Here is a 61,467-nt window from a genome sequence, read left to right on the forward strand (position 1 = left end):
CTTTGACTTGTTGATACACTTTTTATTAAAAATAAAAATAACTGCAAGTATACAGTGTAGATTTACTATAGCTACAGGTAAGCACATGAGATCGAACTTAGGGAATAGTTTCACAGACTGGCTATCAAGTACTAAGCCTCATTATTATTTGGACAAACAAAATTTTGTGGTGAAACACTACTACATGAAATAAGCAAGTAACAAAGCAAATACAAAAAGCAATTAAAAAGGTGAGCTTGATTTGATCGAGAAAACAGATGAAACAAGGAAATTAGTGATAATAACTCGAACAACGACTTCTAGGTTACTAGGGCGAGTCACCTAATTACTCCAGTTGAACAAATAGTGTGGATTACCAGCATTAAAGTTGTCAATCTTAGCTAATAACTTCTAAAAGCACAATTAGACCCTTATAAAGCCCCCACTCTTAGGTTTACCTTTTTCGAGATATTAATTATAGTGTCATCAATCCAAATCTAACACATGGATCCTCTCTCGATTCCCCTCATATGCCAATAAATCAACAAGATATGTCACTCAAGTGGAAGCATAATACATAGAATTGAACCAAGTAAATATAAGTCTTGTATATCAAAAAGTGGAATTAATTCAACATTTATTTCAATATACTCCCTCCATCCCGCTCTAACTGAAGCATTTCTAATTCGCCACGAGATTTTATGTAGTGTTTTGTGAGTAAGTGGAGATAACAAAGTAAGAGAGATGGAAAAAGTAGAGAGAGTGATGTTTCTATATTTTATAAATGTGTTATTTTGAATGGGACATCTAGAAGGTAAAATGTGTCACTTGGAGTGAGACGGACGGAGTAGTATATAAAGGTTTTGAAACTTTAACATTCTAGGGATAAAAGTATGGTATTAAGTCGAGCTAGCAGCAAGCTTGATTACTTAATGTGCATAAAATATCTTAAATATGATAAATAAATTTAATTAAAGAAACCCGCAATTGGACAATAAGTTAGTTATAATCACGATAGTGACACTGATCACAATAATTAACGCTATTTTGACACTCATTATTCAAATCATTCACTTAATGTTTCTTTCAAAGTAAAACTTTTGTTTTGAATCTTCTCTTATTTTAGAAAAAGAGCTATATTTCTTTATTTATAATTAAGATAAATTTTAACGCAAAACGTTTGTTTTGGTATGATATAAATAAAGAGCTCCAATTATTTACTTATAATGAAGACAGACATTTAAAGCAAATTCAACTTTGATCTCTTTTTCTTCAAATTGAGTGTTCAACTTAGTTCAATGTTTAAAATTAAATTCTTCAATATTATTTTCATCTTTTCAAGTTGAAATTTTCAATTTAGATTTCTTTTTTTAATCACTAATACTTACATTTGAGTACGTTCTCAACATTTGATCATATACAAAAAATAATAAACATTCTATTCTTTTGAATAAAAAATTATAAAAATATAACTATTGTTTTGGATAGAGTGTATTTGAAAAATTATTTCTCAAGACTTTTATTTACAAAACGTAGTTAGTTAGAATTTATTTCAATATTGTATATAAAGACTTTAAAACTCTTTAGATAAAAGTATGATACTAAATCGAGCTAGCAGCAAGCTTGATTAGTTAATAAGCCTAAAATATCTTAAACATGATACATAATTTTAATTAAAGAAGCCCAGATTTGGTAATTTTTATTTGAACAATAAGTTGGTTTTGATCACGATACTAGCTGCTCATAATAATTTACACTATTTGACACTCACTATTTTTTTAGAAAAACATAATCAAATCTCTCACTTACTTTTCTTTCAAAGTAAAACTTTTGTTTTGATTATCTTTTATTTTAAATAAAGATCTCTACTCTTTTATTTATGATGAAGACAAATTTTTAAACCTAAACTTTGGTTTTGATCCCTCTCTTGTATTTGTGTGCTTTAAATAAAAAGCAATAACCATTTATTTATACTGAAGACAAACTTTGAGAATAAAGTCAACTTGATTTCTTCTCTTCAAATTGAATATTGAGCTTAGTTCAGTTTTTAAAATTAAAGTCTTCAATTTGATTTTCTTCTTTTCAAATTGAAGTTTTTAATTTAGATTTCTCTTCTTTAATCACTACTAGGGATGTCAATCGGGCCAGCCCACCGGGTTTCGGGCCAACCCTATTCGGGTTGTGGGTCAATCGGGTGCGGGCTAATCGGGCTGTTATTTTTCCGGGTTATAAAAGTTCAACCCTAACCCTAAAAGCTCAGGTTTCGGGCTAGCCCATCGGGTTAATCGGGTTGCTATCGATAAAATTAACATGCGGTCAATCCAATAAATAATGGTGAAAATTAGTTATATTTATAAAATGTAAAATATTTAATTATTATAAATTTAAGATATATGCTTAAACTCAAACATAAACATGATCAAATACTAACATTTGAGATTTATGCAAAATAAAACATAAACAAGAAATTTTAAAGCATGTTTAGAAATTTAAATATATTTTTAGTAAATTTGAAGTTTCTAATTCATTTATCTATTATTATATTAATAAAAACTTAATATATAATTTATATATTTAATATATAAAATGGAAAGTTATTTTTTAAGTAATCTATATTATAAAATAATCAATGAAGTGTCGAATTAGAGTCAAACAAATAGAACAATATAAATTTTATCGGGTTTCCGGGCCAGCCCATCGGGTTTTCGGGTCTGGCCCTAACGGGTTGCGGGTTAATCGGGTGCGGGCTAATCGGGCTGTAATTTTATCGGGCTAGAAATTTCAGCCTTAACCCTATAAATTTGGCGGGCTATTCGGGCCAGCCCACGGGTTGCGGGCTAAATTGACATCCCTAATCACTACTACTTAAATTTTAGAGGTATTCCTGCCGGTCCCCATTAAATATCTCATATTTGACTAGTGCAGACTTAAAGAAATTGTTTGAATTGTTAGTAAAAGGGGTAGAAAAAGTTAGTGAAATGTGGATCCTAATTTTTTTTAAGCAAATATTTTATTTTGATTCCTCTCTTGTTTTAAATAAAGAGCTGTAATCCTTTATTTATAATTAAGACAATTTTTTATGTTTTGGTGTGCAATAAATAAAGAACATTAATCATTTATTTATAATGAAGACAAACTTTAAGAGCAAAGTTAACTTTGATTCCTGCTCTTCTAATTGAGTGTTCAACTTAGTTCTGTTTTTAAAATTAAATTCTTCAATTTAATTTTCATCTTTCCAAGTTGAAAATTTTTAATTTGGATTTCTCTTCTTCAATCACTAATACTTACATTTGAGAGTACATTCTCAACATTTGGTCATATATAAAAAAATGATAAACATTCTATTTTTATGAATAAAAAAACTGAAAAAATATAACTATTGTTTTGGATAATGAGTGTATTTGAAAAGTTATATATCAAGACTTTATTTTACGAAACGCAGTTAGTTATAATTGATTTCAATATTGTATATAAAGGCTTTAAAACTCTTAAAACTTTTGAGATAAGAGAATGAGAATGATATATTAAGTCGAGTTAGCAGCAAGCTTGATTAGTTAATCAGCCAAAGATATCTTAAACATAATACTCCCTCCATCTCATTCAAGATGACCACCTTTCATTTTTTATTTGTCCCCATTAAGATTGCAACTTTCCAATTTTGGAAATAATCTCTTTTCTCATCTCTTCTCATTAAAATATTCAACTACTTTTTTCTTCTCTAGTTTATTCCTCCTAACAACACTTCCCAAAATCTCATGTCATTCAAGAATGTAGTCATCTTGAGTGGGACGGAGGGAGTACATAATTTTAATTAAAGAATTCTGGATTTGGTAATTTTATTTGAACAATAAGTTAGTTTTGATCACGGTAATGGCAGCTCACAATAATTTATAATATTATTTGACGCTCACTAGTTTATTAGAAAAATATAATCAAAGCTCACACTTACTGTTTCTTTAAAGTAAAACTTTTGTTTTGATTCCTCTCATATTTAAATAAGAGTGATGATAAATGGCCATAATGTGACCGGCCATAAAGAATTAATTTAGTCCATTTACATGTATAAAAAAATTAGAATTACCGATATAAACTTATATGTGTGTGAATGGACTTGTGAGTTGATATTTATCTTTGAATTCCATTACGTAAAACACGTTAATATCACGAATTACTGTATACGTTGAGCAACAATCAAGAAATGACAGTAGTAATAAGTTGAGCAAAAACTACGAAAGAGCAACACTAACATGTTGAGCAACATATAATGAAGATGATTTAAAAGTAAAATCAAGTAGTATTAAACCAAAATTTTGAAAAAAAAATCAATTTTTTTTATTATTTAATTAATTTATGGCTGGCCATAATGTGGCCGCATAGCTTTATTCTTTAAATAAAGATCTCTAACTTTTCATTATAAAGAAGACAAACTTTTAAAGCAAAACTTTTGTTTGACCCCTCTTTTGTATTGGTGTGCTTTAGTTAAAGAGCACTAACCATATATTTATACTAAAGACAAGCTTTAAGAGCAAAGTCAACTTTGATTTCTTCTCTTCACATTCAGTGTTTAACTTAGTTCGTTTTGTAAAAGTAAAGTCTTCTATTTGATTTTCTTCTTTTCAAATTGAAGTTTTTAATTTGGATTTTTGTTCTTTAGCTCGTATAAAAAATGATAGACATACTAATTTTTGTGAATAAAAAAATAGAAAAAAATATGACTTATATTTTTCTGTACATATGTCTTTAGGCTGTTCAATTTTGTTTTGCAAACGTTTAGTTAGCATTGGTGAATCTATTAGTTTATAGTTAGTACTTTACCCATAACATTTAATTCAATAAGTAAACGTTTTGTGGGAGCTAAATCTTTTGGAAGTAGTAGTAATTGTTAATAATATAAGGTCAAAATTTGAAGGAACATCTTCCTTTGGATTTCTAGCTAAGCCCACATGAACAAATGCAGAATAAAGAGATTGAAACTAAAATAGAACTATTTTTCGATTGAAAGGTCATTAACTGTCCACATCAGCGGCGGATGTAGGTGGGGCCGCTGGCCTGGGCGACCCGCCGTAAAATACCCTCCAGCAGCCTCACGGCATCCAAACCTCTGCCCCGTCGCCTACTCTCCGACGCTGGTTCTTCCGATTTTTGCCGCTGATTTCTAAGCTGTAAAAACTTCCGCTCCAGCGTATTAGTATTTGATTTCTTTTATTTTAATTTAATTTGGTGGGGTGGGTTTAGAAATGGGCCTTTTTAATTGACTTAAACTGGAGTACTTTTTATTTTGCAGTCCATGGATATATATACACTATTTTTAGTAAATGTATGTCAACATTTGTTCCATTATTTCAATTCCAAACTAAGTTAATGCAATTACGCAAAATCAAATTTTAAGTCTAACAGGCGCCACTGAGTGTATGTCATAAGAAATCAAAGAATTGTGATATGTATAACAATTATTATTATTATTATTATTAATTATTATTATTATTATTTATTATTATTATTATTATTTTCTCTATCAAATTTTATATTTCGTAATTTTTTAATTACTATTTGTCCTAATTTAAATAGATATGATAATTGAATTTAATTTTTTATTATAATTTAAGTGATCTATTTTAAAAATTTTAATGTATTGATTATGTTATTTCACTTTTAGATTAATGAAAAAAAATCAAAAAAACCTCGAGTCTCTACTAGTTCTTTTAATGTTGAATAAGAACCGCAATAATTGAAAAATCATGTGGTAGTTGATAACAATCCAACGACATTGGTATTGATAAAAGAGAAATTAAGGTCGATCATGAATTACGAAAGTCTATTAATAGTTTTGATGTAAACATTTGAGATCGTATTTGTAGAAAATATGTATTACAAAATAATTTTGAGTGGTTTTCAAAATATGTATACTCATAGAAGCTAACTATCTTGCACATATAAGATATTGATATTTATATTTTATGTATTTTTGTTAAAAAATTAATTATTTAAATATTACTCCATATTTATTGACTTTGTTCAAATCACGATTATGAATTTCTGGATCCCCCATTGGTCCACATAATGTGTACGATCTACTTAGAGAACCAACAAAATGAAGTTTTGTTTTGTCTTGTTTTGTTTTGATTTTATGTCAAAATAGTTATGTACATCGGTTTACACTTATACATTTGATTTTAAACACGAAATGAAAAATATAATACTCCCCTGCCATTCCAACTAGATTGAGGATTATTCATTTTTGGGATCGTGTCAATTAAGTTGAGTCATTTCCTTTTTTTTATCACGAAACAAAACATCTAGTTATTCTTATTTTATTCCATCATGTGAAAATTGGAATTAATTAGTTTCTAAAACACAAAAGATTGAAGCCTCTACTAGGACTGTATATGATATAGGAGGAAGAAACAAACATATGAAACTTGCATGGAAACATTAAACTCAACTTCAACAGGCATACAATAATATCAAATCAATATTGGGAAGTGGAGGGTCACCAGTAGGCATGAATGTTATACCCAGTCTTCCAGCTATTGAAAGAAATGACTTGCCTAACTGCGAAGAAGGAGACCAGCAAAGCCATGATCATCGACACCCTCTGCCACTTGGCATCCCTCACTCGAACAACCACGTGGCACACGAACGCCAGCAGCAGCCCCACCACCGTGTACAGGAAACCCACGATGAAGCCCTCAGCCCCCAGCTGCGCCCCCGCCCCCCGGTAGAAGAACTTCATCGTCTCCCCACCATCCTTCCTCATGTCCACGGTGAACATCGGCGCCTTCCGGATTATATTGAACATCGTCCCTGATACGCTGCAAAAGTAGACGAAGACCGCCCCCGCCATCCACGTGCTCTTCTCGTGCACCACGCTTTCCCCCGAGGCCAACTTCTTCACCGCATATGGAGACAGGATTACCGCTGTGGCCATCGCTAGTGTCATCTGTGTTTTAGATATCAGAGGGGGGTGGTGGATCGGCCCCACCGAGATGGCGGTTTCGGATAGGATTACCTCGGGTAAAGAATCCAGCAAGGTTGATAAATAGGCGGGGTTGAGTTTGATTGAATCGGAATTGAGATCGGTGGCGGAGGCGGGGATGATGCGGATGTGGGGGATGGCGATGACGTCGAAGAGGGCGAATGTGGTGTGTGATTCGTCCAATTCGACGTGGAAGAAGAAGAGTTGAGATCGGGATTTGTTGTTGTTGGTGAGGAAGGAGGAGGAGACGAGGGAGAATTCGGATTTGAGAGAGGGGAGGGCGAGCTCCGATCTCGAATGGAGCTTCTTCGAGTCGAAGAAGACGAGGAAGTGGAAGGGGCGGGGAGTGGGGAGGGAGTGGATGCGGCGGAGGATGGTGTCGTTCATGGATATGACGCCATTCGAGGAGGATGACTGGAGCGCGGAGAGCGCGGCGGTGAATGGATTAGAGGACTGAACGCGCGCTGTGGCTGTGGAGAGAATGTACGAGGCATACGAGGAGAAACACGACGTCGTTTGTTGGGGCAGCCATCCGTTTAGTTGTACACTGCTTAATTGCTGTGATTTACTTCTCCACACGAAATTAACATAATTACCACCTTCATCTTTTCTCCCGTGTTTGTTACCTAAGGAATTGCCATATTTTACGTTCAATATCTTGACGTTTTATATTTACTTTAGGATGTTAATGCTTTAGATTGAAATAGAATTCGTAAACTGAAAACAGGATTTCATACTAGTATATAGTTGCAGTTGAAATTTAATTGGTGTTCTCAATTACTAATTATTTATCTAAATTAAAGGGGTGACTATGACTCATTATCATATGATTATACTAAATTATGAGAATCGAACAAACAAAAATAGACATGTTGAACACCGCAACTCGAATATGGAAAGACACGAGTCTTATCAGAGCATCTCGTTTGGTGTGGCCCAATCCAAGTAAGTGAGTTATGGGTGAATGGGCTTTGATAATGAGCCACGAAACATCACAATGCTTGCGAGACTAATTGGGATGGGATGGAATGGTTTGGGCTCTCCAACTGGAACTCCAGTTTTCACTTATATTTTAAAATAATTTTAGCCCATTTGGGATTTCGTTATGTTTGTTTACTTTAAATAGAGTACGAAGAAGCCAGAAGGGGGAATGAAATTACTCGAATCCCACAATCTAAACCGCAACACTCAAGTCTGCTGGTGGACTACAGCCGCAATTCTAAATACGAATATACTGTATTGTTTGTTTCGCCTAATAAATAACTGAAAATGTCAATTTATGATTCGGAGCTTAGTTCAAATGAATTACGTAAAGATATACTAATAACTAAATTATCATTACTAGATGGAGTAATATTTTACATATATACTTTATGTGAGTTTAAATTTTATTATTAAAACTTGTGTGGTTGTATCGTTCAATAGTAGGACTACTGATTTTGGTGGAAGGAGGGACTACAAAATAAAATGGGTTGTGTGTATTGCAAATGCAATGGACGTGTGACGTGTCAATATTTTGTCTACTCATACCACACTTGTCAAGCATTCTTGTACTCAAAGAACACTTGTCAACCTAGCATAGATATTTTCATGCAGTTGGCTTAAGTGCATAGCCAAACCTAATTCAATAAATGACTGGATGTATCATTCGGATTCTAGCAGAATGCATTTAGTACAAGACAACTCATATAAATCCAATTAACTCTTTATTCGAAAAAATATAGACTTTTGTACTTCAACATCACAGACAGGTCATATAAATACAGTTCATTATTAGTAATACAAAATTTTCACTAGTCTATCAATATGCTGATTTCATCGCCCACTCTCGGAATAAAGCATCTTTCTCTAATTAATAAAAAGAAAAACCTTTTTTTCTTTGGAATTTCATTGCACGAGCAAAAATGCAGGGATAAACCAGATTTACATATTTCTTCTGGAAGAACAGAAATACAGTAAGTTTGTAAAATGTACTCCCTCGCTCCCCATTAAAAATGTCCCATTAGAAATAAAACATTTTCCTTTTCAATCCATCCCATTAAAAATAAAATATTATTAAAAATAAAAACAATACTCTCTCTACTTTTTCTCTTCTTTTGCTTTACTCTCTCTTCGTTAACTCACAAAAGCAGCACTATATACTTTACTCTCTCTTCATTAACTTAAAAAAAACACTTTATAAAATTCCGTGCCAAAATACAAATGTTGCATATTTAATTGGACGGATAAAATAACTTTGCGGTAGATTGCTTTTGTTTCTTTCTTATGAATTTAATCTCTCAAGTTGTTAAATAATGTAACAGGAGTTTGATTCGTAAAATATAAAATAAAATAATCCAACAGCGGCGAAGAAACTGAGGTTGAGTAAAATGAAAGTAGATAACTCGAGAAGAAAGATGATGAACATAGAAACCCAACTCAAAGAAGGCAATTACATTGGATTGCTGTGCCTCAGTTTATTTATGAAAAAACTAGCACAGAATCAAGCATCTACCACATCAGACTCGGCCGAGGCCAGGACCAATTCCGGCTGAGCAGCTACCGCTCCGTCCAAAGCATTGGGCAGCCCCAGCGCCCTCAACGCCAAGTGCGCCGCCTTCTGACCCGATATCATCATCGCACCGAAAGTCGGTCCCTGTATACACAAAACCCCCAAATCAGAACCAACTCAATTGAAATTGAAAAAGAATTAATCAATCCAGTTCGGGTTACTTACCATTCTCGGGGCTCCGTCGATCTCGGCGACTTCCATGCCGGTGATGATCATTCCAGGAACGACCTCCCTGGTGAGCCTGACAATAGCATCCTCCGCGGTGTTCATGTCGAGGGCCTTCATCCCGGGCACGCTGTCGATCATTCCGATGCTCCTCAAGCGCTTGACTCCGGTGGCGCCGAAGGGGCCGTCGTGGCCGCAGGAGCTGACCACGATTTTGGCCTCAATGACATTGGGGTCCATACACGACTGTGTGTCGTGATTCATGGAAACGAGAGCCCAGTTAGTGACGACGCCGGCGACCCTCTGGTTCTTGACGATGAGGTCTTCAGCGGCGACGGCGTTGAAGAGCTTGACGTTGGGGCGGGCTAGGAGCTTGCTCATGATGGTGGAGGTGAAGAGGGCTGCGTGCTTGATCACAACGTAGTCGTCCGTCTCGTCGTACTCGATTTCGAGCTCGTCGAGGAAGTGGTGGGCGGGCTTGCGGACGACCATGGCAGAGAAGAGCTGGCCGCCGAGCCATGCGCCGCCGCCGGGGCTCACGGACTGCTCGATGATGGCGATGTTGATGTTGGGGTTCTTGCTGAGCTCGTACGCGCAGGAGAGGCCGGCTGAGCCGGCGCCGACGATGACGACGTCGGTGTCGGCGTAGGTGATCATGTCGGTCATGTAGCGCCTGGTCATCTCCCGGGAGACGACGGATTCCTTGATAGGCTGGAATTTGAAGCTGTCCAGGTTGTAGGCGGCGGACATGGTCACTGACGCGGATTTCAGGGGCTGGGCGGCGGCGGCGCGTGTTGGCACGGCGGAACCATGGAAGGAGGACTTGCTGTCGAATAATTGGGTTTTAGAGAGGGAGGAGGTGAGGGTGGTGGCCATGGCTGCCATTGATTATGAGTATCTGAGAAGATTTGATTTGATTTGAGAGATGAGAGAGTGAGAAGGAGTGATTGTTGTTTGAGTGTTGATGATTGATATGAGGGGAGTGTGTGAATATATATGGTGGAAATGAAGGCTGATGATAGAAAATATCGGAGGAGAAAAGATCTCGTGATGTGGGGTTAATTTTAAGTGATAATATTTGAACGATACAGAATCATCAACTTTTTCTTAGGGTGTCCACTATAAGGTGGACACGCCCAATAGCCCCGCCCCAGTTTTTTGTCCATAGCCCCGGATTTTTGTCCATAGCCCCAAAATTCTATTTCCGCCACTATAGTGGACACCTCCAATAGCCCCCAAATTTTATAATCAATTTTCATTTTAAAAATAAAAAATTTTGCACGCGTCGACCGCCGCGTCGGAAGCTGCGGTCACTATGACCGCCGCGCCTATAGGCGCGCCTCACCCCCACCAGCCGCGTCCTCGCCCCGCACGCGGCGAAGCCGTTTCCGCCCCCCTCCCCCGTCCTCAGGCGCGGCGGCCACCCCAGCTACTATGACCGCCGCGCCTCCCGCCTCGCCCCACACCCCTCTTCGGCGACCGCCGAGCCGCTCCCATAGTGGACACTCTTAAAATATCACAAGTTTTTGAATTATTTTGTTCAAAATTATAACGGTACACCAAAATTGGGCAATGGATTTCTGGCTAGCCAGGCTGGTGAACAAGTTCCAACCGTATATTCATTTATAAAAATTAGGCTCCAAAATACCAAGTCAGGACTGGAATGTTTACATATCTTATGTCACATTTTCTGTTTCGATTAATGTCAAAATATAAGCTGTAAAAACACGCCCTAAGTCATAATATCTATCATATTTGCATAGATCATATTTATTTGATGCTATTGTTACTCTCTTCAATCATTGAATGAAAATATAAATTTACGCTTCTTTCTGTTTTATTTTAGTTCTTTATTTAAAGCTTGAGTTGTCGACGGGATTCCGCCTCCCGGGACTTTTTGTGTATGTCTCTGGCATCGTGAATACCCTTATCAGTCAATCTGCCGAAACCTATTTTATTTCAGGTCAATCCATTTGATAAGAAATTTATAACTAACGTTTAGCTATTCGAATTTCAGTCTCAGCTGTCAGATCAATCGCCCAGCATGCTTTCAAAACAAATTAACTCTCATACTCCTATTTTTTACTTAATAAATAGAAATATATACACAAAAAGTTAATGATATAAATCACTTATAATCTGGAATTAAAAAATAACTAATCAAAGAATCAGCATTATACCCACAGAAGATAAAAGTAAAATGTTGTACCACATAAAATATATTTGGCCTTACATAAAAAGAGCCTCATAAAATATTAGTATTTCGTAATTATATAGCTCTCATGTCCGGCTATGCAAAAATCCTTTGATTACTCACTTGATGAGTAGATATAACACCCCTTCTTCCTAGCATCCAAGTTAGCATTTAACATCATCTATTGCCATATTGTTTATTGCATAGAATAGATAGATGAAGAATATGTGATAATCCACAGAATTCAAGATGTCCAAAATCTATATTAGTAGTAAGAAGGTTCAGTATTGGAAGAAGATAATGGACTTTACATTTGGGCCACACCAAAAATATTAGTATTGATATTACACGCAGACTAACACAAAATTGGTGAATCAGCTGAACCCTAAAAAGTAAAATGGAGAGGCATGGCCATGGGATACATAAAGGTGAAACCATAATCTTGCTGTATGAAGAAGACAGAGTGGTAGCATGTTCTGAGGCTGCAGATTTTGCATGGAGAGCGCAGTAACCTCTCTATACAATAGCAGAGTGGCAATATACTACATCCAGACACACACACACCAGAAGAGGACGAAGAAGAAGAAATAAGTATCAGTTTATGATTAGACAAAGGCTGTAAGTTTAAGCAGACTAAGCAGCAGCAAACATAGGGAGTTCAGTCTCAGTGGTGGCTGCTGCTGCTTCTGCTGCAACTTCTCAAAAACCATGAATCTTGATTTGCTCTTTTTTCACAATGGTTGCCTGAGATAAACATGGACAAACATATATATATATCTTCACACATTATGATAAAACTATAGGCCAATTGTTACTTTGAGAAACAAATTAGAAGATACCTGAACAAGGAACGTCGAGACATTCTTCCTCTGATCACCCTGGAGTTGTATAACCTGTAACCCCCCACACACAATGGATGAGGCATTACAGCACAAAAAGCATGAAGAAATGGAATACTCTCACCTGTCCTAGCTCAGGGTCCTGTACCACTGTACCATTGCAGCAAAATTCCTTCTTCAGATCTTTGAGAATTTTGTTATAGCTGAACTCCTTCTTCAAACCCTGGACAGTTGTCAGGCTTTTCCTACCATTCCGCTGCTGGACCCGAATATGCACATATTCTTTTGATCCTGCACCCGAGTTCTCGGCTTTTGCCTCAGCAAAAGGATCTGTATTTACCATATAAGTGGACGAATCAGGACAGGGTAGAACGAATATGAATGCGTACAATTAATTGACTTACCAAAGGAGCCAGGGATTTGGACTTCAAAATCAGACATGAAATTTAGCTGTCGGAGAGTTCACAGAGACCAACCAACACTGTAACAATAAAAGATTATAACATTGTTAATGAACAACTCGTTTAGATGAGTCATCAAGCTTATAGAATGTTCAAAATCCATGAATAATCAAGATTGCAAGTCTATAACCACACATTTTCAATAGCTTCAGAAACAATACTCATCTTGAATCAAAACTGCCTATTTCTGAAAGATAATCTTATTCAAGTTTTGCACATATATGTCATAAAGAAAAGGAGATCATGCATGAGGATAACCGTTATGCTAACATGCACAAGCACCTATTTTACTTGATGCGACATTACCAATCAACAGAAAATGGAAATCCCCTGAATTGAGGTTGGTTCTTCCCAAAACAGCAACAATCCTCATGATTCACTCCAAGAAACAATCATAATATATGCAAACGAATAAACAAAGCATCATAAGAGGCGTTCTTGTTATATCCTAAAGTAGGAAAAGGCGTAAAGATAATACGCATTCATGCATGCTTCAATATAACCAGACGTGGTTGAAACAAGAAATAAAAAAAATCGCAAGAGGTCGATTCTGTAGGAAATATGGCATGCGAATCAACGATTTCAAAACACATACAGAGATGATAGGGGTGGCGACAGAATTACCTTTCAGATAGGGAAATGTTTTGGTATAGAAAATCGGAAGCAAAAAATATCGAGAGAGAGAGAGAGAGGGCGAGAGATATACAAGGGGAAATGGCAATCTTTCTCCTCTCTCTTTCTACATATATATGATTATACGTATTGTCATAAAATGATATTTAAAGAGAACGGAACGCACATCTGCCACTCAATCAACTTCGTCCTCAACAATTCTCTCTTTCTTTTTCGGTTTTGTTGGATTACAGTTTTTGTTAGTTTATTTAATATTTTATTTACATAAATAATAATATGAGCTTTGTGTTTCATATTATCAAATTCAGATTCACAAACTAAACTAAGCAGTTAATGCCATTGTATCAAACACAAAATCTATGAGTATCATTTAATTCACAAACTAAAGAGGATTGTTTCAGACTCTAGAAATTAATACTTGTTTAAATACTTAATTTATTTTTTCAATGCAATATTTTTTTTATTTAAGTTAAATGGTTATTTGAAGTTTAGGTCTTTGGGACCAATATTTAGAAGAAGAAAAAAATTACTTTACTGATCGGTTGTCCTTTCTTTTAGGGAAAGTTTATTAAGACACCTACTTTTAAAAATGTTAATATTATGGAACGTGAGTTTTTGAGGCAAGCATTTTTAGCAAAACATTTTATGGTGTTGTTTATCTAAATTGAAAATGTAACCATTTTTATGGGGCACGTAGCTTGTTCCTCCTGATATGCATTATTTAATACAACACTTATATATGCATTATTTAATACTCCATAAAAGATGTTATGCTCTGGATTGATTAATTATTTCCAAAGAAATGACATTGTGTAACAAATCAGTACAGTTGATTCCTCACCAACTCACCGTCAAAAGGAAGAACAAGTAGCATAGGAATATAGGATCCAGTATTGATTAAAACTGATAGGGATACATCTAAGATATTACTCTCTTCATCCCACTTTAGGAGTCTCGTTTGAATTCATCAACACGAATTTTAAGAAATGTAAAGCAAAGTTGGTGGAAAAAAAAATAGTAGAATGTAAATCATACTTTTATATATTAGTTTTATAATAAAAGATGAGTATAAAAGGTTAATGAAATGTGGTCTATTACCATTTGTGAAAAATTTCAACGGAAACTCCTAAAATGGGACACCAAAAAATGATCAACCGGATCTGATAAAGTGGGATGAAGGGAGCGCCATCTATATGGCTAAATATTGCTAGACAATATGACAAGTTATTAGTTTATGAATACATGTACTTAAACATTTTTTAAAAAAATTTCCCTAATTTTTTTTATCTAAATACATAACTTTGAGATTTATGATTCTTCAGTAAAATATAGTAGTTTCTATTTTTTTATTAGCACTAAATTAATCTAAATCACTTTTTTTAAAAAAATTAGTAAAAATATAAGGGAATAAATAATCAATATCTATACATATATAAAAGGGAAGTTTTAGAGATATGTATAAGATTACCATTTTAGATTTAAAATAATAACTTAATTAAAACTGATTTTTAATAATCATAATCGGCAGTTTCATTTTATTGTTATTGCTATTAACACATTAACTTTTTATTCACTCTATACTATTAAATTGGGGTCGACTAAACTGCTGAGGAAAAATAGTACTTCCTCCGTCCCACAAAGATTGTCCCATTTTTCCATTTCTGTCTGTCCCACAAAATTTATCTCATTTCACTTTTTACCATTTTTGGTAGTAGACTCAATATTCCACTAACTCATTCCTACTCACATTTTATTATAAAACTAATATATAAAAGTATGACTCACATTCCACTAACTTTTTCAATTCACTTTTCATTACATTTCTTAAAACTCGTGCCGGTCAAAGTGAGACAATCTTTGTGGGACGGAGGGAGTAGTAGTCGTCTGTTCCTCTTCTAACTTTTTACTAATATGGTTAATTGGCTTGGAATTCTTTGCAAATCTGGCATGAGAAGATTGATCAATCTCATTATAGAAATTAATATAGAAATAAGAAAGGGGAAGAGTTTTGAATCAAAGAGACTCTTGGTTGAAACAAAATAAAATATAATCTATAAATACTCTTCACAAAACAATTCTTCCAATCAAAATTCCTGAAAAACACATGCGGGTGAAAGCTGAAGGTGATGCAAGGTACACCAAAATTAGTGGTGAATGCTGAAGATGATGATCTCGATTTTGGGGTTGACGTCGTAAAAAACGGGCGTCTCTCTCCGTGGACGAGTTCTTCAACAGCGGCATGAGAGCTTACGAGGAAAAGGACAGTGTTGTGAGATCCGAGAGTGAGGACCGACGCCGACAGCACGCCGGCGACAATGCATAAGAAAAGATGGAGATAGATTTTTTAACCTAAATGAATTTAAATTATTAGTTGCATTATCACACCTCAAACATATCACATACATACTTACCAATACTCTTTTTTCATTGAAACGTAAATTTTATTAGTTTATTAATATTGTTAGTGATGAATATTCTTAAAACAAATATATAATTTTTAATTTAAATTATTATAATATTAACAAAAACATGCATATATTTTTTTTACAAATTCATTAATCAATATATTTGTGTGCATTTTTTGCTTTCTCTAAGTTATTTGATTTTATATTTTTTATAATATATTTTTATTATACATATCTATAAATTTAGATTATGTGTGTTAATATTGTTTATCATTTTAAAATAATATCTCTTGGTTTAATAGAGGGTGAAGAAAATAAAATAGGCCATGCATAGCACGAGTGTGATACTAGATTCTATTAAATTTGAGTTTAGTTTAAATAGTTGGAGTAAAATTATTATTTAATATGTGGATTTAGATTTAGTATAGATGGGCTCTAAGAAAACAATTGACATCGGATGATCCCTCTTCACCCACCAATCCAAATTATACGATGTGGTGGAGTGGTTAAGCTCTTGTTAATTGGAGTGGAGGTCATGAGTTCAGGTCCTTCCCCCACCAAATTATACTAATATAGTGATAACCTCTGAGCTACTCTTTTCTGTTGATTTCAATAACTGAGACTACAGTCGACAACAGACGCAAAGAAGATGGTGAAAATTGATTAAAGAATTTGAACATTATACACTAACCAGAGCCTAACAACCTCGACGGACTGTTCTAGCCAACAAAGAAGAGCATATCAGAGAGCTTGAGAGGTATACAGCTCTACCTGTCTGGGCCAAACTTGACCATACACATCCTTATCAGTATACCGGCGGTCCCAGGACCATGGTGTATCTGCAATAGAAAGGCGGTTTAGATATCGCTCTCTCAGTCGAAATGAAATAGCTCTGACTGGCTGTACTAACCTCCAGATGAGTATGGCCTTGGAGGAAGTTCGTAAGGAACAGGCAATCGAATGACTTCACCACATTCTTCATTCTCCTCTCCTTTCCAAACTAAGGAGACTAGTTTTGTTGGCTTCATTTCCAAACTTAGTGAAGATGCCAATTCATCCTGAAAGCCGAAAATGGAGCTTCTTCAGCTACCTAGTTTTAGCAGAGCATGTTACAATATAATAATAATAATAACCTTAATAAATTATACCTTTGGAAGACGTCCATCATCTGTACAAGAAAAGCTGTATTCATATTTCCTGGCGAAAGGTAAAAACAGCACTCCTAGCTACGATGGCAAACAGAATATCAAGGGTAATTTCGAGCAAGTGAAACAGATAGTAATTGTTCAAAACTGACAGATGCAGACTACAAATACATTTAGCAGCTTTAAGTAAGAGTCAGAATAATTGGGAACCTCATATTTTTACCATTTTAAATAACTTCAAAAAATTGTAGTCATCCATAAGATAATTTGATTACCTCATATGAACGGATCATCAGTTGAGAATTGTTTTTTTGAAGAGCACCCCAAGCAGCTTTGCTGAGGTTTGATGAAGTAAGCAGTAGCCATCTGTTCCAGAAAACAGAATTACATCTTCAATAGCCAAAAGCCAGTTAAGCAAGGATAGAGAAAAAGCATGCACTAAGTAGAACAGAGTCTGGCGTGGACTCTTACGCAATGTTTTGCCCACTATAACGCTATGAACGTCTTTATATGAGGCATAGCCCGACTGGAACAGTTCAGAATGTGAGTATTTGTAACAATACGATGCACAAACAGAAATTGAATAACAACATCCATCGACTAGCTTTGCACAGGGATACTACTATACAGTTACATATTGATTCATACCAGCGACCTGCGTGGCTTGACTTCCACCTTGCCCAATACTTCTGCAGGAACTGTTTTTCTACGTTCTTTAAAGGGCTTGGAATGGCATTTCCAGCTGCATAACCCTTGAGAATCATGAAATACATAGACACTGTCACTAGTAACATAACTGAAAAAGCAATGAAGTTTTACTACCAAATGAACTATGAATCTTATTTACACCAGGGATAAGTTACACTACAAGAAAATTCGTTTATCAACTAGATCTAAGAGAATGGGTGGTAGTGCTGTAATTTCTACCAGTTACATGCCAAGGATCCTAGATTCCTAGAAATTCAAAAATAGCAGACCTGAACATTAGGTAAAAGAATTGAAGAACGTCACAACTCACTGATATATTATGCAATACCAAAAATTATTACACTATCTCAGATTGATCTTGAGATAGAGTACGGAAGGAAGACTCATTTTGTTTGATTTTATCCTGTATCTTCATTACCTTTACAAGGAACTTAGTTGCATTCAGGAACTCCCTATAATTAACCATCATTTTGAAATTGCATTGCATAAAGGTTTTACTCAGTTCATTCTTCAAAACTTCTAAACCTGGAAAGTGTATTGCATTGCTCACATTACCTCCAACGAACATCTGACATCTTCAACGGATGGCCATATTATTAAGGGTTTCCCCAGACCCAAAGGTTTTTTGTCTTCTTTCATTCCTGCCGACATTGAAAATGCTAGCTCTGTCATCCATTTCTCATCCAACGAACCTAGTGAAGAAAACTACAACAAGCAGGCAATAACATAACAGCATAAAATGTTAGAAGTGGAGCAGATGCATGCACACTTTCTCCATTATTGAATAATAACGTACAAGTCAATGTATTAGAAGTGTTGGCGATGAGATGGAAGATGATAATTGTTACCTGGTAGATAAGATTAGATTTCTCAAACTGATTCTCAAATGTACACTCCTGGAGAACAGTTCTTAGTTTCATATGTCCCCATTTACTTAAATGGGGGCCAGAGTGATACCCGGGGACAGATGCAATGAGTCTAACCTGGCAGATAAAATTGCTATTAGAATCTCATTGTCTTGCTGTACAGCTTCAAAATGAAAAACGTCAATGTTTGCATAATAGAGCTACAGTTTGGACAGTCCGGAAGATATCTATAATCATGCTTAAAGGAATAATAGTACACGAGTTTCTTATAAAGAAAATAGTAATAATAATAATAATACTCGAACGACTATCAGGTATTAATGATGAACTTTGGGTGATTTGTGTTCATCTTGTCTGTTCATTTAGTAAAGACTGAAAATTAATCTCAGAAATTGTGGCCCAAAACAAAAACATAATGATTTCAATAAGTCATTATCAAACAATATGAAGCACTCTGAAATATACTAGAAAAAAGTGAGCAGTCACCTAAAACAAACACATGCATCACTCTAGAGTCTAGAGATAATAGATATACAACCAAGAGCATCAATACATCAAAGCAAAAGCATAGTGTGGCATTCCTTCTTATATACTTTCACTCAAACGTATCATATGCATACAAGAATGCAAATACTGAGCATCATGACTGCAAAAGGAAATAAAAGAGATCTAAGCACGAGGCTATCAAAAAGTTGTCAAATAGATTATATCATCAATCAAATAAGATAATCTTCAAAAGACCCAATACACAATCCTCACAACAATCCTCAGACACTGTTGTAACCTGAAATTATTGTAAAGTACAATTACCGCAGCGGAGCTATAATCAAATTTTCTGAAGAAAGAGGGGTTTATACTGAAGTTGCCGGCAGTCGGTAAATTAGCATTGAATTCGGGCCACTGCAGAAACACAAACAATAAAACTGAATTCGCATAGTTAATAGGGTACAAGTTATCGAAAACAAAATTAGGCATGTCCACAGAATCCAAAACCAGAATAGCATGTTGGTCCGAATATTTGAACTTGGTCAAAGGCAGTTAAAGATGATTTATTTCTCCATCATAGGATGGATTCATATGATAAAAAAAAGGCAGTATTGTATCACTTCCAAATTGGCTTTACAAGTAAATAAAGAGATTGCTTTGTGTTATCTTAAGCACACCGATTCTTGTCCCACATAATTATTTTATCCAATCCCTCAACCAACATAATCCACAACTGTTGGTTAATTATTGTTGAATATATTTTGAAAAGCAACACCAACCTAACAACAGCAGCAACATTTAAAACTTGAAAAATACCTTAATCATGGGAGGCTTAAGCTAGGGGCTTAGAACATGGCAAGCAATAAAATATACAATAGTATAATTCTTTATAGTACAGCTTGTACAGGAACATAGATTACAAAATTAGTTTCCACTTTCCATCACACAAAGTAGTAATTTGAGATGAATGCTCAATGAACAGCTCAAAATGGAAATTCTGAAGGTTTTGAAGCATTACTATCATCTTGGGAATAGGTGGAAGATCAGAGATTCAGAATCAAATTTTGCACAATCATTATCCAATACTTATTCCATAGCAGGAGCACTGAACACCAAATACAGATAGCAATACCTTTAATGCACTCAGATATTCAACTAGGTCATTTTCAAATCCACATCCCTTACTAGTACTGTTTTGATCTTTCCATGGAAAATCTTGCATCCATAATCCCTGAGTTTTGTTGTTCCAGTCAACATATATCAAGTTTGCAGTATGCACAATAACGCGTACTCCCCGAGGATAGACAAGAAGCATTGCTTTTGAATGGTGTGTTCCATATGAAATGGGCAAAGGAGGCTTGTGGAGAATCCAGTTAGGTTTTTTTCTCTAAGAAGAATGAAAAAAAGAAGTTGAATCAAATACAATAACACAACTCCATCAAAAGTTAATAAAATAGATAAGTCAACCTTCATATGTGCAAGCGTGCCATCACCTTCCCCATGGATGACAAGTACATGGTTAACTTTTTTAAGCATCGGACATTCTTCATAAATGTAAATGAGCTAATCAGCACACAATAACCGAAAGCTATAACACAATCTCAATAATGAAAAAGGGCATTGGCAAAAATCCTTAAATAAAATGCGACAACTATCCCATGATCAAACCTAGTGGGTTGTATCCACATCATTTTGCTAGAATAATCTACAACTGAAGTCGATGAACATGATAAATGGCATTAAATCCACCAATCATGAACTGTATTCACTTCAGTCAAAGTCATGTATAAAGGAATCAAGGAATGCAGGATAAACTAACAGACAGAGCAATAAAACCTACAATCTCAAGATACTATTATTAAGCTCATAAACTACATATGGATTTTCTTTTACTTGTTGCAGAATGTCTCTTACCACTAGGTATTACCTAGATAAAATAAATATAGAGATGAGACATTCGTAGAACTTGCATGGGGAAAATGAAGTATCAACAATCAGATAGCAAGGTCATTTCAATAAACACCCACCAGAGAGTAGCCAATCAATGTCAACCATATAATTTGACAAGACAGCCATAAGCACGTTCCCCTTCAAAAAAAATGTGAGTATCATTAAGATGGTGAAGGAAACAGAATGGTCCCATAAATCAAAGCTTCCTGGATCAATGGTTACCAAATGAACAAACTATTGCAGGATCATATTCTAAGCTTCTAACAAGAGACATCTAGCCTACTGTGGTCTAAAGCTTGTCGAACTTCACCTGAATCACATCATTGATGGAAACAGCATTAGTGTTTGCCCATTCTGGCAATTGTTGCACTTGCATTAGCCTAAAAGTTAAGGGTAGCTTATTCTTAGAAATTTGAAAATTCCTAATTCCCTCAACCAAAGTGTTGGGCTCTTGATTAGGACGCTGCAGCACATCCTGCAGACCAAGACCAGGATAGTTGAAAATAACTGTTTCAAATGTAGGTAAGCAGACAATATAAACAAAGACAGTACATGTGAATTTTCAGCTAGTGCTTCTTCCTCAGGAACTCTGTGCACCCTTTTCCTACTTTGAGCAACCTGTTTGCCCTTACTACTGTCTTCACCTAAAGGCCTTTTCTCTCTAGTAGTAGTTGGCTTCCTTCCCTCCGTAGTATTATCAGCCGCTACATACTTAAAAAGGTAATGCCCAGGTATAAGCTCTATAACATCACCACTTCGAATTTTCCATTTTGCTCCAGTCAAAAGCTTATTTCTTTGACCTTTGGATTGTATGACAACCGGGTTCGATCCTTCCTACATTATTCAGTAATTAATACTATTCAGAAGAAAATAATTAACAGATCATGCATGTAGCGTGGAGCCTACATAAACCAACTATAAATACAGCAAAGAAACACTTGAAGAAAGGGGGAAATGAGAATGTGCAGAACGTTAAAGCTTCAAGTACCAGGCATCAATTTTTTTTGAATATATTTACAAATAGAGAGAGAGACGTACGACGAGAATATCAGCAGAGCCATCAGCAGAGATGGTAACCGCAATATGTCTCCGGCTGAGACGCTTATCGGCAACCGGACTGATGTCGCGGCCTATGTAAGTGGTGTCATGTGAAAGTACAATTTTTGAAATTGAACACTTCTCTTCCTTCGAATTGCCATTTAAAGGCACCAAGAAGCCGCCCTTGCCAAACGAAAGTAAAAAATACTTATAAATTATCAACCGATAATCTCAAAATAAAGCTCGAGAATCGATTAAACACAATCGTGTACCAGTGGAGCAGCGGCCATTGTTGATTCTGTGCTTAAGGTTATTGATCAAGAGCGTGCAGAAGGAGGTTGTGGAATTGGGGAAGAGATTTATGTACTATCAGTAACGCAAAACTATAATTCGAGAAACCAATATTGAAATCATTATGTTTATTAATTAGGCTTTATTGTTTTCATTTTATTAATAATTTAATGAGTAGACTAAGTTTAAGTGTTATCAATTATCAACACGATTGGCAATCTAATTATCAGACTGGATTATGATGGTAGTTAAAACAGCTTGGTTCTATAAGTCGGTTGTGTTAGTTCCTCACAAAATTGATCAACTTAGCTACGCCACGATTAAAAAAGCGAATTAAGCCATCAGACATACTACCAAGACAAATGAATAAAATTCTAATTATTGCCATCAGAGGCTTTCCAGTAGATTTTACAACAGTTCAGTAACTATAATAATCATTGCATCCATTCCTGCAATATGTTGTTCGTGTATAGATTAGTTTGTTGGGGCTGGAGGGGATCCTGCCCGGGCCCAGTGTTGTGTATAATAGTGATTAAGGTTGTTGCTACATTGACTATCAAAATTCTCTCGAAAGTAACATACTGTAGATTTGAACCAAGGCAACCAATGCTGCAATTGTATCTTAAGATTCTCCGAGTTATCTCTTATCTTCGACGCTTTGATTCTTTCCTCATCTCAGCGTGGTAGCTATCCAAGTTGGCTTTTACCCACAGACGTCTTTGGACAAGATCGTCCTTTGTTGATTCACCTGATACACCCCCAAACTCGAGTTAGCAGAGTATTAGAATAATCGCATCAACTCATTGCTGGTTAAAGCTCGATACGAGTCAATATGTTATATTTGTTTGGTATGCAGAATGCCAAACAGAAACCATAACCATGTCTAGGTTACAAATATATCTCACAAATTTACATCAGATTCAAGATCAAATTTGCAGAAAGGTGGAGCAATATAAAGAACTCAACATAGGCAGATAAACAATATCGACAGACGGTGAAGCTTGTAGTTATAAGTAAAATCATAGCTATGTGCCAGGGAATAAAGCAAGAGGAAGATTATTGGCAGACAAAGTATCATTACCTATGTCTTTCCACGAGTCAAAAGGTACCCCAAGAGATCTTCTAGTAAGATAGGAGGCATCTTCCCAAGAATATGGTTTTTGTTTCACTTGGTACCGCCACAACCAATGCCCATACCATAACAACAGCTGTATACAAAATGAATCATATATAATTAGTAGGAGTAATATTTTTCTAGTTGTGATGTAGGTCAAATCTAGTAGAGGACAAATATGATTAAAATAAAGCTAATGTTTCTCAATATAAGGTATATAAGGAAATGCAACAGTAAAAAATAACCTTTCCCATAGTGTAAGGCAGTAAAATGACACGAACAGCAAGAAGCTCCCAAAGAGAAGGCTTTTCAGCTCCTTTTATCTGCAGCTCAAGTTCCTTGCTCAGATCCTCCACCAATTGCCTACAAAGAAAATATATTCACTTCAACTTGGATGGATTCTGGAAAAGTTGTTTTGACAAGATATTTTCCACATTATTAGAAACAAAGGCTATAGATATAGCCACCAGAGGAAATATAGGATAAGCGTTCACTTATGATACAAAGAAAGAAATATCATAGATGATAGGACAGAGAGATCTACTGAAAGCACAACTATCAAAGAACCAACAGTCACAAGAAAATATAAGGCAAGTCATACTTGTTCATCTGCTTGTTACCCTTCTTCTTGTGTGTTACTCCCCCAGTGCGTTCAAGTTCCATAGCTTTTAGCTTATTTTTATAAGCTGGAGTCTTCTTCACCATGTCAATGGCCTAAAACAAAATAATTAATCAGCAGAGAGACTGAAGCAATAATTTCAGCAGATAATGCTTTAAGCTTTAAGATAGGCACTACAAAGTGACAGCATTTCTTCCAGTAAACTTTATCCCACTGATTTCGTTTTGCATGACATATAGAAACTTCTGTTACCTGGTTATACCTTGTCCACTGGTTAAGATACTGAAATCCCGAGAGAATCAAAAGAAGACCCACAAGGACAGCACGAGTATCCTAGCAAAAAGAAATAGTTAACATCCAATATGCTCGACAGAAGAATTTAAAAAAAATAAGTTCAAAATTCAAATACTAGGATCAATCTGTAACAACGGGACTAAACAAAATAGAATACTTCATTAAGAGTAACTTACTGTCTTATGGCCGTAGTAAGCATGGTAGTACCTTGCTGTATTGTAGAATACCTAAACAAGGAGTAAAGTAGCATTATAAATACAAATTCAAATTAAAACAGTATTATGAATGTATAGAAGAGAAACAAGCCAGTTTCTGGCAGAGGATTGCATTAATGACAATAGTTTCATCATCAAGTATGTTGATTATCAATGCACTTTGAGCATTCAAGGAGTATCAAAGAGCAAGGGGAAGAGCAGTAATACCAAATATTGATGCTTCCAACCAAAATTTCTTTTCCCTGGTAATTTTAAATGATGACATACATAGGGGCTTTCTCTTTAGTTCATTAGCTGTAAATTTATCATAAGGAAAGGAGGGATAAGAAAATTTTATCACATTTTAGCAGTCACCATTTCTTTAATCTCATGCTCTATAATGTGGAAAACATAGGAAAATGGGGGAAAATATCAATATCAGATGATAATATAATCAGGAACTTTAGTGAAGTGAAAGAAAAGGGGTGGCATGAATGTTAATTCCATCTTTCGTTGGGGAAATTATCCACCCTATAGAACATGTGAAAATAGTGGAACTATGGTGAAAATATATGTTTCACCTTTTCCTATCAAAGAGAACGCACCCATAGAAGTCAAAGCTCTGACTATGAAATAGAATCTGGCATGTTACTGACAGAAAAAAACCAAATGCGGGGTAGCAGGGGAGTGAGTCACATAAGGTATTGTGAATTACAAGGCAGAAAGAAGTGCATATTAAACCAAGATTTCCAAATCACTGACTGTGTGATCAGGTATTGTAAAAAACATCACTCAAATACGCAGAAAAAGTGAAAAGTTTAAGTTCAGAAATTGAGGATAACTGATACACTACTGTATTCCCGCATGCTGAGGTAATTAATCCATTTTCTGTTGATATATAAAACTCAATTTACATGTCATACAGTGAAATTTTTTACTCTTTTAGCTAATAGTAGATTCAACACATATGACGCTAGATAGTATGGTAATGGACCCACGAATTTTGAAGCTTCTTCTAAAGTTATATACATGCACTAAACAATAACATTGAACCATCAAACCTTTCATAGATTATTACACTAAAATGATGTAACATGTTCAACTCAAAGCACTGATAATGAGACAAGAGTTCACTTTGGACTCAAAACAATAGGTATTGTAAACTATGATCACCTAAAACCTTCTGCATTCATCCCAACCAACACAAGAACATGAAACCACTGTAGATTAGCATGATGAGAGAGCAGCATACAAACCTCTTCTGGATGTGCAATTGCATAGTCATACTGCTCCCTCGTGGCTTCATCTTTCAATATCTGGAAAACTAATGGAAGTGAGTGCAACTGCGAATTAATTTACTATCAACTCAAATAGTACAGATGCAGGAAAGCATTGTAGGAACAACAATTTTACATCTTGAGAAACCTTATTCTCCCAAATTGATCGGTTAAAATAGCCTCTAATCAATCAATACTACAATCTCAGCCTCAAAACACAAGTATTTGCACGGCATACAAATAGCCAAGTAAGTATAAGATTAAATCATATCTAATCCAGACTTCAGAATTTGAATGTACCTCATAAGCATTTGCAATCTTCACAAAAAACTTCTTCGATTCGGGATCCGGATTTTTATCCGGGTGACTATACGACAATTAAAAGAAAAAGATAAAGCAGGCAATAAGAATTAACAAATTAACGAGTGAAGCCAGAAAAAAAATCATCACTAAAAAACTTACTGTTTTAGAGAGAGCTTGTAGTAAGCTTTCTTGATCTCGGAGGCATTGGCGCTTTGAGTGACCCTTCAATTACAATGTAAACGGGAATTTTATTTTATTTTATTTTTAAATCCATAAAATAAGCGAAAATGGAGAGAGAAGTGAATTGCGTACCCTAAAAGATCGTAGCAATCGTCTTCGTCGCAGTAGATCGAAAGAGAAGGATGAATGAGGAGGAGGAGCAGGAAGATGAATGTGAGAAGGCTCCAGCGGTTAGAAGCTAATGGCTCCATTAGCCGCCGTATTGACTTGGAGAAGGATCTGTGCCCAGAACTGGGAATTTGTTTCTCTGGGGCGCTACAAAGCGTAATAAGTACGATTATATCCTCCTTGGTAAATGGAGTAACTAACAGCATCTCCAATGGCGGACGTCCGCGACGGGCGATCGGGACGTCCGCCATTGTAGCGTCGAAGGTCGGATACGGACGTCGGGTGTCCTCGGACGTGCGGGCGACGGGCGGGCGGACGTCCGCCATTGTGGAGTGGGTCGGACGTCCGGGTCGGACTTCCGGTAATTAATTTTTTTTTTTTTTTAAACTCTATATATACGGCTCGTTGAACTTCATTTCATTCGCACCACTTGTGTTAACAAGTTTCTCTCTTCTTTTACTACAAATTTCATTTCTACTTAATGGAGAACGATAGGAACTCCCCTGCCACGAGTGAGTCGCAGACTCCGGCGTTTCCCATCGACCTGGAGGGAAACGTTAGCGGAAATGCGACAACAGTTCCGACAATGTCGGGGATGGGTGGAATGGGTGGGATGATGTCCCCTTATATGTACAATTGGATGGGTGGGATGGGTGGTATGATGCCCAGGGCTGCGGGGATGGGGGGCATGACCCCAAATATGATGATGCCGGGGATGGGGATGGGGGGCATGACCCCAAATATGATGATGCCGGGGTCGGGGATGGGGATGGGGGGCATGACCCCAAATATGATGGGGATGGGTGGGATGATGCCAGGGATGATGGCGGGGATGATGCCGGGGGAGGGGGTGGCAGGGGCCCACAAGCGGACGATATCTATCGGCCAGTTATCGATATGCTGTCTACTGATACCCCCTCCACTTATGTTCCGGAGACTCAGTTCACCAGCTTGGAAACTTTCTCTTTAGAAGAGTTGGGGCTATCTCCAGTCAGGGAGACTCCAGGCAGGGGGAAGGGACGTGGCAAGGGCAAGGGGAAAGCCCCGGGCTCTTCCTCGCGAACGGTGGCAGATGAGGAGGATGAGGATGAGACGGGAAAGAGGATGGTATGGAGCCCGTGGGAAAATGTCGCGCTTGCGAAGGCTTGGGTTTCAGTAGTCGAGGATCCCTATGTCGGTGCCAACCAACATATTGACAGACTGTGGTATCGCATCGCTGAAGCCTACCACACACACAAACCGGCTGGGGCGAAGCGTTGCGTTCCCGAACAGTGCCGGAAACAGTGGGAGCAGTTGAGGCCTAAGCTTAGTCGATTTGCGGGCCTCTACCAAAACAATCTCCGCCAGGCAAGCAGCGGTATGTTCGAGGAGGAGGTCCGGAACCGTGCCTTTGCTCAGTACACCGACAGAGCCTTGAAGTTCAAACAATTCGATCAGTGGGAGGCCTTTCTCGTGGTGAAGGATTCCCCAAAGTTTTGTGGGGGAGTCGAATCGGGCTGGGCGAAGCGGACGAAGATCAACGCTTCTGGTGAATACAGCAGCAGTGCTGGTTCGCACGAGCTCCCAGAAGCCGACGAAGTGTCCCCGCTACCTCAATCAGACTCTCGCCGTCGTCGTCGCCCGGTTGGGCAAAAGGCTGCGCAGCGGAGGGCTAGGGGAAGCAACAGCGGGTCATTCGAGGTCCAATCGGAGGCCCCTGCTCCCCCAGAAGATATCGACCGACTCGCCCGCGCGCAGTTAACGACTAGCTTGGTCCGGACCATGCATAGGTGGCATAGCACGACCGATCCGGTGTACAAGAGGATGTTGAAGGATGTCATCGATGGATGTCGGCGCGATTTGGGGATGCCACCCATTGGAGATGATGGCGCCGAGATTAGCGGCGGGGACGACGGGGGCGGCACGGGCTACGGGGGCGGCACGGGCGACGAGGACAGCGCGGAGTGAGCCGGGGATATTGGACTATGTATTTTTCTTTTTTTGAATGACTATGTATTTTGTTTTTTTTCTAACTATGTTTTTTTTTTATGTTTTATGACTATGTATTTTTGCCCGTATTTTGCTTTCCCGTATTCCGTGTCAAAATTATAATTCCATTTTTATGTAATTATATTATTGTGATTTTTTTATTGCGGGAAGTCCTAGTGGGAAGGGCGGATTGTGCAGGGGATGTCCTAGTGACGTGGCGGGAGGTGTTTTTGGGATATCCTAGTGGATGTCCGAGTGGGACATCCGCCCACTGGAGATGCTCTAAGCCTTCTCTCTTCAGCATCATTGCAACAAAAAAGGCGATTCCGTCGCCTTGGCAGCCCCCACACTCCGACCCGACATTATGTGAGAGTGAGAGGGTTCAATCAAGGTCATTGCAGTAAGATCTGCCCCTCCATAGCCAACTGCGCTACGCCCCTGCGGGCCTCTCTTCAGCATCATGTATGCATGTGTTGTACCGTGTTACTCCATCCATCCATCAATACATTTGTATTAATTTTCATCGGACATGATTTTAAGAAATGTAATAAAAGGTGGATAAAAATATTACTAGAAGGTAAATTTTACTTTAATATATTAATTTTATATTAAAATGTGAGTGAAATAAAAATTAGTGGAATGTGAGGTTCATTACCAAAAATAGTAATAGTAAAAAAAACAAAATGAGATATTTATTTATGGACGGACAAAAATGACAAAATAGGACACTTATTGGTGGACGGAGGAGGGAGTATTCTTATAATACTTCACAAAATATGATAATTTGGGAAGAATGTGAAAACACAACCAATTTTGTTTACAATGAAGCTTTCATATAATTTGGCAATTGCGTGCAACAATCCATCTCAAAGGAGAAAAAATTACCTAGCCTAGACATATCATTTGCATAATGAGTTGGTATGTCCAACAAATAATTATTTGAGAAGTGGAACTCTAAAAAAATTACTATATTCCAACTAATGGATGTAAATCTAAATTTAATTATTACTTTAAATTTTGGAATTTTCCAAATTATTTTGAACTTACGTCATATACATACTCCCAATCTAATGGGAGTAATATATTCGTATAATTATACATGTCTTAGCTAATTTATTTTATTATTTTAAAATTTTCGTAAATTCTTATTATTTTAAAAATTTCTTAAAGAAACTAAATATAATTAATAATATATCAACAAAATTTAAATTAATAGCCAAACTTTTTTATTTATATTAAATATATATGCTTGTGTATAAAATCACATGTAGTCTACAAAAATAATGAAGTGTGGCTATTAATTTAAATTTTGTTAACATATTACTGTATTAATTATCTTGAATTTCTTATATTTTTTTGCAGCAAACAAATTTAAGAAATTTTAAAATAAAACAATGGCAAAGGCATGTATAATCATACGAATATATTACTCCCATTAGAGTGGGAGTATGTATATGGCGTAAGTTTAAATAATTTGGAAAATTCCATAATTTAAAGTAATAATTGAATTTAGATTTACATCCATTATTTCCATGTATAGTTATGCATAGTTGGAATATAACTTTTTTAGAGTTCCACTTGTCAAATAATTATTTATTGGACATACCAACTCATTATGCCAAATTGTATGTCTAGACAAGGGAATTTTTTCTCCTCTCAAAGTGCATTTTCTGAATTTTAAGATTTTTAAAATCAAGGCGCTTCTATTTACTAAATGCAACTTCATTGCTAACTCCAAGTATATACTACTCCCCCGTCCCAATTAAGTTGAGTTGTATACTCGTATTTCTAGCTCTTTGGGATGTCCTAACTAAGTTGAGTCATTTCTTTTTTTAACAAAAAACATAACATCCGATCACTTTTACTTTATTCCATCATCTACTTTACTCTCTCTTTATCTTTCCTACTTTATTTATCTCTCATACTTTTCAACACAATTTCTTAATCTTTGTACTCAAAAGATTTGTCTCAACTTAGTTGGGACAGAGGGAGTATCATCTAAGAAATTTGGGCATGCTACCTCAATGGATGAGGAATTATATTTTTTAACTATATAATTTATAAAATATTTTAATTTAAAATATATCTCGATTAAAAAATTATGAAATTGGAAACTAATAAAATATATCTTAATTATTAAATTGAAAGTACATATAACTATAAGACCGTAGATTAGATTTGTAGTGTGTGGTTGTTTGCTACAAAAATTTAAATTTCTAAAAAAGAACTGATTTTGATCTTAATTCGTATATTTAGAGACTTAATCCTAAAAATAGTTGTTGCCAATTACGTTGCATCCTATTCTTGAAATATAAATAGAATGTAAATTTTAGAACTGTACCTATTACTAGTCTTAGTGCCAATTATTTTATTGGCCCATTAAGATAAGTAGGGAGTACTGGATAGATACTTTTCATGTTGGGCCAATTATTTCAGATAATGTTGTGGATTACATTAAGAGAAGCTTCCCACTGATTACACAGCAGAGATTGGGCCACAAAGAAAAAGTACAAAGATGAGCATGGATTAGACTAGAGATGCCCAAGGTTTTCGGTTCCGGCGGTTAACTGCGGAACCGTAACCCTGGTTCCGGTTTGAACCGGAACCGGCACTTTTTTCTTGAACCGGAACCGCCATATTTTGAACCACGGGCCGGTTCCGGTTCCAAATTTTACGAACCGAAACCGTGCCGGAACCGTGAAAAACCGTTGGAAAACCATGAAATCTAGCCGGAACCACGAAAAACCACTGGAAACCGACTGTTCGGAACCGTGAAAAACTGTAAAAAATTGCCGGAAAACCGACGGTTCCGAACCGAAACCGTAACCGTCGGTTTTGGAACCGGAACCGGAACTGTGAAACACCCTCACGGTTCAGTTCCGGTTCGACAATTTCCGAAACCGGAACCGGCGGTTCCGGAACCGTGGGCATCTCTAGATTAGACAGTAGGGTTTGAGCCACGAAGAGAGTACTAGCATGAGCTATGGGTTGTTAGAAGTAAGATCTTGATCAAGCCATCGATGCATGAGAAGGAGATTAGCTTGATCAAGTCATCGATCAAGTCATCGATGCATGAGAAGAAGATTGGCTGGATCAACCAAGAAGGAGATGGCTTGATCAAGCCATCGATCAAGCGTGTTGATCACGCCATCGAATCATGGTCCTAATGGCCAAGTTGATCAAGTTGTGGACCAAGGTGTCAAGCCACTGGACCTCACTATACGTTGCATCGATGCGAATGTGACAAAGAAGATTAAAGCACGTGCTGTGCAAGGAGAGCCACGAGCTGAAGCCAAGGACAAGCCAAGCAAGACAGCTAAGATGGAGGACCACACTTGTACATGGAGAGACGTGTTGATACGTGGATTAAAGAAGAAGGAATCGTTGCAGAGTTAGTTTTGATTAACATAGTTAGTTTTGATTAACGTTGTTAAAGTATGATTTGCCTTGTACTATGGAGATTAAGAAGAGATTCTAGATCATTCCAATATGCAGTATATGTTATGTCCATTTACATTTTTCTTAGGTTTAGATTAAGAAGAGATTCTAGATCATTCCAATATGCAGTATATGTTATGTCCATTTACATTTTTCTTTGGTTATGCTTAGTTCTTTACATGGGCTATATGCATTTACCAAAATAAATAATGGAAATGACATTGGCCCATTCACTAATAATTCTAAACCGGTAATATGAGTTCGAAAAACGAAAAATAAAACATTTTACGGCAGGATTATGTTTCTTTATTTCATCTCTCTAGCTGTGAATCTGTGATATGGCGTATTTCTATTTCTTATGTTCAAAAATTGATAGTCTATTATTCATGCAATAATTTAACTTTTAAATAAGAGTATTTGATTAAAAGTTTGAAGTTGTAATTCATTTAAAGAGTGACGGGAGCTGCAAGTTCTCGTCTTTAAAAAGAAGATTTGCAATAAGATATCTAGAAGCATCATTGGGAATTGGATTTCTTCAATACATCCCCAGCAAAATACGTACTGTAAATTACTGATTAATGAAAATTTATCTGTAATAATATAGTAATACTGTAAAATGGAAATCTATTTGTTATGTGATGCTTATGAAATAAAAAATAACGGCGAAAAAAATAAGAAATTGTCTCTTTAATTAATTAGGAAATCGATGGAATGTCTTCGCGCATAAAATTTTACATTTCCTCTATTTATCTCTACCGAAATAATGTTTGACGATTTTGACTTTATAAAACAATTGCTTTTTTTTCTTATTATTGATTTATTTCTCTTATAAAATATATGAACTGACTAAATTATTTTATTAAATAATTAAAAACCTACACGTATAGACTATATTAAAAAAGAGAAAAAAATAAGAAAAACATTTTATTAAATAATTAAAAATGTAGTAAAAGACATGAGAGACTCCATCTTTTCCAATTATTATTATTTTTATTTTTAACTATAAGGTATGATTGCTCAATTCAATAATTCATGAAAAAATAAATTAAACAATTGATCGGCGAAAAACATTCGGTTCTCATGTTAATAAATTATATAATTAATGTTTTATATATTTTGTGAGGAAAATGATAAGAAAAAAAGAGAAAAATGCAAAATTATCTTATTTGAAAAAATTCGGGTACCTCGATCTAATATTTTGAAAAATGTCAACGAATTTAATCTAATATTTTGAAATTTCTTGAAATTGAGAAGTGGGTTGGTAGGGCATGAAATAATCAATAATGCTCCTCAAATTGGGAACGTGTAAGCCTAAAGTCTACATGTCAGCCTACGATGTGAAATACTCTATCTCTCCCAACTCCCAACTAATTTCAATCGTTTCTTTTTTTATTTACTTAAAAACAAAATATTCAATCACTCTTACTTAATTTATTCTATATATAACATACTTTACTCTCTCTTTATCTTTCATACTTTATTCATCTTTTTTATCTTTCAATATAATTTCTCAATCTACGTGCTTATAAGTTTTGACTCAATTAGTTGAGACGTAGGGAGTTCTCACAACCATAATTTCAAAAATAATTTCCTCCAATATAATTAAATTAGGAGTTGGTACGGGAAAAAGAATTTGAATTCGTTATTTCATTTATGCCCTCATTATTTAGAATATTAGGGCAAAATATATATGAATCTGACACCTGGATGAGTTTACCTAGCCAATGATTCATCAGTTGATAGGTTAGTGGTGAACACATGTTATTTTCACTTGTGTATTACAATTGTGACAGTACGATAATCTGTCAATAATTCTAATGTAATTTTGATGTTATCTAGAATTTACGTTAGGTTAAGTTGAATGAGCTAGATATGATACGTCATGAGTTTGGCCAACATATGAATAATAGAATAACAATTATCAACCAACAAGGTGAGAGTGAGCCAGGTACGAATACATTATAAAAAGATGGTAAAATATAATGATGATATTAAGAAAAAGTATTGAAATGGAAAAGGGTGGAGGGGGTCACAACTGACACGTGTAGTTGAAGCACATGAAGTCCCTCGAAGGTCTCGTGCTACACACCTCTTTGAAATTTTGGACGTGGTGCATTACCTCACGTGGGATTTGAGGTTTAAGCATGTGACGAAGACTATTTTCTTACATATGGTCACGTGTCCGTGTCCGTGCCGACATGGATTCAGATACTCCCCCGTCCCGCACTACTTGCACTTATTTCCTTTCTGGGCGTCCCAAGTTATTTGCACTCTTTCCATTTTTAGTAACAATTTATACCTACAGCCGTAATTGTTGACTTTGTCTATCACTCATTCCTTAATCTCCGTGCCCAAAAGGAAATGTGCGAGTAGTGCGGGACGGAGGGAGTACTATATATGCCGGTTATTACCGTTGGGTCCGACTCTCTTTATGTCCCTTCTCCCAATTAAATGCTGGAATTACACTTTTCTCATTATCCAAATCAAAGAAACTTCAACTGCAGCTTGGATATTTTGCTTCACTCTGCAGTGAAACTCTATTAGCTATAGAGCTAGGGATTGATCAACTGTTGACATGACATATATCAATTAGGGTTATGCTAAAAGTCATTTGAATTAGCTTATATCATGGGAAAGAGGAAATAAATAAGTTTAAACTCTAATTTCTAGTTAAAGTAAAAAGTACTAGTTTGTCTCATAGGAGTGTCTTATGCAATTTACTATTACAGCAATCACTATTCTATAGTTTTGTGATTAACTTTAGTTATTTAGTGGAAGAGTCTTGATATAAATGTGAAGAGTTTTGAAGGTTGGTAATAGTATAATTGAAGAACTGTGTCTGTATTGATATTTTCTGTAGTAGGTTGTGGATTTTCAAAATTTGGAGGTTTTTACGTTAAATTCTTGTGTTGGTGACTTATGTTATCTTTTTACTATTCCCTTTGTCTCACTATAAGCATCTTGTATTTTGTTTGGACGTTCCACCTAAAATGAGCCATAATCTTTTTGATAAAATATAACATAATTTGTTCTCTTATTTTATTCTTCCCACTTACTATCTAAACATCAGTTTCTTAAATCTCGTGGAAAAAAATGCCTCGTATATAGTGGGACGGAGGAAGTATTGTTTTTATTTTTTCCAAGAATGAATGGACAATTGACTTTCCAGCATTAATGAATTAAGAAACACCGACACCCATTGGTTGATCGTAGGTGGTCACTCATTCTTAACACCAAGCTTTCAGATATTTCTCTATGAAAATGACATCCTATCCTCTAAATGTCGTCCGCATATTGACCGTAGATTCCAGTATTTACGCCAGAAATATATCCTCCCAACAGTAGACCATCATTACTTTTCTTATTCAGCTTATAGATAGATATATTTATGTCGTTGGTGATGGAAATAAATCCCCATGGCAAGTTGATAAGGGTGAGAGTACATGGAAAGTGGTTGTCAAAATTGACTTTTGTTGTTTTCATGTTTCTCATCATATACATATATTTGGCGCCCTAGAAAATGGAGAACCAAATTCTAGTGCAAGAGCCCCTGACAAGCCTTCTCAAGGCTACTTGTTCAGCCACTGCGTTGGTGCCTGTTAGCAACTCAGAACAGATTGCTTCCCTAAACAAGTAAGGAACCATTATTTAATTACACATTTGTAGTTTAAATTTGTTTATTTCCTCTTTCACATGAGTATAACGCTAGCTAATTACCACCTGAAACCAACATTATGCCGATATTAAAGTCCTTCATGAACTCTGCAATTCCAGTTTTTTTTCAGTTACATTCCCACACACACATGATGTCTCGAATCCCCGACCTCAAGGGTGGAGCTACGAAATTTTATTAAAGGGGACATAAATAGGAAATTGTGACAAAATTGAGGGGATAATTACACTGCTTCCATTGTTGCTCGACCTATTGGTTGGAGGGGATCAACTAAGCCGCGAATAGTTATAATCTATCCCCAATTCGAGCGTTTAACTAAACTGTTAGAATAAATAATATCTATAGTCAAGGAATTTCAGGCGGATATGAGAATGAGCGAATCAGCTGATCCACCGTTCGAGATAGCCTACAAGCATCTGCTGGAGAACGTACCCGAAAATGTGCGCCTGCGAAACAGTTTATCGACTGTGGAGGAGTGCGAGCTCCCCTTAATCGATATGCAGCAATTAGGCCTGGGAGAGGCGGAGAGACAGGAATGCAAGAAGCTCATTGCTCGGGCTTCCCAGGAATGGGGTTTCTTCCAGGTCATCAACGATGGAGCTTCTCGCAACGTGCTGGAGAATATGAGAAGCGAGCAAGTGAAGCTGATGAGAAAGTCGTTCCAAGAGAAGAAAGCCTACAAAGATCTGAACTTATCGGATGGAACTTATCGATGGGGCGCGCCTTTGCCTACTTCTCTTAAGCAGCTCTCCTGGTCCGAGGCCTTCCATGTCCAGTTGAGCGATATACTGGACTCCCGCCGCTCCCACAACACCAACCGCCTCAGGTTTTTCTTTCTTTCTCGTGATCAATTGGATAAGGGCAAACCTAATTTTTCTTGGTATATAGGTCAAGCATGGAGGAATTTGTGTTTGCCATTTGTGAAGTGGCGAAAGAGTTGGCGGAGATACTGGCGGAGGAAATGGGACGTGAGACGGATCTTTTCCAAGAAGCGTGCCTCCCGGAGAGCTGCTACCTCCGGTTGAACAGATACCCGCCTTGCCCAAACTACAGTCACTTGATGGGCTTGATGCCGCACACCGACACTTCCTTCCTCACTGTACTACACCAAGACAACGTCGGAGGGCTGCAGCTCGTCAAAGACGGAAAATGGATCGCCGTCAAACCCAATCCGGATGCCCTCATCATCAACATCGGCGATCTGTTTCAGGTACTACTATTTAAGCATACATAAAAAAGAGAATTTGGGAATGTTATTGATTTTAATGTGAAATTGGTAAAGTAGAAGAAAGAGAAAAAAAGAAGAAGTGATTGAAGTATTGTTAGTGGAAAATGAGATCCATACTTGAATTGGAGGTAGACTAATTTTAAGGGACAAACAATGACATAACTGGACTATTTTTTGGGGATATAGAGAGTATATGAGTTATATTTACCTATGTTGGTGAATTTGATTAGGCATGGAGCAACAACTTGTACAAGAGCGTGGAGCATCGCGTAGTAGTAGCGAATCCGGTGAAGGAGAGGTTCTCCACGGCTTATTTCTTATGTCCGCCAACCGAGACCGTCATTGAGAGCGGCGGAGTTGGAGGAGCTGTTTACCGGAGTTTTAGCTTCGGAGAATACAAGAAGCAGATCGAGTTGGATGTTAAGAACGTTGGCCAGAAAATAGGGCTTCCGAGGTTCCTCTTACCCACTCATTAATTACAGATTATGTATATATATATTAGTAATAAACATATATGCGGCTGATCATTAAATAGTTAATTAGATTAATGAAACAAAATATCGGGTATTTAAGGTTTGTTGAACCTAGATAAATGAGGGTTAGGCCCATTCGTTTTGGATGTAGTGACTGTGATATATCCATTTTAAACCAAGTACAGGTACTTATATATAATTAATGTTGCTCCTTATTAATCATTTTGTGCCCTAATTTAGGTCCCGAAACCGCCAATGTGGCCTCAAAGTACTTTCTATCAATGGGCATAAAACATCATTTTCTTTTTCGGAAAAGGAACTAGTAACATTGAGGACCATTCATTTTTAGGACTAAGCTAGATTAACTGTGGCAGATTTAGCATTTGAATTTGGAGGTGTGAACATAACACACGAAGATAAAGACGAGTGGCTATGACTGCAGCCTTCCCTCTCTCTAGCTGTGTCTCACTTGGTATCTTGATTATCTTCCTACTTTATTACTCTTTATTTGCTAAGGTATTTTCTTTGTCATACAAAAGAATGGGTTAGGTAAATGCCCAAAAAAAAGAAGGAACTACAAATGAAAACAATCAAAGAATAAGGGCTTGGACTGGCAGAGGGATACATAAATTCCTAGAATTCATAAGTACTAATGCATGATAATAGTAGTAAAAATAAAATAAAATTGAGTACAATTAATTTGTACCCACTCTTTAGTGTGTTAAATGGAAGCATAGAAGATGAAATAAAGTAAATTGAAAAGAGGATAAAGTACGAAAGAGTATCACTTTTTATCAAAAATAAAAATGACTTAGTTATCTTGGAACTTTAAATGAAAAATGAAACAATTAACAAAGAACAAACTACTATTCAGAAGCTTTGAAATTTTAGGATGTTCTATATAAGGTTTCTAATAATTTTTATCATTTGAATTAATCTTGTTCAATTCATGTCTCATTGAAATTATAAGATTTGAGAAATTATAGTAACAGCGAGACGAAATATATAAAACAAAGTAAGTACTTAATAAACAAATGAGGTGTTGACATTTAAATAAACAAAATTATTTTGATTGTAAAATTTAAAAGTTATAAAAATACCCAAAATAGATATCATTGTGGATTTTTACTATTAAAGATTAGTCCAAATTGAATGTAGCGTTAATGGTTATTGTTGTTTTAGTATACAACTAAACGAAGTACTACTACTAAATTTTAACACGACTTTTGTCTTATTGAGGCGATCTCCCCTTGTGAAGCAAAAAGAAACTGACACGTGGTTGTTATCTTCAACCAATGAGAAATAGAGAGTATTGTTCAATGATATAAATATACTACAATAAATTTGATGGCCACAACTCAAAAAGAAGATGCAGTGTGTCAACATGTTTGAATTAATTGAATGTCCAATTTTCTATATGTAGGCCACCAACTTAAAAGGAGGGTGCAGCGTGTAAATGTGTAGATTCTAAGAACAGATGATGATAAAGCCAGGAAGAGGAAAAAATAATGCAAAATCATGATGTGAAAATTGATAGCCTCGTAGGTTTGTAAGTATTGTTTTATTAATGGATTGTTTGCAAATTGTCGAGCTTATTAATTTGAATGATATGTTTTTAATTAAATACCTACCAATTGGTTAATTTAATAAATTTATTCAGAATGTATACATATAACATATAAAAAGGGCTTTTTGACAAAGAACCAATGAGCAAAAATTTATTCTAGAGAGCCCTATCTGATCGAGTAAGACCATGCATCATGCATGGTCATTTTGTAAAACAGCCAAAATTTATTCCAGAAAGTCCTACCTGATTAGATAGGTGGATTGGTTGGCGCCCGTTAGCCATGTGGTCGTTTTGTATACTGATGTAACAATTGAGAAAAAATTGGACCGTCTTAAATTTATAGTAGTATTATGATTTAAAAACTTCATGAAATTAACTGGGATTTGATAAAATTTTTGCAATTGAAATGACTATTAAAATTGACTATTATTTCTTTTGCTTTATATTCTTTGATTCATTTATATCTATATTAATATCAAGCTTTGACATAATAATACAACTAATATTTGTAACAAATATTTTTGCGAATAGTCATCGGTTAGCAGATTTTGTCCAACATTCTGACATATTCATCAAGAATCTCTATTCCGTGTATAGCAACAAAATTCAACCACTATGCAAATCAACAGAATTCAATCATAGCATTATGAGGGACGGATAGAGTAGTACTCTCTCCGTCCCCAATTAATTGTCACTCTTTTCCATTTCGGTCCGTCTCTGAATAATTGTCACGCTTCATTTTTACCATAAATAATAAGTAGGTCTCACATTCCACTAACTCACTTCACTCACATTTTAATATAAAACAATATAAAAAGTGGGTCGCACATTCCACTAACTTTTTTCAACCAACTCTTCTTTACATTTCTTAAAACTCGTGCCCGGTCAAAGAGTGACAATTAATCGGAGACGGGGATAATTATTTTCAAAAAATGATATCATTATTATTTTATGAAAAATTCTTTCTCATAAGCAACATAAATTCTTAGTTGATTAATAATCGGACTCGAAATTGAAATATTAAGATGTATGCTGCAAACATGGAGCATATATCATCTAAGATTCTAAGTATTTCATCTAATTTAATTATATCTTTTCAACATCAAAAATTTAACTAGCACATACCTCATTATATTAACAAATACTTCTTCTATATTCCTCAACAATAATTATTTCATCTAATTCAATTATTTGCCTATATTCATATTCATTCAACATTTCCAAATTGATTTCATGAGCTTGAGCTTGAGTCTATCCTAATAATTGGGTTTTGTGGAATATGAGCTTGAGTCTATCATAATAATTGGGCTGATATTTTGCAAGCAACCAAACCATTAATAGGCAAGCCCAATAAGTAAAAAACACATCAGTAATGGCCCATGCCAGTAACCTATTAGTCAGTCTTGTTATAAGACCTTGCAAGTTGCAAATGCATTTGGTAACTTAAAAATTGACCCAATCTAGGATTTTTAATTTCCATATATGACCTTAAAAAATGACATTGTTTGTTAGTCAACCCCAGTTTTCCACTTATATTTTACCGCCCCATATGCCATCTCTGGCAATCCAACCCTCCTTAAGACCTTAACCCAAGAGAATGAGGGGGAAAGTGATTAATTGTTCTCCAAAATAATTGCTAGTTTGTCTATATTTCTCTATTTGTTACTAATATGATCGTTTGACGAATGGCCCTTGGAATTCTCACCTTTAATCCAATGTTTTGGTGAATTTGGAATCTTGTCATGTAGTGAAGCAGGTCAGGTCAGGTCAGGTCTCTCTTGATTTTAGGAATCTGATACTCATACCAGCAACCTAATTTGTGCATCACTCTTTGTCTAGTGTTTTTTTAGTGAAAACCTTTTATGTTTTAAATTTTTTCGTACAAACAAATAAAATCAGAGGGGAGTTTGAAAGAACATTTGATATTTGTGAGCAAAAGTATAATGAACAGCTACTGTGATTATTTTGTACTACTTGCATAAAGTGTTGTGTCTAACACTCCCTCCACTGGTGGTGTTTCTCTATCGACATAAAATCGCACTAACGAAAGAGGTGGAGAGGTGAGAAGAAAGGTGGAAAAGTTAAAAAAAAAGGCAATTTTTTTTGTGCCACTCCACTGCATTTGTTCCAAAATATGCTAAACTCACATAAAAAAGGATATGTTTTTCTATGCATTCTTCCATCCCTGTCTTAGTGCTCTCTGTTGTTGCCCACACTTAATATATATTTGGTTGGTAACTCTCACAAAAAAGGTGATGAAATCCTCTGATTTTGATCCTAGGTCGTCCCTTTCTGCCAAAAGTTTTAATTCTTTCTTTCTTCTTTTTTGTTTTGCATCACAACCCACATATACAGGGTTATACCACTTGCATGACATAATTCTGCAAACGGGGATACATACTCATCACCTCTATCACTTCGAACACACTTAATTCGACAATTAAGTTGATTTTCGGCTTCATTTTTGAAGTCTTTAAACGCTTCAATTGTCTCATCTTTACTTCTTAATAAGTAAAGGTAACAATACCTTGTGCAATCATCTATAAATGTGATGAAGTACTTTTTACCACCTCTAGTTTGCATAAATTTTAAATCGCATACGTCTGTATGGATTAACTCTAGAGGTTTTTGTGCTCCGTTCTACCGAGTGAAACGGTAGCTTGGTCATTTTTGCTTCAACACAGACTTCACATTTCTTTTGTGAGTTAAACTCGTGAACTTTTAGTAAATCAAAATTCACTAATCTTTTTATAGCATTTAGATTTACATGTCCCAGTCTATTATGCCATAAATCAGAGCTTTCAAGCAAATAAAAGGATGTGTCATCTTCCTTATTGCTTATTCTTTTTCCACGGTGAATGACCGTAACGTTCATCTCAAAAAGCCCATTCACTAGGTGACCTTCACCTATGAACTTTTCATACTTGGTTAATATAACCTTTTCACACTCAAATTCTACTGAAAATCCATGATTTACTAGAAGTGAGACTGACACCAAATTATTTCGGATGTCTGGGACATGCAGCACATCCTTAAGGGTAAGAACCTTTCCTGATCCTGATTTTAGGAACACATTACCTACACCAACCACCTTAGAAGAGGCTTGGTTTCCCATACGTACTTTTCTACATCCTAACAGATTTGTAAGTAAAAAAATACTTCTCTTGGAGCACACATGACATGTGGCACCAGTATCAACAAACCATTCATTTAGATTATTACCATGGTCCACGTCGGAGACCATTGCGATCACCTCGTGATCTTTGTTGTTTATAACAACACGTTCAAATAATTTGCACAGTATTGTTTCCATTAATAAGTACACAATTATATTGAACCATATGTGCATTGGTATATTCAATAACCTATGCATCTCAATTACTACTACCAAGTCTAAATTGGTCTTGCTTGTCAGATGGCAAACGATAAACACCATTCTCAAGATAATAGATCTCAAGGAATTAACCACTCCATAGTGCATCGACATGATTTTAGCAAGAGTACAATATCTCGTCTTGCGCTTGTTGGAATATTGTAGCCTTTTACACGGGCAAACTCTTGCTATTACAAAAGAACCTAACTAGAAAGTAAATAAAACGAAGTAAGTACAATAAAAAGAACAAGATGCAAACTATAGTCTTCTTCAAGTCGAGTCGAGGTATCCCTCTCTCCGCAAGACGAGATACGTCCCGGCTAGTGCTCACGGATTGGTGCAACGTCTCCAAAGATGAAACAACTTTCCTCCTACCGAGTTGAAGCACCTCAAACTCGTAGGCTCCGACGAACTTGAATTGGAGGCGAGAACCGAGCAATGCAATGCTCCTAAGATGCACACTAGAATGTAGAGACTAGAGAGAGTAGAGAGAATGATTTGTTGGTGTGTTTTCATCTCCCAAAACTCCACCTATTTATAGGCTAGAGAAAGCACTTGAAAGGCCTTGCAATCAAGTTATCTCTTTATGTATTTGGGGTTACCTAAGATGAAAGGTCATAGGTCTTGGCCACATCAAAAGTCTCCCACATTTTCCACATGTTTCCAACAGTACTTGGTAGAGTTGTGGTGATCTTGGTCACGAGTTTCGAACTACGCTACTCACTGAGAGATTTTCGATCATAATCCGCAAACACGATCAAGCAGGATTAGTTGGATTCCACCCAAAAGACCGGTTCAATACTTACGTGTTATAATAAAAAATACTATAATAATTAAATTTTTACACGACTTTAGTCTTATTGAGGCGGTCTCCCCCTTGTGAAGCAAAAAGAAACTGACACGTGGTTGTTTCCTTCAACCTACGAGAAAGAGAGAGTAAGGCCATCCACAACGCTGTTCCTATACCGTTCCTAAACCGTTCCTTAAACTACTATTTGCGGGCCCCACTGTACTTTTTTTACTCTATTCCTTAACTAAGGAACGGAACCTGCAACCCTCCGTTCCTTACCGTTCCTTAACCGTTCCTTAAATTACTATTCATTCAATTTCATTTTTTTTATTTCCAACTCAATTCAATTAAAAAACACACTTTATTAAAAACACACAACATTAAAAAAAATTACAACTTAAACTTAAAAAAAAAAAAACACACAATTAAAATCCTAAAAAAATAAAAAACACACAATTGATTTAGGAAGAATAGATGTGTAGTTGTGTGTGAAATGTGGATGAATTAGGAGTATTTATAGAATAAGAAAATTAAAAAAAAAATTAAAAAAAATTAAAAAACGGTATAAAAAACGGTAATATTACCCTTAATTTTTTTTTTATTAAATTGATTTTTTTTTAAAAATAATTATTGCATCAGCACGTGACGTCACCCACTCGCGGGCCGGCGAGTGGGAGTCACGCACGACGCTGGGAGAGCCACGTCGCCGAAGCGCGTGGCGGCACGGACCGTGCCGCTGGTCGTGCCGTCGGCACCCGGCACGGCTTGGGAACGGCTCCTCGACGACACCATGCACCGCAACGCGTTCCGCTGCGAAGTCGTTCCGGCGGAACGGCCCGCGGAACGCCGGCGGCCCGCGTTGCGGGTGCTCTAATGTTCAATGATATAAATATAATACTCCGTTCACAAAAAATAGACCATATTGTGAATTACACGGGTTTTAATATGGAATTGGTAAAGTAGAAGAGAAAGGAAAAAAGTAAGAGAGAAGTAGTGCTAGTGGAATGTTGAGTTCATATTATTAGTAGTGTTTAATTGTGTTAGGTAACAAATGTGGGGTCCTTTTTCAAACTTGGTCTATTTTTCGTGAACAACAAAAAATGATAAATGTCGTCTATTTTTCGTGGATGGATGGAACACTTTGACGGCCACAAACTGAAAAAGAAGATGCATTGTGGAAACGTGTTTGAATTAATTGAATGTCCAATTTCCTATATGTACAATAAATTTGATGGCCATAAACATAAAAGGAAGGTGCAGTGTGTAAATGTGAAGATTCTAAGCATAGATGATGATAAATTCATGAAGAGGAAAAGAATAATGCAAAATCATGCCTGTGAAAATTGATAGTTTGTAAGTATTGTTTTGCAAACTGTCGAGCTTAAAAATTTGAATTATATGTTTTTTGATTAAATACCTACCAATTTGTTAATTTTATCAATTCAAGAGAGTCTTATCTGATCGGAGAGGTCTGTTAGCCATTCTTTATTGATCTCTATACCGGGATCATATCCTAGATTCGTAGTAATTCAACCATAACACATACAACACATAAGAGATGATTTACCAACCTCCATCCATAGCTTAAATTTGATGTAGGGTAGTATTCCACGGTTTTGATGTTTCCCCTATAAGCTGCGGTTGATGTTATCGTCTCTTGGCCTTCCTTTACTCGATTCTTTTGATGGAGAAGAATCTTATATGTATATGACTTTTCTTTATTCTTGTATATAGAATATGTAGAGAATTGTTGTGAATTAAAAGCTGTAAATTCTGAATGTATTTATAGGCAAACACACAACCATTCCGAAGGGTCGTGTCCGTTCGTTCACATCTTTTCATAAATGCATCAGACTTATCCACATATTTCCTACAGCTTTTCCATCTTATTTACATACTTATATACACATAATGTATCATCTATTCAAGGCAAGAGAAGAGGGCTATCAATACGCCCGATTCTAACTCTTTTATCGAGACCGATCCATCACGGTATCGTCTTTCATGTTAGAATCCAATTGATACATTTAAACTTGATCTTTAATATTAAACCAATCTCTACATAGGTCATATATAGGAATAAATATTCCTACATTCTCCCACTTGACCTTTGAAGCTTTCAATGGTTTAATAACCTTTTTGCGCACTTTACAACCAAGTTCATATATCCTTTAAATACCTATGAAGTTAGATTCAATTGGATCATGGCGGTCACACACTCATTTAGTCGACATGATTCCTTCCATGTATCACAAATCAATTCTAACTTTATATGAACAAACCTTTCATTGAGATGTACTCTAATTCTCAATACAATATATGTTATCTAAACAACCATACTGTATACAACTTTAATGATAACATATAAACAAGCAGAAACACAACTTTTATTGAATTCACAAGAGTGTTTACACAATACATGAGTCCACAACTAAAATAGCAAGGCTTTATCTATAATACCCATACGCTCTACATGGCCAATAAACATACTGGGTGGTAGTCCTTTAGTTAACGGATCCGCTACCATCATATCCGTTCTTATGTGCTCAAAATACACTCTTTGTTTCTGCACTTCTTCTTTAACCGATAAGTATTTCAACTCCATGTGCTTAGCACCCTTCGAGTACTTATCGTTCTTTGAGAAGAAGACAGCTGCGGAATTATCACAATAAATTTTCAGTGGCTTGGCTATGGTGTCGACAATTCCAAGTCCCGAAACAAAGTTCCGCAGCCACAATCCGTGAACTGTGGCTTCAAAGCACGCCACAAACTCTGCCTCCATAGTAGAAGTAGCAATGACAGACTGCTTTCCACTTTTCCATGATATTGCTCCTTCGGCTAAAAGGAACAAGTATCCAAACGTCGATTTTCTGGTATCAACGCATCCGGCATAATCTGAATCTGAATATCCAACCACCTCTAGATGATTGGATCTCCTATAGGTAAGCATGTGTTCTTTGGTGCCTTGCAAGTACCTGAGAACCTTCTTTGCAGCCTTCCAGTGGTCCATACCGGGATTACTTTGATAACGACCCAACATACCAACCGCGAAGGTGATATCTGGTCGTGTACATGTTTGAACATAGTTCAAACTCCCAACCACTGATGCATAGGGAATCTTTTCCATTTCCTTACGCTCCAATTCATTTTTCGGACATTGCATTAAGCTAAATTTATCTCCCTTCTGAATTGGAGCAATTCCTGCGGAGCATTTATCCATTCTATATCTCTCTAAAACTTTATTGATATAGCCTTTCTGAGACAAGCTTAACAATCCTTGTGATCTATCTCGGAATATCTCTATTCCGATCACATAAGACGCCTCACCCATATCCTTCATTTCGAAGTTTAAAGAGAGATACTTCTTGACATCATGTAGTAAACCCATGTCATTTGCGGCTAGTAAAATATCATCAACATATAGGACTAATATGATAAACTTGCTCCCACTGATTTTAATGTAGATACATCTATCAACGATGATCTCTACAAAGCCATATGAAACAATGATATCATTAAACTTTATATACCATTGTCTGGAAGCTTGTTTGAGTCCATATATTGACTTTCTCAACTTACATACTAAGTCTTCTTGCCCTTCTATCATGAATCCTTCGGGTTGTTTCATGTATACCTCTTCTTCTAGTACTCCATTAAGAAAGGCCGTCTTTACATCCATTTGGTGAAGCTCCAAGTCATAATGAGCCACCAAAGCCAATACAACTCTTAAAGAATCCTTCTTTGAAACTGGAGAGAAGGTTTCTTGTAGTCAATGCCATCCTTTTGAGTGAATCCTTTGGCAACAAGGCGAGCCTTGTACCTTTCAATGTTACCTTTCGAATCACGTTTTGTTTTAAAAATCCATTTACAACCAATGGCTTTAAAACCCGTAGGCAATTCTACTAAGTCCCAAACATTGTTATCTCTCATGGATTTCATCTCATCCTTTGTTGCATTTAACCAATTTTCAGAATTGTCACTTTCCATGGCTTGTTGGAATGAGATAGGATCTTTATCAATGCTCAAGTCACATTCACTTTCAACGGAATATACCACATAGTCATCCGATATGGCCGATCGTCGTTCCCTTACTGATCGTCTTAAAGGTTCTATTGGTTCATCATTCCGTTCTTGAATTATGACTGGTTCATCTTCAATCTCAATAGGTGGGTTATGCACTTCATGTTGTTCAATAGGAACAACAATCTTAGGTGCAACAAAAGGTGGATGAACAACCTTTTCTTGAACTTCATTAAAGTTCACTTTACGAGGTTCATCACTCCCACTAATTTCAATGAACCTAGCATTACCCGTCTCAACTATCCTCGTACTATGGTTAGGACAATAGAATGTATATCCTTTCGACTTATCTGGATAGCCAATGAAATATCCACTGACCGTCTTTAAATCCAGCTTCTTTTCATGCGGATTATATAACTTTACTTCTGCGGGGCAACCCCAAATACGTAAATGCATTAAACTCGGTTTCCTTCCCGTCCACAGTTCGAAAGGTGTCTTTGGAACTGCCTTACTAGGAACCCGATTAAGCATATACGTTGCAGTCTTAATGCATAAATCCACAACGAAAGAGGTAAATTACACCCACTTAACATGCATCTAACCATATCCAAAAGAGTACGATTCCGCCTTTCCGCTACACCATTCTGTTGCGGAGTACCGGGCATTGTATATTGTGCACAAATGCCCTTGCTTTCGAGGGTACTTTGCAAATGGACCCGGACATTGTCCAGATTCATTAAATTTTCCGTAGAATTCACCACCTCTATCTGATCTCACCACTTTAACTTTTCTATCTAATTGCCTTTCCACTTCATCTATGAATATCTTTAAGACATTCACGGATTCAGCCTTTTCTCGCAATAGATATATGTAACCATACCGTGAGAAATCATCAATAAAAGTGATAAAATAATTTCTACCATCCCACGAAGGTGCATCAAACGGACCACAAATATCAGTATGAATTAATTCAAGAAGTTGAGAACTTCTTGTGGCTTGTTTCTTTATTATATGTTTAGTTTGCTTCCCCTTTATGCAATCTATACACACATTTAGATCACTAAAATCCAATTGAGGAAGAATATCATTCTTTACCAACCTCATCATCCTTTCCTTGGATATGTGACCTAGTCTTTGATGCCACAAGAAAGCCGAATTTTCACTTGACACACTACGTTTTGTGCCTCTACTTTCAACATTAAACAATGATTCAGAAAACTTTGCATCAAGATTGAAACTGTAGAGTGAATCAAACAATGTACCACTTCCATAGAAGTAATCATTTCTGTACAATGTAAATACACTATTTACAAATTTGATTTTAAATCCTAATCTATCCAACCTACTAACAGACACAAGATTTCTAGCACAATCTGGTACATAGAGACATTCCTTAAGATCTATATGACATCCCGTGTCCAAGATCAGTCTATAGGTCCCGACGCCTTTAATTTGTGCTTTCATCCTGTTCCCCATGAACAAGTATTGTTCATTTCCTTTTATAGGTTGGATCGTACTGAATCCCTGTTCAATGTGAGACACATGAGTAGTAGCACCAGAATCTAACCACCAAGTATTATTAGGCACTTCAATAAGATTTGATTCAAAGCAAACGAAACTATCATGTTTACCTTTCTTATCGAACCATGCCTTCCTTTTTGGACAATCCTTCTTGAAGTGTCCCGGTTCTCTACAGAAGAAACACTTCCTTTCCTTTTGGATCTTCTTTTCGGGGCCTTTAGGAAAAGAAGAATCTTTACGCTTGTCCTTTTTACTTGCCTTTCCCTTACTGGTGCTTGCTCCTCCATGACCCATTAGGTTCACAACTTGGTCACCCATCTTCTTTAGTCTCCCTTCCTCTTGAACTAACATGGCCTTTAGTTCTTTAAGGTCCCATTTATCTTTTATGGTGTTATAATTCACCTGGAACTGACCAAATTCAATAGGAAGAGAGTTTATGATGAATTGAACCAAGAACTGTTCATGAACCTCCATTCCCAAGGTCGTGAGCCTTGCTGCCAAGTTTGACATGTGCGTTACATGATCGTGAATCGGTTTAGACCAGTCAAACTTTCTTGTAGTGAGCTCACTCATTAGGCTTCCCACAATTGACTTGTCGGCCAATTCCGACTGTGAACACTCCTTTATCTTTTCAATAAATTCCCTTGCACTCTCTGTCTTAGGCATAGATGGCTTGAAACTTTCTGCCATCGTCATCCTCATAAGATTGAGACTTAGCCTGTTAGATCGCTCCCAAGTCTCATAACGAGACTTGTCCGTTTCAGAGCTCTCTGCTGTAATGGCTGTAGGCTCATCTTCCGTAAGTATGGCATGATCAAGTGACATAACACCCAGTGAAAACCGGATCTGTTCTGACCATTCACCATAGTTCTGCCCATTGAACTTTACGACAGAGTTTGCAGATGCATATATATTAGATGAAGCTGCAACATTTATACATGCTTACAATTAGAGCTTTGAACTTTAAACACCGATTCAGATAACTGTAATAACATGTATTCAAGCAACCTTTGGGCAATACTTAAACACATATACTTTTATTTTTGATGCTATAATATACTTTAATGATCAATCATATCATACACATATCAAATAAGCATGTTGCCTTTGGGTATACATACTACATGTGATACTGTAGACAAGATTAATCCTTTTCGTTTTATTAACATACATACAATGATCCACCTTTGGGTGATCTCCAAGTATATAGCTAATAAAGTTATTGATCAATCAACTTTCTTGTCATTTAGCATCCTTTAATCATGATCAATAATTTAAACAACTTTACATCATTTCTATAATCATAATGTCATATAACAAGACCACTTTGGTGATTAACATGTCACATAACATTAACATTCAACTTAAAAGGATTAAAATTTGACATGCACGAATTTGTCCAGAGAGTTTGCCCGGTCGGGCGATTTTATACCTTTACAACGCCCGACCGGGCGTTTTGGCATTGGTGAGTTCCGAGAGTTTGCCCGGTCGGGTGATTTTACACCTTCAAAATGCCCGACCGGGCGTTGATATCGACCTTCCAGAAAGTTCGCCCGGTCGGGCATTTTCGTACCTCATAAACGCCCGACCGGGCGTTGTTTCAAACGACACGCCCATTCGAAACGCCCGACCGGGCGAAATGATGCCCGACCGGGCGAATCGTCTGTCCTCTGTTTTCTCCCTTCGATTTTCATGTTTCAACCTTTCATGAAACAATCACCCAATGCGCAGCGGAACCAAACAACACAAAATGAAACATATACTTTCATATTTTGATTTTGAACATTCAATATGGTGATTTAAACAAATCTAGGTTGGCTCTGATACCAACTGTTAGCCATTCTTTATTGATCTCTATACCGGGATCATATCCTAGATTCGTAGTAATTCAACCATAACACATACAACACATAAGAGATGATTTACCAACCTCCATCCATAGCTTAAATTTGATGTAGGGTAGTATTCCACGGTTTGATGTTTCCCCTATAAGCTGCGGTTGATGTTATCGTCTCTTGGCCTTCCTTTACTCGATTCTTTTGATGGAGAAGAATCTTATATGTATATGACTTTTCTTTATTCTTGTATATAGAATATGTAGAGAATTGTTGTGTATTAAAAGCTGTAAATTCTGAATGTATTTATAGGCAAACACACAACCATTCCGAAGGGTCGTGTCCGTTCGTTCACATCTTTTCATAAATGCATCAGACTTATCCACATATTTCCTACAGCTTTTCCATCTTATTTACATACTTATATACACATAATGTATCATCTATTCAAGGCAAGAGAAGAGGGCTATCAATACGCCCGATTCTAACTCTTTAATCGAGACCGATCCATCACGGTATCGTCTTTCATGTTAGAATCCAATTGATACATTTGAACTTGATCTTTAATACTCCCTCCGTCCCGCACTACTCGCACGTATTTACTTTTTGGGCGTCCCAAGTTACTTGCACTCTTTCCATTTTTAGTAAAAATTTTCACCTGTAGCCGTCATTTTTGACTTTCCTATACACTCATTCCTTAATCTCCGTGCCGAAAAGGAAATGAGCGAGTAGCTCGGGACGGAGGGAGTATTAAACCAATCTCTACATAGGTCATATATAGGAATAAATATTCCTACAAGGTCCACCCGTCTGAATTGGTTGGCACCGCTTAGCCACCTGGTCGTTTTGTATACTCACCTTGAGAAAAAATTGAACCGTCTTAAATTTAAAATAATATTGTTTTTGAAACTTCATGAAATTAAGTGGAATTTGATAAAATTTTGCAATTTGAATGACTATTATAAGTAAGAAATTAGTGTGTGCGAATGGTAAACGTATGAAATGAAAATTGACTAAATTAGAGTGAGAAATTAAAATTAGACCAAAGCCCTTAAATTTTACTATTATAATACTCGTTCTCTATTCTTTAAAAATATTCTTAATACATCTCTAAGGCCATCCACAACGCTGTTCCTATACCGTTCCTATACCGTTCCTTAAACCACTATTTGAGGGCCCCACTGTACTTTTTTACTCCATTCCTTAACTAAGGAACGGAACCTGCAACCCTCCGTTCCTTAACCGTTCCTTAACCGTTCCTTAAATTACTATTCATTCTATTTCAATTTTTATTTTTATTTCCAACTAAATTAAATTAAATAAACACACTTTATTAAAAAACAAACATACTTATTAAAAAACAAACATACTTTATTAAAAAACACACAATATTAAAAAAAATTACAACTTAAACTTAAAAAAATTAAAAAAAAACACACAATTCAAATCCTAAAAAAATAAAAAACACACAATAAAAAACACACAATTAAACGTGGGAAAATAAAAAAACTACTCCGCCGGCGAATCATCCTCCGGAGGCGGTCGAGGTTTAGGGGGAGGGGGAAGACCAAGTAGTCCTGCCATATGCACAATTCCGTTCCACCAGGCCGTGTATTGGGCGTACGAGAAGCGGGAAGTGTCCGCCATTGTGGCGGTTATGTACGCCACCATAAGTGTGTTCGAGCCTCCTTGTGAGCCCGATCCCGAGGCCGACTGGCTTGATTTTCCTCGGCCCTTCCTCGCTCTAGCCGCTTTCGCCGCCTTCGTCCCTTGCGGACGACGGCGCCCACGGCTAGATCCCTCGTACTCGGCGGCCGTAACCCCAACCTCCTGCGGGTCACGATCACTGGGCGCATCGGCGTCACCAGACGAGTACTGGCCGCTCGTCGTGTGCTTCGTCCGCTTTGAGGTTGATCCCGAGCTGGAGCGGACACCACCGGCCCACCTTTCCTCGTCCTTGACGAGCTGCCAAATATCAACATATTTGAACTGTACACCGGTGTCCTAGTGGAAGGCGCGCAAAGCCGCCCTCAGTATGTCGGCGCCCGAAGCTCCGCTTTGGTAGTGCGCCGCTTCGGTGGAGTAGATCCCGCAGAATTTTTGACCTGTAAATCGACTCGGCCAAAGTGAGCACGAAGCATTGTATATTTGCGCTTCCGGGCCCCTTTCGGCTTAGTCTCGTGGTAGACATCACGGACCTTTTCCCAGAAGCACTTGGCGGCTTGTTGGTTGCCGACGATGGGATCATATGAGACGGTGAGCCAGGCGGTGTACACCGCCTTTGTTTCTTCGTTGGTGTAGGGATGCCGGCCCAGATCCTCCGGCTCCTCCTCCTCATCCTCCTCGGGTGCCTCAGACGCAGCCCTGTAGCTTCCACCGCCTCGGCCTCCTCCCTGAGTGGGTTCAACGGGGATATCCTCCCGAATCTGGGACAAACCCTGGGAAAGCTGCGAGCCGGAGCCTCGAGCGTAGGCATCCACATCGAAAGTGGGTGGTTGGTACCCACCCGGCGTCGCCGACCCCTGCGTGCCCGGCGTCGATGACCCAGAACCACCAAGTGTGTTGTACATGGTCTCCCAATCGCCGAACGCGTTGAGATCCCACCCTCCGGCGCCGCCACCACCGTAATTGCCGTCGCCGGACATTTTTGAAGAGATAGAATATGAAAATTGGAGAGAAATTCATGTTGATGTAGGAAGAATAGATGTGTAGTTGTGTATAAAATGAATGAATTAGGTGTATTTATAGAATAAGAAAATAAAAATAAAAATTAAAAAAATTAAGAAAAAGTTAAAAAAACGGTAATGTTACCGTTTAAAAAGTTTTTTTTTTAAAAAATTCGATGTTTATAAAAAAAAAATAATTATTGCGTCATTGCTGACGTGTCCCACTCGCGGGCCGGCGAGTGGGAAGCACGCACGCACGGGGATCGGCCACGTCGCCCAGGCGCGTGGCGGCTTGTTCCGTGCCGCGTTACGTGCCGTCGGCACCCGGCACGGAATGGGAACGGGACGGGAGCGGAATGCAGCGCCGCAACGCGTTCCGCGGCGAAACCGTTCCGGCGGAACGGCACGCGGAACGCCGGCGGCACGCGTTGCGGGTTGCTCTAAACATTAATGTAATATAGTTGAAAGAAATTACTCTCTCCATTCCAACTAAAATTGACACTTTTTCAGTTTTAGTTTTTCAATACTCAAATGACACATTTCTATTTTTAATAACTTTTTCTCTTCAATTAATACATCCAACAATTTTTTTTCTATTTCCAATTAAATATTCAATTATTTTTCTCTATCCATTTAATACTTACACCTTTTTTTCTTCTCTTCAATTAACCATATTAACTAACAACTTCTAAAATCTCGTGCCGACTAAGAAATATATTATCTTAGCCGGGACGGAGGAAGTAGTATTTTCTCCCTCTGCCTCCCCTCTCAACATAATTAATTGATAGTATTATTTCTTTTGCTTTATATTCTTTGATTCATTTATTTCTATATTAATATCAAGGTTTGACATAATAATACAACTAATATTTGTAACAAATATTTTTCCGAATAGTCGTCGGTGTATAGCAACATTCTGAAACTTTGTTCCGTGTATAGCAACAAAATTCAACCACTATGCAAATAACAGAATTCAATTATATCATTATGAGTGACGCATAGAGTAGTAACTATTAAAAAAAATATACTTTCTCCATCCCATAATAAGAATCTACTTTTATCATTTTAGTTTGTTCCATAAGAATAAATAGTAAGTTAACCCCATATTCCACAAACTCATTTCATTTTACTCACATTTCATTATAAAACTAAGAGTACATAAAAGTGGGACCATTACCCTATTAACTTTTTCAACTATTTTTTTTTTATATTTTTTAAAATTTATGGCAAGTCAAATATGGAATCCTATTGGAACGGATATACTATCATTATTATTTTTTGAAATTTTTTTTCTCACAATCAACATATATTCTTAGTTGATTAATAATCGGACTCGAAATATATATTAAGATGTATGATGTAAACATGGAGTATATGGAGTCCATATCATCTAAGCATTTCATCCAATTTAATTATATCTTTTAACATCAAACATAAATTTAACTAGCGCATACCTCATTACATTATCAAATACTTCTATATTCCTCAACAAAAATTATTTCAACTAATTCATATTCGCCTATATTAATATTCATTCAACATTTCCAAATTGATTTTATAAACTTGAGCTTGAATCTCCTAATAATTGGGCTTTCATATTTTTGTGGAATATGAGCTTGAGTCTATCCTAATAATTGGGCTGATATTTTGCAAGCAACCAAACCATTAATAGGCCAATAAATAAAAAAAACACATCAGTAGTGGCCCATGACCCATGTCCCAATGCCTTCTTCATCACTGAGTTTCTTTCTTTCTCATACAGACCCAGAGCGACGTGGCGGTTATGGCAGGGTACAGGGTCCAGCACCTGCCAAGCCCTCGCTGGAGCGGCAACTTGGCCTATGTTGTGTTTATCCCTGTAAATTGCAATTATTTAGACAATAGGTTGCAATTGGTTTAGATATTACTCCTTCCGTTCCATAATATTGAAGTCATTTTGTCATTTTAGTACGTTCCCTGTAGAGTTATTTCCCATTTTTTGTAAGAGTAACACATTTCTTCTCACTTACTTTACTTTCTCTTGCTTTATTCTTACTTAGCATTGGTGCCCGATACTCATACCAGTAACCTGATTTGTGCATCACTCTTTGTCTAATGTTATTTTTGGTGTAAACCTTTTATGTTTTAGATTTTTTTCGTACAAACAATAAAAAACAGAGAGGAGTTTGAAAGAACAATGGGTATATATGTGTGCAAAAATATGATTACCAGGAACAGCTATTGTGATTATATTGTACTTGCATAAAGTGTTGTGTCTAACACTCCACTGGTTGTGTTTCTATGTCAACATAAAATCGCACCAACGAAAGAGGTGGAGAGATGAGAAGAAAGGGAAAAAAGTTACAAAGAAGGCAATTTATTTTTGTGCCGCTCCACTACATTTGTTCCAAAATATGCTAAAACTAACATTAAAAAGGGTATACACATCAATACATCATATGTTTTTCTATGCATTCCTCCATCCCTGTCTCAGTGCTCTCTGTTGTTGCCCACACTTAATATATATTTGGTTGGTAACTCTCACAAAAAGGTGATGAAATCCTCTGATTTTGATCCTAGGTCGTCCCTTTCTGCCAAAAGTTTTAATTCTTTCTTTCTTCTTTTTTGTTTTGCATCACAACCCACATAGTAAAAGGTTATTTAATTAAGAGGGTTGTCGTTGTTGCCATCGCCGTTGAGTTTGCCCATTGATAAGGTGAAATAGATGAGTAGAATGGTTCCCATGCATGATCTGCAACACAATTTAGAGATCAATAAAAACTAAAAGATTAAGAGAAAAAACGAACTTACATGGTTGCAAAGAAGAAAAGTATTCTTGTAGGATCAATGGTGGATGAACGGCGGAAGCCGAATCTCTTGGTAGGGCCTGCTTTAGTTTGAGCAGAGGCGGTGGTTATGCATCCGTTGGTGATGGAGATCTGATGATGGAGCTGGGGCGTAGCAAGGGAGTGGTCCTGGGGCCCAGCCACCACTAGCGCTTGCTTTTCAAGCGTGAAAGTAGCTGCAGTTTTATAACCAACCAAGATTATAGAATATGTCTAAAAAAACAGCCGCTACTAATATGGCCACACCCTCAAGGCATGCGACGCCCCATCATGTATGGATATGCATGCATGCTTAAACCAAGACTGCCGCTTCAGCCTATAACCAACCGCCTTCACCACCCAAATCAGGACTGCTTTATCCGTTCGTTTCGTTTCTAGAAAATATATGAAAAATGAACTTATAAAAAAACAGTCACACTGGCTAAAAATCGTTGATTTTGAACTAGAAACGGAACCAAAATATGTTGACGGCCTAGTTACCGTCCCACTTTCCTTGGAGGTGTAACACCGCTCTCGGTGGCGGCGCCTCTAGCATAGTGGAATTAATGTGTATTGTGGAAAGTTTGAAAAAATGTGTCCGCCAAAATCTAACATGTTTTGCAATTTCAGACTGTTTGCCATTTAAAGATATATTTACTCTTTTTTTCTATTTTTTCATTATGCATTAAAATCTGTGCGGTTTCAAAAGTTTCAATTTTTAAAGGACGGAGGTAGTATTATCATTTACTCGTATATAATATCGCTGGATTCACTTTTTCTTATGAGCTCAAATCAGTTGCGGAGATCACGGCGATGTAAAATATGTTCCATTTTGTTTACAGCTGGAGCAGAAGACTTCTAGTGATGTAACTCCTTTATCGTAGTAGTAGAATATTAAATGGAGTGAATTTCTGCATTTCATATAGTATTAAAATAAGATATGAAGCAAATAGATTTAATACTAGCCCTGCTGTAGGTGTAGCGGAGGACTGATTCTAGTACTTAAATAAAATTAATTAAGTACTAAAAGCTCATTGCTCAGAGACAAACCAGACCGCGATCGCGACAGCAACGATACAGCTATTTTCCCAGATTGTTAAAGACCTAATTGATTCAGTAAGTTTATGACATATAAGTGGCCCATAATCTAGCACGATCACGGTTTAGTTAAGCATTAATTAATTTGTGATTAGTATCTATGTTATGCTGCCCCAAGTAATCATCCTTCTACCATGTGTATTGTATACACCGGTAGTTGACTCTAAATTGTGGCCTAATTTTGCTTGTGTTTGGCACTCCAAATATCTCATTCTCAACTAAAATATCTTGTTGGCGAAGTAAAGAAAGTAGACGGAAAAGGGAAAAAATATTAATGATTAAAATTAAGTACCTCTTGGTGAAGTTGCAATCATACTAGCATCTCTCTCGTTGCTACTCACTTTCCTTTCTGCGGGTTTCATCGATCCTTTCCTTGAAAGGTTTCTCTGCAACTTTTGCACGATAATATTAGAAAAAATTAATTTGATTATTAAATTACAAATTGCTTGCAAAATGTGGAAAATGAGAGTTTAGGGAAAAGGCAACAACTTGGGGCTGAAAGGGGCTACTTTCGGGTGAGAAAACACGACGATTCTGAGTATAATAAAGCATGACTTTTTGGAATAAACCTCTTATCCAAACTGAATTTTTTTGAGTTTAATTTGTTTTTTTTCCCTGAAAAATCGCGATGAGATGAGACAAAAAATATAAAAAAGGTTGGAACTTTGTTTAATAAAGTGGCAGAAAGAACTTACAGTGATTCTTGAATGAGCAGAATTGGTAACTTTTTCTTTTTCTTTTTCTATGAGATGAGAGAACCTTTCCATATCGACCACGAAGCTATCAGATTTAGTGGTGGAGTGGTGCAGGCCATTCACGTGATCAACGACGGATATTATCTGATTCTCCCCGAATTCTCCGGTGAGGCAGTTTGTAACAAGAAGATCAGAGTCCATATCCTGATACAAACAATTGAATAAAATTTGTCACACAAACAGAATGAAATGAAATTTGGCGGAACTCGCAAGTTGAATGAGACTGTAAATAATGAATATATAATTGTATTAGTATAAGAAAAACCGTTTACCAGCTTTGGAATTTCAGTCAATTTCTATGGCCACCGATTTGGAAAACTTAATCAAAGGACGTTGCGTACTAATCAGGAAATGATTTCCACATCAAAAAACAGAGACACCTCGTGAATGGTGAAAAACAAAAACAGTATTAATTGTTTACTGAAAATAAGAAAGAAACAGAGCAGTTTAACATGTTCACGCCTGAGCAGCTTTTGTTGATTCGTATTCAAGAATGTAACAGTGTTGGTTGTTTTGTTATTTGCTATAGTCGTATGTAATAATGCAGAGGTGATTGCAGAAGAAGCAGAGAAGAAATGGGGGTGATTAATTTAAGAAGGGAGAAAAGGTTAGGCTTTAAGAGTGAACAATTTAAGCTATTTTTCCGTTTTAAAGGCGAGGGCAGTTTAGTCATACACACGCGCAGACGGTGTAGATATCATGTTACCGGATTGGAATTCTATTGTTAAGTTGGCACTCATTTTTTAATTACTTTTCCCATATGCCAAACTAATCTTTAATTTTAGAGAATGAATCGTGTCGAGTAAATACGAAATTTTAGGAAAGTAATATTTTTGGAAGTATGGGCATATATATATATATATATATATAGATGTATATGACTTGTTTGATAAGAAAGATGATATATGAAAAATATCTAAAATAAGATATAAAAAATGCAGGCTTCATGTTAAAGTATGTGTAAGGTAAAAAAAATTCGTTGTTGTTTGATAGAATTTTTTTTATCTAGATTTGTGTATTAGATAACAGTTGCTCAACTTGATAAATTGGTAGGTTACATAAACATGGTTAAAGTTATAATTTTGACAAGATTAAGGCGGACTCTTGTCTTATGTTGGGCTTTGAGTTAAACTTACATATGATATCAAGAAATGTCCATGTATTATAATTCTCTATCTTGGTATTGCTATCTTATTAAACATCTCAGGACACAAAAATTATTGTATATTGCATTTAATTGATATGATATGGTTGTTTTTGGTGAAAGAATTAATACGGTATGGCTATGATTTTATAGAAATGGAAACATATGATAAATATATATGGAAATCATGTTTCTGCTCATTTATACTCATTTCGAGTTTGGATAATGGAAAATATAATTTGATTTTATTAGGCTGAATATCGTTGGATATACTATATATATGCAAGTATTACAACTGTTTGTAAAATTAAATTGGATGGAGTAATTAAGTTAGAAGTATGATATTTTACCAAAATGTCTCCACATTAAAAGGCTAAATATCAAGATTCACAAAATAAAAGCATACGTATTACGTATAAATGATGACGTGGATTTAATATAATGGAGCATTGCTCATTTGCTCCATTTATGTTTAATTTTCGTCATTATATTCAGTATTTGTAGTACCAACTACATTACATATTATCCATGTAAGTATGTAACTACACTACATAATTAAAGAAATGATATGCTATATCTCATTTCTTATAAACAATATATAGTTTAAGATATTTCTCATGAAACCTAGTGTTCATTAAACACTAACTAATTAGATCTAGAAAATGGTGTTGACCTGATATTTTGATTTAAACCTTATTTACGTCACTAAAAAAATCCAATTTAATGAGAATGGGCAAGCACAATCTTGTGATCGACATTTTGCGAGTACACTGGTCGCAATTCATTTTTTGCAAGAGAAATTCTACCGAAACATCACACTTTATAGACAAGTTTTCTATTAATTAAATTAGATTAATATATTTTACCAAGGGTTTTCTTTTTCATATCATCTACATTTGAAATAAATTTTAATTGGCCTGAATTTACATACGTTATAGTATTTGTCATAAACACCTCTAGTACATAAATAGTCAATATCTATTTATGAAAAATTTTCTCATGCTCTTTTAATTTATCAGTTATGAGCTCCATCGTCCATCACACCATTTTAACTATTTTTTATTTTATCAATTAAGCATTATGTGCTATTTAGTTGAAAGAGTTATTTATGTCTAGACATATGCTTAAATACTACGGCCAAAGATCGTTAACTTCAGGGAACAATCTATAAACTTTTTATTAGTCGTTAGAAATTTTTTTGAGATAATTTTATAAAACTTAATTATGCGTATATATTTTTGTATTTAAGGATCTTCATCTAGAGCGGTTTCACATAAAAAAATCAATTGTTAAGTCTTTATTCCTCCCACCGGCTCTTAATAATAGACCAATATTAAAATGATATGGATTTTAATATATAATTGGTAAAGTAAAATAGAAATAAAAATAAAAATTGAAGTATTGTTAGTAAAATATGACTTATCTAACGATAGAGAAAAAAAGTTATTATTCAGAATTGGTTTAATTTTAAAAGACCATTTAAAATAATAAATGTGGTCTATTTTTAAGAGGTTAGATTGAATATTAATTAACTTCTATTAGCATTTTATTAAGTTAGAAAGCATTAGTTAACATTTTTTTTTTCATTTTAAAAAAGGAAAACATATAAGCCGCCCCACAATAAGGGGTAGAAATCGTAGAATTAAGTTTAACTATTGCACTGCTCCACCGAATCACCAAATTTCAACACGTCAGCGCGAATGGTGGAGAATCTAAGATGAATAAATCAATTTTTGTTGAAAACAAACGTTATTGAAAATCCAAAACCCCTTTTATGCTCAAATTAGACGTCCAGACTTCAGAACATCTATAATTAGCCCATGATGAAAGTTAAAACATTGATTAGTAGAGTAATATACTTCATTGGTCCCAAAAATGGTCACAGACTCACAGTTTATCATTTTATTCTCTTCATTAAAATTATTTTACTTTTATTTTTGGAATTCTCCATGCATTACACTATAGATTACTTTCATCGCTCACAAAAAATAATTTCATTTTACCATTTTGGGATGTCCACAAAAAATAGTCTCATTTCAAAAATTAAAACTTTTTTTCACACTTTATCCACTTTTCTTCTTCTCTTTCTTACTTTTTCACATTTCCTCTCCTACTTTTTTTCCTTTTTTAGCCCTTTCTCTTACTTTACCAATATCTTATTAAAACTCGCGCAGTCCACAAGTGAGACTATTTTTGGTGGATGGAGGGAGTACGAGATCCACTATTGATTGTGCTACTTGAATTATTTTTTATTTTTCAATATTAATTTATTAATTTT

The 61,467-nt window shown here is 36.2% G+C and overlaps 5 protein-coding genes and 2 pseudogenes across 8 annotated transcripts; 1 reads left to right on the forward strand and 6 right to left on the reverse strand.

Annotated features, from left to right (window-relative positions):
- Window positions 1–6,448: 6,448 nt before the first annotated feature.
- Window positions 6,449–8,501, reverse strand: LOC121810712 (annotated as a pseudogene).
- An 814-nt stretch (window positions 8,502–9,315) lies between these two features.
- Window positions 9,316–10,629, reverse strand: LOC121740783 (thiamine thiazole synthase 2, chloroplastic-like). Its single transcript, XM_042133401.1, has 2 exons — window positions 9,672–10,629; window positions 9,316–9,590 (listed from the first exon to the last, which is right to left on the reverse strand). The coding sequence occupies exons 1-2, from the start codon at window positions 10,554–10,556 to the stop codon at window positions 9,438–9,440; spliced, it is 1,038 nt and encodes a 345-aa protein (XP_041989335.1). The 5' UTR covers window positions 10,557–10,629; the 3' UTR covers window positions 9,316–9,437.
- A 1,858-nt stretch (window positions 10,630–12,487) lies between these two features.
- Window positions 12,488–13,884, reverse strand: LOC121740833 (protein translation factor SUI1 homolog 2-like). Its single transcript, XM_042133458.1, has 5 exons — window positions 13,790–13,884; window positions 13,109–13,185; window positions 12,829–13,034; window positions 12,705–12,758; window positions 12,488–12,609 (listed from the first exon to the last, which is right to left on the reverse strand). The coding sequence occupies exons 2-5, from the start codon at window positions 13,143–13,145 to the stop codon at window positions 12,565–12,567; spliced, it is 342 nt and encodes a 113-aa protein (XP_041989392.1). The 5' UTR covers window positions 13,146–13,185; window positions 13,790–13,884; the 3' UTR covers window positions 12,488–12,564.
- A 2,766-nt stretch (window positions 13,885–16,650) lies between these two features.
- LOC121811578 lies at window positions 16,651–22,828 on the reverse strand (annotated as a pseudogene).
- Window positions 22,829–23,035: 207 nt separating this feature from the next.
- LOC121742628 (chaperone protein dnaJ 50-like) lies at window positions 23,036–26,964 on the reverse strand. The gene is made up of 10 exons (XM_042135825.1): window positions 26,801–26,964; window positions 26,648–26,710; window positions 26,486–26,552; window positions 26,165–26,224; window positions 24,891–24,941; window positions 24,673–24,753; window positions 24,403–24,515; window positions 24,047–24,164; window positions 23,769–23,895; window positions 23,036–23,435 (listed from the first exon to the last, which is right to left on the reverse strand). Exons 1-10 carry the CDS (start codon window positions 26,917–26,919, stop codon window positions 23,332–23,334), a joined length of 903 nt encoding a protein of 300 aa, XP_041991759.1. The 5' UTR covers window positions 26,920–26,964; the 3' UTR covers window positions 23,036–23,331.
- An 8,712-nt stretch (window positions 26,965–35,676) lies between these two features.
- On the forward strand, window positions 35,677–37,795 carry LOC121740936 (gibberellin 2-beta-dioxygenase 8-like). 3 transcript variants are annotated; one of them, XM_042133593.1, is made up of 4 exons: window positions 35,677–35,875; window positions 36,017–36,741; window positions 36,804–37,125; window positions 37,374–37,795. In XM_042133593.1, the coding sequence occupies exons 2-4, from the start codon at window positions 36,281–36,283 to the stop codon at window positions 37,617–37,619; spliced, it is 1,029 nt and encodes a 342-aa protein (XP_041989527.1). In that variant the 5' UTR covers window positions 35,677–35,875; window positions 36,017–36,280; the 3' UTR covers window positions 37,620–37,795. The 3 variants fall into 3 exon arrangements, with proteins under 3 accessions (XP_041989527.1, XP_041989530.1, XP_041989529.1); XM_042133596.1 differs by having other exon boundaries at window positions 36,275–36,741; XM_042133595.1 differs by having other exon boundaries at window positions 35,872–35,875; window positions 36,266–36,741.
- Window positions 37,796–55,744: 17,949 nt separating this feature from the next.
- LOC121811593 lies at window positions 55,745–58,609 on the reverse strand. 2 transcript variants are annotated; one of them, XM_042212460.1, is made up of 5 exons: window positions 58,318–58,609; window positions 57,986–58,189; window positions 57,583–57,676; window positions 56,179–56,389; window positions 55,745–56,119 (listed from the first exon to the last, which is right to left on the reverse strand). In XM_042212460.1, exons 2-5 carry the CDS (start codon window positions 58,184–58,186, stop codon window positions 56,029–56,031), a joined length of 597 nt encoding a protein of 198 aa, XP_042068394.1. In that variant the 5' UTR covers window positions 58,187–58,189; window positions 58,318–58,609; the 3' UTR covers window positions 55,745–56,028. The 2 variants fall into 2 exon arrangements, with proteins under 2 accessions (XP_042068394.1, XP_042068393.1); XM_042212459.1 differs by having other exon boundaries at window positions 57,583–57,682.
- Window positions 58,610–61,467: the final 2,858 nt, after the last annotated feature.

The sequence above is a fragment of the Salvia splendens genome, chromosome 7 (genome assembly GCF_004379255.2).
Source record: "Salvia splendens isolate huo1 chromosome 7, SspV2, whole genome shotgun sequence".
Lineage (NCBI taxonomy): Eukaryota > Viridiplantae > Streptophyta > Magnoliopsida > Lamiales > Lamiaceae > Salvia > Salvia splendens.

Excerpts from the sequence above, each read along its gene's own strand:
- LOC121740833 (XM_042133458.1), bottom strand. The coding sequence starts at position 13,145 with ATGTCTGATTTTGAAGTCCAAATCCCTGGCTCCTTTG. Across the intron at positions 12,759-12,828 it reads AGGACCCTGAGCTAGGACAG|GTTATACAACTCCAGGGTGA; the intron begins GTGAGAGTATTC and ends GGGGGGTTACAG. Across the intron at positions 12,610-12,704 it reads TCTCGACGTTCCTTGTTCAG|GCAACCATTGTGAAAAAAGA; the intron begins GTATCTTCTAAT and ends TGTTTATCTCAG.
- LOC121811593 (XM_042212459.1), bottom strand. The coding sequence starts at position 58,186 with ATGGACTCTGATCTTCTTGTTACAAACTGCCTCACCGGAGAATTCGGG. Across the intron at positions 57,683-57,985 it reads CTGCTCATTCAAGAATCACT|TTGCAGAGAAACCTTTCAAG; the intron begins GTAAGTTCTTTC and ends ATCGTGCAAAAG. Across the intron at positions 56,120-56,178 it reads CTTTTCTTCTTTGCAACCAT|ATCATGCATGGGAACCATTC; the intron begins GTAAGTTCGTTT and ends ATTGTGTTGCAG.
- LOC121740783 (XM_042133401.1), bottom strand. The coding sequence starts at position 10,556 with ATGGCAGCCATGGCCACCACCCTCACCTCCTCCCTCTCTAAAACCCAA. Across the intron at positions 9,591-9,671 it reads TCGACGGAGCCCCGAGAATG|GGACCGACTTTCGGTGCGAT; the intron begins GTAAGTAACCCG and ends TTGTGTATACAG.
- LOC121740936 (XM_042133593.1), top strand. The coding sequence starts at position 36,281 with ATGAGAATGAGCGAATCAGCTGATCCACCGTTCGAGATAGCCTACAAG. Across the intron at positions 36,742-36,803 it reads CACAACACCAACCGCCTCAG|GTCAAGCATGGAGGAATTTG; the intron begins GTTTTTCTTTCT and ends CTTGGTATATAG. Across the intron at positions 37,126-37,373 it reads ACATCGGCGATCTGTTTCAG|GCATGGAGCAACAACTTGTA; the intron begins GTACTACTATTT and ends GAATTTGATTAG.
- LOC121742628 (XM_042135825.1), bottom strand. The coding sequence starts at position 26,919 with ATGGAGCCATTAGCTTCTAACCGCTGGAGCCTTCTCACATTCATCTTC. Across the intron at positions 24,165-24,402 it reads GGTAACAAGCAGATGAACAA|GCAATTGGTGGAGGATCTGA; the intron begins GTATGACTTGCC and ends TTTTCTTTGTAG. Across the intron at positions 23,896-24,046 it reads TGCCTTACACTATGGGAAAG|CTGTTGTTATGGTATGGGCA; the intron begins GTTATTTTTTAC and ends TTTTGTATACAG.